Source organism: Triturus cristatus, chromosome 2_1 (genome assembly GCF_964204655.1).
Source record: "Triturus cristatus chromosome 2_1, aTriCri1.1, whole genome shotgun sequence".
NCBI classification, from domain to species: Eukaryota; Metazoa; Chordata; class Amphibia; order Caudata; family Salamandridae; genus Triturus; species Triturus cristatus.
The window spans coordinates 326,711,420-326,783,508 of NC_140581.1; positions in this window are offsets into that span (position 1 = coordinate 326,711,420).

Sequence of the window (72,089 nt, forward strand, 5' to 3'; positions counted from 1 at the left end):
GGGCTCTGTTAACCTGTATCTTGCAGGGAGTCCACGCCTTAATCCTTAAAGCAGGACACAGTATCAAGGGCTGTAGTACCATATTGCGCAGCAGTCATTCATTTGCAGGCCTTTGGGTGCACATCAAGATTCCAGCAGGGCAGTGCTTCTTTTCCTTGAAGTTTACTTTTTTGAATTATTATTTTCACTACGCAGTAGTAATATTTTTGTGGTGCTCAGTAAGGCCAAGGATTACTCATAATCCTAGTGGCTGACACATGTAGACCCAGTTACATCCAAGCAATTATTTGTTAGAACTGCCTTTGCACTGTTTTTAATTTGGGTAACATAAGATACTTCTTTTTCTGCTGCAACCCAATTTTATTTTCACTTTTCACTCTCATGCACTGCGTCATCACTCTCACACATAATATTTGCTCACATCTGTATGATCCTTCAGAGCTCCTTATATTTACCACACTGTATTGAAAACATACGCGAGCTCCCCTCTCTCAGAGAGAGGGTTGTAGCCCTTGGTTGCACTATTGTGCAACCAGGAGGAGATCTCAGATGATGAAGCATGTCACTTCAGAGAGTGATGGGAATCCGTCCTTTTTAAAGGATTTTCCTTTTTTAAGGTAGTGTCCTCTGTAAATAGGAACATAGTTCTTTAGGTCCTTGCTTACTGTATGGTCTGTTTAGACCTATTAGACCCGTGGATAGTTTGTTTGTTTTGTGAGTAAGTATTGGGGAATATATCCATGCATGGTCTTTAAATGTTCCCTTAGACCCTCTATTCACTGTTAGTTGTTATTATTACTGTCAGAGTCAGTCAACACCAGCATCATTCAATATAGAAATGGAGGTGAACAGGGCAAAAGGATGGCTTTCTAACATCTCCGATTCAAACTTGCAGTGACAACATGTTTAAGAGATATTGTAGCTGCCTGCAAATTGAGTGCTAACATTTTTCTTGTCTTTTTTTCTTGTAGTCATAAAAAGTTGTATATATATATATATATTATCCCAAGGTTGCCCTGTTGCAGAGACACACTCACAGTGGATGAATCACCAGGATACTTTATTCAAAATCGGCATTTCTTCCCCAATGTTAATTACGTTGCCTGACGCGTTTCGGAGCGGGCTGCTCCTTCCTCATAGGCTCTACGCGCAAACCACAGTTCGAGTGAAACACCCATCCTTTCTTCCTGCATGCTCACGGTAAATGCCCTCCGGTGGGCCTCTCAGGTGAGTTCATCCTTTGCATGCTGGGAAAGTGAGTCCGTTTTACTCCAAATCATCCCCTCGGTGGGGTCCGTGATTTGCCACAGTTAATTATTTTTCTTAGTCTTAACCCTCCAGTGGGCCCCAGGGAAGAACGGCCGATTCCAATCATACATCCACTGCACTGCTTAGCTACGATGTTCAGAACCAGCAGCCCCAGATTTCACTCTCCTGACGGTGCAGTCTCCCACTGCCGGACTGCCGTGTGTTAATTATCCCAAGGTTGCCCTGTTGCAGAGACACACTCACAGTGGATGAATCACCAGGATACTTTATTCAAAATCGGCATTTCTTCCCCAATGTTAATTACGTTGCCTGACGCGTTTCGGAGCGGGCTGCTCCTTCCTCATAGGCTCTACGCGCAAACCACAGTTCGAGTGAAACACCCTTCCTTTCTTCCTGCATGCAAAGGATGAACTCATCTGAAAGGCCCACCGGATCTGCAAGGCTGCGACGGTGGGGGGACCCGGCCCGACACTGTCTGGAGCATCACTTGATGTCTTAAGAGGCACCATCATTGAATGGACCCTTACGAAGGACTCAACTTACCAGAATACAGCAGTGCAAATGAGGAGCGCCGAGTGCCTTGCATCTGTGAGGCAAGGGTGGGGCCTGTTCACGTGACTCGTAGTAGTCACGATGGGAACAACTACAAGTAAGGAACCCCCGGAAGAGCAACTAATAACATGGATGGGCACTGATGAAGCCATTAAGGTGGAAACGCATCTGACCTGCGTTTCCAGAGACTCTTTAATGCAAGCGCTGTTTTAAAAATAAAGCCGTTGCTGATTTACCCCCGGAGCAGTGTCACATTTCCTTTGTAAAAGAGGAGGGAGTATGGTGGACATATGCGGCCAGCTGCAGGTGCTGGCGGAGTGGCACGCCCTCTCGTTCTGGAGCTACGTGGATTACCTGTGCCTTGGTGTTCATTTGAAACGCGTCGCCCCCCCCAGGCGTTGAAAGCCCATGGGGAATACATCGCCAATATGGGGAGAGAGGAGGCAAACTATTGCCTGATAAGGGGGACTCAGGACAGCTTTACCATCTGCAAGGCTGCGACGGTGGGGGGAGCCGGCCCGACACTGTCTGGAGCATCACTTGATGTCTTAAGAGGCACCATCATTGAATGGACCCTTACGAAGGACTCAACTTACCAGAATGCAGCAGTGCAAATGAGGAGTGCCGAGTGCCTTGCATCTGTGAGGCAAGGGTGGGGCCTGTTCACGTGGCTCATAGTAGTAACGATGGGAACAACTACAAGTAAGGAACCCCCGGAAGAGCAACTAATAACCTGGATGGGCACTGATGAAGCCATTAAGGCGGAAACGCGTCTGCCCTGCGTTTCCAGAGACTCTTTAATACAAGCGCTGTTTTTAAAATAAAGCCGTTGCTGATTTACCCCCTAAGCAGTGTCACATTTCCTTTGTAAAAGAGATGGGAGTTTGGTGGACATATGCGGTCAGCTGCAGGTGCTGGCGGAGTGGCACGCCCTCTCGTTCTGGAGCTACGTGGATTACCTGTGCCTTGGTGTTCATTTGAAACGCGTCGCCCCCCCAGGCGTTGAAAGCCCATGAGGAATACATCGCCAATATGTAAAAGAGGAGGGAGTATGGTGGACATATATATATATATATTCACTTAAAAAAACCATAGGTTTCACACATGTTATAGTTAGCTGGACATTTCACTCGTGAAAAACCATTGAAATTCCCCCGTTATAGTTAGTGCAGGCAACTATAACTCACGCGACCGCAATCCTCTGCTGATGACGTCAGATATTACATCACTGTATTTAGACACTTATTTACCCATGTCTTCTTCCATTAATTTTTAGCTATACATATATTACAAATATTTTTTTTTTCAGAAAGACACATATGTCATCAGTGATGTAATATCTGACGTCATCAGCAGAGGATTGCGGTCGCGTGAGTTATAGTTGCCTGCACTAACTATAACGGGGGAATTTCAATGGTTTTTCACGAGTGAAATGTCCAGCTAACTATAACATGTGTGAAACCTATGGTTTTTTAAGTAAATTTGCAAGGTTTTTTAAATGCTAATTCCTAACTATAACGTGTGTGAAACCTATGGTTTTTTCAGTGAATTTGTACGGTTTTTTAAATGCTAAGTTATGTATTTATTTATTTATTTTTAAGGTTTTTCACCGTGCGCGGACCGAGCGCCCACGTTACGCAATTCTCGGAATATTTCCGTTTATACTGTACGCGCACGCTACGCGTACTCCGCGATTTTTCGTAAAAAAATTAAAATACATTTTGGCCCTTAGGGGTCCTTCTGGGACCCCCTGACAAAGGCTAAGGGGTCAGGAACTGTCCACCCTGCCCCCTTTTCACGTTCTCCACCTTTGTTTTTTATCCCCTCACACTGCGAGAGACAAAATGGCAGCCGAGACTTCCTGGTTTCGACCGATTCGAATGTTTACTAAGGTCTAACAACCAATCAGAATCGCGCTCACGCACGGCAGCGTGCGCGTACGGTAAGTTTTACCGTACGCGCACAGAGCGCGCCTATAGATATATATGCTTTTAAATGCTATTTTCTCAGGAAATACCGAACAGATTTACACCAGACCTGCAAAAGGCACATCCCTGACCTGAGGACTACCTCTCTGCCAAATTTCAAGAAATTCTGTTCAACCGTTCGGGCTGTAGCTTGGACTAAAGGTCCTATAGAAAAATGCATGGGGAAAACGTGTTTTGGGACCCCCCCTTTTTCTCAGCCCCCGCTTGACGAATCCCCCCGAGACTTTCAGAGAAGGAGCAGAGTGGAGCGCCCCGCCTATTTTGAAAATTTCGCGAGGATTCATCAATCGGCGCCAAAGTTATTCCAAATAGAATGTTGCGGATTTCCTATGGAAACACGGTCCTAACTATAACTATCTACTGGCGACTGCCAGTAGATAATATATATATATATATATATCATTTGGGAATCGGATTTTATGATGATAACTTTGGACATATCCAGTCTATATACAAGCATCAGACATACGGATGGAGTAACAGCGGTGGAATATTTTTTGAAAGGACGATCACTCAAATTTTTGGATCATAATGAAATGATCATTGAGTTCATACTATTCTGTCTGAACAATAATATTTTTTTGTTTCAGGAACAGAGATACAGGCAGATACAGGGGACGGCGATGGGCACCTGCTTCGCCCCCAGCTACGCGAATTTATTCGTGGGCTGGTGGGAGAAGCAGGTGGCCTGGGCAGAAACCAATGAAGGTAGTGTTGACAATATAATCTGTTGGAGAAGGTACATTGACGACCTCTTCATTATATGGAGAGGGTCGAGGGAGTCAGCAGAGAAGTATGTCTCCTCACTGAATACTAATGAACTGAATCTTCGATTCACTGGGGAGATGAGTACCACGGAAGTGTCATTTTTAGACCTGCGAGTATTTGTGGAGGACAGTATATTACATACTGCACTCTATAGAAAGAGAACAGCAGGGAACTCTATATTGCACAGAAAGAGCAGTCACCCCGCTAGTTTGATCCGGAGTATCCCCTATGGGGAATTGCTTCGAATCAAACGGAATAGCTCTAGGGAGGAGGACTACAAGATGGCAGCGTCAGAGAGTCTCCGACGTTTCAGAGCGAGGGGATACTCTAATGATATTCTAAGAAAGGCTAAAATTAAGGTAGCCCAAAAAGAAAGGTCCGAGCTCTTGGTTCAGGAAAGTACACAAACTAAAAACACAGATGTTGAGAACAAATTTCGAATGATCACCAGTTACTCGAATGCTGCATTTGATATCAGGCGCATTTTACAGAGTAATTGGAAGATTCTGAGATCTGACACGATCATTGGCAGAGATCTACCTATGAAACCAAGTATTAGCTTTAGCAGAGCCAGATCTCTGAAAGATGAGCTAGTAGAGAGCCATTTGGAAAGCAACAAATCTGACACAGGCTTACAGAGATTACATGGCTTGTTTCCCTGTGGCAAGTGCAGAGCATGTGCCACGAGCAAACGAGTCACAACATACAAAATTTCGAACGAATTGAGACAGCGAAAGATAAAGAAATTTATGACATGTAGCACCCCATATGTGGTTTATTGCTTGGAATGCCCGTGCAGTTTAAGATATATCGGGAGCACTATAAATCCTGTGAAGATGAGAATTTTAGAACACCAAAGGGCGATAACTAGTAGAGACACTAACTATCCGGTTGCACGCCATTTTGCTAGTAAGCATAATAGTAATAGATCTCTGTTGCAATTTTTCTGTCTCGATCATGTCCCGAAGAACATCAGGGGAGGTGATAGAGAGAGGAGTCTGAGGAGATTGGAATCTCGCTATATTATAGACCTACAAACAAAACATCCGGGAGGTCTGAATAGCGGGGAGGAACTTGCTGTTCATTTGTGATGTGAATAGACATTGGTTGCCCACACTCTGTACAATTTTGCATGCGATGACTAAATTAAAATAGAGCTGGTCATACTGTATGAGGAATGATGCTGATAAGACCACTATAGAATGCCCATACAGGGCGACATGTTGACACCAGAAGACAAAGAATCATAAGCGGCAATATATGCTATGTGATAAATTGATCACGGTGATCATATGTATATAAACATGTTCCAAGAGGAAGCTCAAACTTTTAACGCAAGCCCATTCAGGGCGTTCATTTGTCATTTATAGAATGTGATTGAATCATACAACTTTATTGCGCCATTACCTAAAGTTTGAGATAGTTTCCTCCCATGAATTATGTGTTGGATCTATCATAATTGAAATGCATATGCTTATAAACTGGTGTTTTAATCAATAGCGCGAGCCCATATAGGGCGAAACTATGTTCTAATCAACTTAATTGAAATTACGCGCTTAATCTGTTTATTAATTTGTGGTTCTGAATTAACTATGCTTTAATTATTGTATAATTTGACCAGAGTATCACATTACAAAGCAGGATATGTGATGAATAACATATTCCAAGATGGCGCTCGATATCGAGCAGAAGTCCTTTGTTAATTTCATGCATTCATTTTGAATTTAAGTTGCCATGACAACGGCGCTCGTCGACACTGACGAAGGCTGACGCCGAAACGCGTTTGTTGTTACTATCGAGTCTCGTTAATAAATCTTAAAGGTTTATACCTAACGCGAGTGCTGGTCCTAATTTACTGAGAAGTAAGGAGCTTGATATATATATATATATATATATATATATATATATATATATATAATGTATATATATATGGGGCAGATCTACAAGGAAGTGCCGCAGCGTGGCAACGCAAGCCCTTTGGCTGCGCCACGCTGCGGCACCCTTGAAGCACAGGAATGCAACATATTTACAATATCTTGTCGCATTCCTGTGCTCTCCCCTGCGCTGGCTCACAAACTGCAGCCATGCGCCGGCACAGGCTTCCTTGCACCATGGTGCAAGGATGCCTGCGTCATGCGGAGATTGTTTTTGTGCAGGAAGGGACACCTTCCTACACAAAAACAATCACAGGCATTTTCCTCTTTCAATGCGTGCTATAGAATGCAGCACGCATTGAGAAAGGAAAAAAACGAGGAGAAATGAAAACATTTCTCCTCGTTGCGCCTCGCTATGACTCTCCTGGGGAGGCAGAGCATTGACACGCATTTCCAGATTTACGATTCCTCATATATCTGGAAATGTGTCTCGTTCCATGGGTGTTGCGTGGGAACACCCTCAGCAAAACCCATGGAACGCCCCTTCCACGCAAAGTGCTGCATGTGAAGGGGCTATATTTACAAGGAGAGGAAAAGTCACGCAGGGTGGCTTTTCCACTCCTGGTAAATATGGTGAAGTGAAATGCGCCTCCAGTACATCACAAAAAGTGACGCAGGGGGCTTGTAATTCTGTCCCATATATATATATGCTTATGGCTGCCACGTTTATGTGTCTCTCTATTTCTATGGCATATGCAAGCAATAGAAAAAAGGCAAAAAAAGAAGATGTAACCGTTGCAACAGTATGCCAAAGCCAGACCTGCTTTATATGTGGGACAGGGAGGACAGGCCATTTTATGCATGTCTCCCTCATTAATCTGCTGCCCCTGGTAAGCAATTTAAAGTGGGGCAGATGATTTTGAGGGCTGTCCATAACATAAAATTATAGTGGGGTAAAAAGTTAATTATGGGGATTTTTTTCACTTCAGTGTTCTGAGTGACCTCACAAACAACTCGAGATTTACGCTCATTGTCTATTTGATGTCGCTCAGAACCCTGGAGGAAAACATCCCCGTAATTCACTATTTCCCATCTATAATTCTGTATGGTATGTATGGATCTCATAGAGAGATATTAGCGTGAATGTCACATTCTAAATCTGATAACTCACTGCTTCGAGGTAGGAATGGTGCATCAGAGTTCTCGTCGCTCACTGTTGCTACGTCATAAAGGAATTCCAGGCTGTTTTGGTTGGTCCCTGTGAGAACCTGTCCAGCAGCACTGGAATGCAGGTAGGAGAGCTTCTGAAGGAGAGAGAACAGAAGGTACAGAGGGTGATGGGGACGGCTGACAGGAGGTCAGGAATTTCTTTTTTATTTGGGACAGGGAGGAGAGACCATGTTATATATGGCTCACCAGTACTCATATGCCCCTGCATAGCAGCAGAAAGAAGTGGCTGATGTATAAAGGGGGGCATTCATAAGATAACATTATTAGATGCGTGAATAGGCAATTACGGCAATGTTTTTCACCTCGCTATTCTGAGTGACATCATCAACAACTCAAGTTTCGCTCCTATTGTAAATTTCATGTCACTCAGAACCCCTCAGTGAAAAATGTCCCTGTAATTCAATGCTATCCATCAATAATTCCATATGTTATGTAGAGCTCTCACTGAGAATCACTAATGTAAGCACCACATTCTGAATCTGGTTTTTCACTGCTATGACACAGCAACAGTCAATAAAAAGCATTGTTACCCCCTGTTGCTACATCATAAAGGAATTCAATGCTGCTCTGGCAGGGTACACTGGGAGCATGCCGGTGCAGCGTTGACATCTGCCCTGATAAAGGCAGAGGGCACAGCTGTGGGAGGAGAGTGCTTGGGATGGCACGGACTGGTGGGTTAGGTGGTTGTAGGCTAGAAATCAGGGGTCTCCAAATCCAACCTTTTCTGTAGAAAGAGCTACTAACGTTCGATGAAAATCTTACTGAGCTACTAGTGACCACATCAGACCAGATTGCGTTGGTGGCCATGCCGTTCAAGACTATCACCAGTGATCGCCTCAGTATATCTGGCCTCTGGTTATCCACGGATGCTCATCTATAATTACATTGTAGTCATAAACAGTAAATATGATGAGTAAACTGATCTTTCTGATCGCAGTTCATTCAATTATACTTCTATTTCGAATATAGATTGCTCATTGCTAGAAGGTTTCTGATGCCTTCTCTGTCGGCTGGGGTTCCATATAGCATTTCTACATTATTCCTGCTTAAACAGAAGCTGTTTATTTATTTAAAGTGTGACTGAAGCATGAGAGGAGGCCCTGAAATAAAGTAACTTATGATGCTGTATCTGTAGGTATTGTCCTTCTTTGCTGCTTTTCCATGACCAAATCCTATAAAGTTTCTTGTTGTTGGAAACACTTGCCTATAATTCACAATAATGAAACATACTTTGTGTATAAAATAAACCACCACTATAAAAGGCTACCAATATGAAGTTCGCATGTGAAATAATACTGTAAGCATTATCTTTGCTCTGCAGTCAAAAATCGGGAGTATTCAAGCACTTGTTTGTCGCTCGAGGTCCTCCTTGGGTTAATGGCAGAGCGCGCACATACAAGTGGAAGCAATTTGAGGATAAAGAGGTGACTGATGAAACGCCATGAGCATCTCTTGATAGGAATTGCCCACTGTGCACTGCAGCTCACCAATGAGCACAGAGGAAGGGCACCTTGGGCAAGAGTCAGAGGTGATTGAAGATGACAACTAGGAGAGCGGCAGCCAGGAGCAGAACCTTTCGTAATGTAATATGTCACGCACTGCTTTGACAGTAGTGGGAAAGCGTCACGTCTATACCGTTAGTTAAGAATACGCTGTGTTGTATTGTTTTGGTTCTCAATTGAATTATATGTGGGAAAGCTTGGAGGGATATCAAGAAACAAGGCATTGCAAACACAGCCTGAAAAGTCAATCGAATACTAACAAGGTCATTTTTAATGCCCAAGAACAGAGAGATTAAAGGAAGTATGACTATGCAGAGATGCCAAGGAAAATATAGGCACGAATTTGGAAATTTAGCAAAAATGAGACAACGTTCAAGACATCAAAACATGATTTAGAATCCAATAAAAGAATGCAATTATAAAAGACGTGTAAATGTATGTGAATTTTCCTATAACTGCACCGCTGATACCTCTTTGTGTTATACAAGCAACAGGCCATGTTTGATTTCTACAAGATGTGTCAGCGCCCCAAGGTGTAATAGTCACAAATGCCATTCATAAATTCACCGACAAATAAAAAAAAAAGAAGCATTCAATAAAAGGATAAAATTAGCTAACAATGTAATGCGCCCTTTTAATTACATACATTTGTACCAGTGAACATTAAACAAACTATACATTGAACAGCAGTGGTCCTACATTTTATGTAATTCCCCAGCAGAGGAAGTGATACCACAGCATTTTGCACTATTTATCAGCACAGGAAGTGACATCACTGGATTTTCCATCATCCATTTGCACAGGAAGTGACATCACTGTCTGCCATCTTCCCACTTCTATCAGCTCTTTAGTGTGTCCATCCGTCCGAGCATCCCCAGTAAAGGGACACAGGGAAAGACATTGCCTGCTTGTGCCTGTTAGGGCTTGGAAGTGCCTTGAGCCAGTGAAACCTACAAGGTAAGACTTTAATCATGCGTCTCCCTTAGTACTCCATACTGCCAATTGCCACGATCACACCCACATGTAGACAACCCAGACACTCACATAGCATTTGCACAACACATAGAACCAATCTCATACACATCCCACTAACTACTATACACCATTAAAGTACAGAACACACATTCCAACTAATGCTGATTAGTACTCCATACCGCAGATCTCACCACATATCACAAGCTTGACACCCACTTCATCACAGAAGCAAGGTTCATACCAACATGTTCTCACATCCAAGACAGCCTTTTTCCCACAGGCTTCTACTTCCAAAATGGGGTCCACGCACATAAGAAGGGAGGAGTTGTCGCTGCCATCCAAAAGTCATCCTTGCCCTGCACACTGGACAAGCAAGTAACACTGAACTTGATAGAGTTGCTGACATTCTATTTCCATCTCCCTGCAACTCAAACCATCACCTTTGATCTCATCCTTATCACCTCTTCTATTCGACATGCCCACATCACCCTCCTGGGTGACTTCCATTTCACAGACAATGGGAGTCCCCAAACAATACAAGAGACACTGTCTTCAACCTCGTCAATTAACTCAACATGATGCAGCATGCCACACAACCAAAAGAACTCCAAATGCCACATGTTTGATTATGTTTTCTCAACATCACCAACAATCCAATGCAAACCACCCATACCATTCGACTGGACTGATTACTTTGCTATTCCAATCCCCCTGCTCTGCATGCTACCAACAAACCAAGGCCAACACAAAAGAGAACACTAAACCTTCAGATCCTTCAAAGACTACTCAAAAAACACCTAATGCTTGAACGAATCTCTCACACCGCCAGCTCCACATCCGATGCCAAAACCCTTCTAAACAGCTTCAGCAATTTTTTGGAAAGCTATATGAATACCGACAACCCAATTACAACACACAAGTGCAACCCAAAGCCTTCTGCACCATGGTATTATACAGATCTTGCTAACGGTAAAAATCCCTTCACAGGAAAGAAAATACAAGACAAACAAAACTCCTGGGGCCCTCTTGATAATGAAAGCCCTCTGTGCAGCCTTCAGACAGCTTATCACATTAGCCAAGGCAAATTACTAAACCATCTCCATAAATTAAGCCACCGACAGATGCAGAACACTGTTGAAGGTAATCATATACTGCATCAAACCCCGGCTAGACCCACCTATTCTGCACACCATAGAAAAGTGCAATGCCATCAACCTCCTCTTCAGTGACAAAATACAGAAGATCCATCTGCACACCAACAAAACCAAGCCTGCTTCATCTCTCATACCCACCCCTTCCTGTAGAATCCTGCAATGGTCAGCCTTCAAAGCCCTAGCGCTCCCAGATTGGGCTGTCATACTTAAGCCCCTCAAAGCCACTTCTTATGAAGATTGTGTCTTTCCATCATCCTTAACCAAAGTTCTCTCTGGGGATGCTCTTTTCCTCCTACTTACCACTGTTAATGCCTCTCTCACTTAAGAACCTTTCCCAGAAGCTCTCAGAACTCTCCTGAATCTCCCATTCCTAAAGACATCTACAATAGACCCTGATGACCTTGCCAACTGTCAGCCCATCACTCAGTGACCATTCCTCTGCATTATTATTGAAAAACAGTCTATGTTCAATTACAAGATCACATCCATGCTTGCCATCAACAGTATGACTACTAGTGTGGCTTCAGAGCACACTGCAACACAGAGACCACCTCCTTTCACATTATAGACAATGCCCTCTTGGCCACAGATAAAGATGACCCTGCCTCCTAATATTGCAGGACCTCTCAGCTGCCTGTGACCCAGCCGACCATCCAACCCTCATATGCACCCTCAAGTCTCAAATGGGATTCTCTGGCAATGTCCTTTACTGGTTCTCCTCTTACCATTTCAACTGACACCAGTTTGGTTGCATAGGTGGCTCCAGCTCACAAAAGATCCCTGTCACGTGGAGTGTCCAGGGTTCCATTTCCAAAGTCACCAGTTATGGTCAACTTCAGTAACAATAACTTGCACACTTACAATGCATGATGTATGTTTATGGGATGTGTAGCGCGCATAGCTACTCAAGGAGTGTCCCGGCTCGACACCTCTTGTAGTTTATCTTGGTTGAGTCAAACAGCCAAACACGAACAGAAAAACACAGTAGTTAAAATTTGTACTGAGCTTGTTTATTCAAATAAGTGCAAAAGCGCTATCCCAATGAGTTTCAGGGGTCAGGTTACAATCTCCTTCCTGATGCTTATACCACACCATGTGATTTCCTGTCCATAGTTAATATGGAAAACAGACTTCATTACAGATTCGACTACCGACATATCGTTATTATTTCAGTGTTCTGTGTTCACACCAATTGCAGCAGATTATAACTTGTTTTTTTTGTGCTTGTATAAGCTTTATTCGACAAAAATTTCATAAAAGCTACAGTTTAAAAAACACATTTTTCATTTAAACCGGGAATACATATATAAAACATTTCCATTATGCATAAACAGTTAATACAATGAAATAAACACTTGAGCCCTTAATCCGATGAACGATGTTTCATTTTCAGAGTGTTAAAAGGACGAGATAACCTTGTAAATCAATGTATCAAATTTGTTTCTACAATTAAAAAGTATAAAAGCAGTTAATACATCATCAAAAATGGTGAGGACCACTTTCCTTAAAGGGTTTTAAAATATTAAAATATTAAGTTATACCTTTCCTAGCAGCGAAGATTTAACATTTAAAGTGCATATGCAGAATGTGTGCAAAATATCTAGAATGGTAAATCATGACTTGTTGCTGTCCCAGTTTCAATTAAAATTATACCACTCTTGCAAGGGCCTTCCGTCTAATGAACCATGCTTGTCCCAAAAACTTTGCTAAGCAGCATGCAAAGAGCAACCTAGAATCGGACCGAAGGATGCGTAGTGCTGTGTGGTGGTCCCTTGTGCCCAATTGCTGGCAAAGCGGTTTCAGCCATTTCACCCCAGGTATTTTGTATGCCGGGCAGGCAAATAATAGATGGGCAATGCTTTCTACGGGAGCCGAGCAGCAAGGACAATTTTTCCCATTGTTGGTGGCCCACTTTGCTGTCGCCTCGCAAACAGGAAGAGTTCCAAACCTAAAGTGTATATACAGTATTCTATCTCTTGGTACCTGGATTTTGTCAAGAAAGGGCTCAAGATATCTTGTATGTTTGTGAGAAAGAAATTCTGCTGTCAATCTGCCCACATCAGGCTTGGAATTCTCCCGTTGATCCACCCAACCCAATATTGACGTTTAAGTTCTTCTCTCGTTGGGGGTTCCTGGCTAGCCCAACAGGTTCTAAGACCTATGTCTAACAAGGTTTTTTAGATGACAGCTATCCAACCTATTTTGCAGACAGCGTCTAGGCGGATTGTTTCAGTAAGGGCATGAGCATAGGAGAGAAGTTCAGGAGTCCGCCTAATGTGGGCCCAGAAGAGTAAAGGGCGCAACCTGGATACATCTGCTATTGACCACCTGCCCACATCCAGAAATAAGGGAGTGAGGGGGACTTAATTAGGTGCCAGAACCAGGTCTCTGAGGAATTTGTGCTCCGATCTACTAAGCTCTTCAAGTTTTTCGAAGCCCCAGAGCTCTGCACCATGAAGGGCAGAGCTGACTGCTTTAGTGTCATATATTTTACGGGCAGGGGGTATAGGCCTAGTGTGAGATCGGCGATGCTCTTTCCCTATTACTCTGGCCACACGCTTGTGGGCCATCAGCATTTTTGCTAAGTGGGGTCTCCAAGACATTTTTCCAGTAAGTCTTACACCTAGGTAGTCGAAGTGTCTACCTTTTCAAGAGGTACCCCTCCAAGCAAAGGGCCGTTCCTATATGACCTGTGGCAATTTATGGCCATAACTTTGGTTTTCGAGTTGTTTATTACCAGACCCAGATTGTCGCAGAAGATTTGGAACCTATTGATAAGATGTTGTAGTCCGCCTGGGGTCTTTGATATCAGCAGGGTATCGTCTGCGAATAACAGGATTGGTATCTAATTGTCCCCCAATATAGGCAAATCTGCAGGCTCCTCTAAGAGGAAATCGACCACCCCATTCACATAAAGGGAGAACAGAGTCGGAGCCATGACGCATCCCTGTCGGACCCCTCGATTGACAGGGATGCGTTCTGTTAGTTGTCCCTGCTCTGGACAGAAGTCCTCTCATGGAGCTGAATTAAGATTTTTAGGATGAGAGGGGGGATACCCATTTCACCAAGTGTTGACCAGAGTCTAGATCTGGGGACCAGGTCAAAGGCAGTCTTCAAATCGATAAAGGCGAGATAGAGACTGCCCTTGCTCAGCACCACTACCTTCCAATAAATAAGGAAGAGTCTGAACACTTGGTCCATTGACCCGGTTTTTGTTCTAAATCCGGCCTGATACTGGGACAAAATTGATTCCTCCTCAGTCCATGACTGAATCCTATGCAGAAGCATCCGGCCAAAGACCTTCTGCATAGCATCAATCAGATTGATTGGTCTGCAGTTGGCCGGGTCAGCTCTGTCTCCTTTCTTGTAGATGGGGACAACCTCGGCCACTTTCCATGATGCAGGGACTGGCATTCCGTTGGCTATTTCATTGGCTAATAGTGCGATAAAGTGTGCCCAATGATGGGAGTCGGTCAGAAATAGGTCCCCGGGTAAGCCATCAGGACCCGCTGCTTTAGAAATTTTATTTATTGCAGCTTCTTCCTCCTGTATTAAAAAGTGCTCCTCTTCTGCCCGAGGCATGTTGGGACAATCTAGCTCTCCTCCATTGCTAGCCTCTGGTGATGAGTAGAGCCCTTTAAAGTGATCATACCAGGTCTGACTGGTAACATAATTAAGGGGTGGACGTGTGCCCGCCTTGCTTCCCCAGGCAACCAAATTCCAAAGCATGCTGGTATCTTTGGAAGAGCATGCATCTTTTAATTGTTCCCAGCCTGATTCATCCCATTTTAACTTTGCCTCCGGCTTGGCTACTCTGTAGGATTTTCTAGCCGATTTTATAAGGGCCTGGCTTTTCCCTTTAATGGCTTTGGCTAGTAGCGATCTGTTTTCCCTGCATTCTTTCTTATACCAGGAGTATGGGTCCTTGGTGGTATGACTAGATTTTTTAACTGATTTGAGACTTGGAAGTAGAGGTTAATCTGTGTGACAGTATACATGTGGGCATTGTACGCATCCGATTTTCGGGTTGCGCTTAAGGCCGCTGCTTGCAATTTGGCCATGCCTGTAATCAGCTTGTGTTTGCTCCCAGCGATCTTTGCATCAATCAAAGCTACCTTCTTCCATTTTAGACACATTTTACAGTTGGATGAGACTATATCACTGGTAACTATCAGGGGTAGATTTTCCAACTGGTAATAAAGTGCCTCCTATAAGGGCTTCAAAGTTAAACACAGGGTGTTGTGATCTCTCTCCATGGTCTTTCCAACTATGATATCAATCAGACTCCCCCACAGTTTGAAATCAAGGAGGATATAGTTGATCTGCGATGGGCAGCTCACTCTATTGTAGGTGTTGGCGCCCTGCTTGTCTGACGGTGACCTTCCATTGACTGCCCTTATCCCATACTCCATGGTGATGGCATTAAGTTGGAGTACCTGCTGCGTCCATTTTTTGACTAGGGGAAGATCTAGTTGAGGAATTGCCCATCTACTATCTTAATCTTCTAGTCCAGAGAGGTCTTCCTGGGCCAGGGGTTCAAAGATGCTATTAAAGTCCCCTGTGACTATCACTCTTGCCTGAGGTGGGCAATTAGCTAGACATTCATCTAATGCTGCCGAGGTGGCTGATGGTCTGCCTCCCTTGGTCCCTCTTGCATAAACATTAAGAAGTTAAATTTTCGGTCCCCCTTTAGGTCCTCTAATGCTTAGCCAAATGATGTCTGGGCTTTAACTTGTTTGAGGAATAATTCGACAATCAAGGGTGATCCTTATCCAGACAGTGAGACCCCCCGATGGGCGCCCCCTTCCCGTCGATATTGCGGGTGTGTGGAAGCACGTAAGTCCATGTCTCCTGAAAAGTACATATGTCAAAACCTTCCACTAGTTGGTTCCAGTGGGGCAGGGGAATTTTACAACTAAGGCCCGCTACATTCCAAGACAAGATCTTCAATCGCTGTGGGGCCCTTTGACAGGGGCCAGTGCTTTGTATGGGAGTGCAGATGTTGATTGCCTGATGGGATAACAATTGTGAGGCTACGTGCACACAGTTGTTAGATGTTTGCTCTTCCCAAATGGAAGTAGAAGGTCTACATGGTGCACTATCGCCAGTACAATTTGGCGAAACGGAAGAACTGGAAGTGGCTAGGGAGCTAGCCATATGGTTAGAGCTATATACCACACTGGATGGATCAGAACAGTAGAAGGCTGCATCCCGTAGTCAGTCATTAGTCTCTAAAGAAGAGCTGCTTACCAAAGGTGGAAAAGGCTGTGTGACTTGTGTCCTACCCTGTTCAAGTGTTGTGAGATGCCTAAATTGGATGGAAGACCCATCGGGGCGCAAGTACAAAATTCTGAAGCAAGGAGATTCTCCGCCGTCTCTGTCCCCCATAGGGTAATCTCGATGTTGTCCAAATGGCGTGTCGGTAAAGAACATCTCCGTGGTCTTATAATATCATCTCCAATCACTGATCGACAGCCCCTGACATGTCGAATCCATTGAGTCACTTTATTTATCAAGGAGTCTGGGCTCTCGTGGGTATTCTTGATATTAAGTTTCGGGACGTTGGTCATGAGAATTGTTTTGGGTTGCTGCAGGCTAGTTCTAGCTAACTGCACTGGAAAGTGCGACTTGTCTCGGCTTCCATACATAGGGAGTTGAACTTGCCCTGGTTGTGTTGCTCTAGGGCTGTTTGAGGAATACTGTGAGGCTGCTAGCTTCATGAGCTTATCTTGTATAGGGATGTCAAAACTGCTCTTTCTCGCAGCTAAAGAGTTGTTTCTCACTTGTGTATGGGTGGAAGTAGAAAAAGTGGCTGAGTGCGATGGAATGAGGCCATTAGAGATATGTCCTTTGCTAAAAGGAACTGGTTTATGTAATGGTAGATCGTTAAATGTGAGGGATGGATTATTGCTATTTACAAGGGTACCATGCTGTGTGCAAGGCAGAACTGCCCCTAATAGCATTTTAACTAGGGTGGTGAGAACTTCCACCATAGTTTTCAGTGTTCCAATTTCATCTCTAAGAGATTGTAAAATCAAATTGGTGTCCGAGGGCTCTGATTCATTTTCTGAGCAGTTTTTCACAAGATCACCCATCAACCCAGGGACAGATGACACAGCCTCAGTTTTGTTTTGTTCACGCAGTGGATTACTGGTTCTAATGGTAGTATTTTTGAACCGGTACTATCAGTGGAGGTAATATGAGGTTGAGGTGTATCCTTATTAATTAATGCTGGCTCATTGGATACTGTGGGGGCCCTCTTGAGGGACTGCTTTTGAAACATTGTTGGAATAACTGGGGGGCACTGTGGACTAGGGCTTAATAGGGGTCCGTCTATTGGGACACTGCAGGTCCCCTCTAGAATGACCTCGCACTCGTTAATCAGAGTATCTATCAGGGCGAGTACACAATTGTTGCCCTGGTGTTTAGGAGTCCTCTTTGCCCTCTTCCCTTTAACTGCTCGAGGTCACCCATTACCTCCCTCACCCTCCATAGTTCTCCTTTTCCCCATAGTACTCCCTCAGTAAATAGTAACAACTAGTGCCAAAAATGGTTAAAGTACTTTCACAAAATGCGTCTCTTAATCTGTGGCCTTCAACAACAGTGCAAGAACGGTTTTGTCGAAGCGGGGGCAATTGTAAAATCCTCAGCAGTCAGGTAAGAATAAAGTCCGCAGAGTCAGTAAGGCAACCTCGCGTGTAGGCCCAGGCAAAAAGAAAATTAAAAAGAAATAAAAAAGAAACAGAAAAAAGATGAGATGAGCCAATGTACACAGTACCTTTCAAAACGACTTTCGGTGGCCGACTTGGTCCTAGATGCGAAGGCAAAGGGGGTGGCCCTGCCCTGCCTCTTCCTGGCAATAACGGGCAAGGACGGGCCCGCAGCGGGAGTGAAGAACGCCTTAAGAGGAATGATTGGTGCGCAGGGACTTCTGGGACTTGGAGTCCCCAACGTTGTAGGTGAAGCGGTGTCACCCGCGATGGCTCCCTTCGCATGGGAGCAGTCCTGTACCTCGAAGAGTTTAGCGCGTTGGGGTGAGCAGGCAGCGCTTCGCCCATGGTCAGCAGGATCCCCCAGGTAATGGCAATGAGATGGCGCGTCCCGCACAGCGGTAGTGTAGAGCGCCTTAAGAGGCGTGGGTGGTGCGCAAGGGCTTCTGGGACTTGGTGTCCCCAACGTTGTAGTTGGAGCGGTGTCACCCGCGATGGCTCCCTTCGCACAGGAGCAGTCCTGTAGCTCGAAGAGTTTGGGGCATTGGGGCGAGCAGGCAGCGCTATGCCCGTGGTCAGCAGGCTTCCCCCAGGTGATGGCAATGAGATGGCACATGCAATATAGGGTCTCAGGAACTGTCAGTGTCTGTGCGGCTCTTGCACTCTTCTGCCACAATTGTTTTTCTGCCAGGCCATCAGAGAAGTAAGAACATTCCTCGACTCAACCTGAGGTGCAGCGCTGTACCTCCATGCGTGCATCCATCGCACTAAGCTTGTGAGTGACGGGATCCAGCTCAGCCCTCAGCCCCACTCCGCGACTCCTGAGCCATTATAACTGTATTCTCACTCTACTTCTTTTCAATCCAATATTTCTCACACATTTTAGCGGTAGTGATAAATGGGTGTTTTACAATTCTCACGAAACATGGTTCTTTTTTGGGCATTTGCGGGCAGCCATCTTGGCAGGGTGACGTTCTAGCCTTTCACCCATACTTGGCTATTTTAGGGCTTGATGGCTCCAATGTGCAGCGGACACGCGCAAGGTGCGTGCCGCCGGCGCGCCGAAGCGTCTGGACAGTGGCCAGGGCCAGTGATGCCACCCAAATTCCCAGGGATCCCCTGCTTACTTGGAGTCGCGAGGAGCTACTTGCCCTCAGACTTCCCACCTGCTGCAATCCAACTTTTCCTGCACCTGGGGGTTCAATGCAGTCCTTTCTATGTCAGGGCTGGGGGTTTACCCCTACCACCAGTTGCAACATGGGGCGACTTAAGGGTCTTTGTGTTAACCTTGTTAAGCCCCCTTTGGTTGTGGAGCTAAAAGCTTGCTTGATCAACTGTAGATTTCTACCCAAGCATGCCTTGGACATACATCAGTCCCTAGCAGACAACGATTGGGACCTTATGTTCTTGATGGAGACTTGGCTATGGGAAGACTCCAACCCCGTAGTGACTCTAGCTATCCCCGAGGGATACGGCATAGTTTGTGTTACTAGACAAAGCAAGAAGCCAAGGCGAGGGTTAGCGATCATCCATAAAGTGATATGGGAGATCGCCACTTCCAACTTTGAGCAGATTGATAACATTGAAGGACTTCCCTTCTTTATAAAACTCTGCCTCCACCTCCTGCTCGGGACTCCTGCTTCATAGACCGCCTGACTGCAGCCTTAAATCCACCCCCTCCCTGGTGGACTTTATCGCCCAGGCCAGCACGTGGTATTCTAAATTCACGATGCTAGATGACCTTAACTTTCATGTGGAGGATCCTACTTGCCCGCACAGTACTAACTTCACTTCCACTTTGGCCGGCTGCAACCTAACACAACGTGTTTTATTCCCCACACATAAGGCTGGCCACGCACTAGACCTTATTTGCTCAAACCTCCCCGACATAACAGTCCATCCTCCTGAACCGGTGATCTGGTCAGACCACTTCCTGATCCCTTTTGGAATACACTTGAAAAGCGAATGGAGAACCCCCTCCATCCCAAAAGGTTTCAGAAGGAATTGGAGTAGTGATGCCCCAGAGTAACTCTCGCAAAACCTGCAGAACTCCCTTTCCTTCTTATCAAATAATTTAGAGACTAGCATCACGAATCTCAACAAATGGGTCAGTGACACTCTCGACTCAATGGCCCCTGTGAGACCTGTAAACTCTGCGAGAATGTCCCCCTCCACGCCCTGGTTTTCTGAGGATATCAGTGCAAAAAAATCTGAATGTAAAAGATTGGAACGCATCTGGAGACTAACCTACTCGCAGGAAAGCAAAACCTGTTATCGTGCAGCACTCAAAGATTATTATAAACTCCTAATTATAAAAAAAAGAGACTTCTTTGCCGAACGTATTACTAGCACTAAGAACTCTTCTAGGGAAATCTTTAAAATTGTGGAGTCTTTTACGAATCCAGTCACGCTCATCACGCTTGTCTCCCCTCACAGAAACTGTGTAACAAAATCTCTGATTTCTTCGAGGAAAAAATTGCTCTGATTTATACTTCCTTCCCAGCAGTTCCCTGTCTCTCTGGGATGACATATGCTCATACACTTGAGCAGACTCCTAGGCCAGTTTTCTCAGATTTAGCTGAAATCTCCATAGAAGCATTGCTGGCAGAGTTTCAGAAATGTAAATCAGGGTCCCCGGGTGACCCTTGGCCAGCCAAACTATACAGTTCCCTTGCTGAGTGTCTCAACCCCCACTCAAATACCCTCTGAAATTCGTCTATTAGACAGGGTGTCTTTCCCTCAGCTTGGAAGCAAGCTTTTCTTCTTCCAATCTTGAAGAAAGCCAATGCCGTCCCCAAAACAACTATAGGCCGATTTCCCTGCTCCCTGCCCTGGTGAAGGTTTTAGAGAAATTAGTACACCAGCAATTTGCATCGTTTATCGAGTCTAATAATCTCCAACATGAGTCTCAATCCTGCTTTCGCCCTGGATTTGGTACAGAATCTGTTATAATTGAAATGGCGGATTCCATATGCTGGGCTGTGGATGGAGGCGCTAAGGCCATATTTGTGCTGTTAGCAGTGCTGGCTTTTGGGCGGCGTGAGCGGTGCCACCGCATCGGGTGCCAAGGTCAGGGGGGCGCCATCTGTGCTTTGAAAAGGACGCCAGTTGCATCGCCCGAAAGCACCTGCGGCTGCATTCTTTCCCTGCAACAATTTTCAGGCAACAATAAACATGTCTTAACCCAGGTGATTAATGTTCTTTCTGGAGAGAGAGACGATCTTTGTTAAGTGGAAGTTATGATTCATCGTAAGGTAGCACAGAGGGTTAACATCCCTGCTGCAAAGAATGTGTACCATGCACATCACAAATAGCATATAATATAAGTAAGTCAGTGGGTTACTGCTTTTGTCAGAGACCCTATTGTTACTTGCAGTTTATAAGTTAAGATCCTAATGTAGAACAGCAAGCAAATAACTGTCATCAAAGAGCTGCATGAAAACTGCATGGTATATGTTAGAGAGTTATGATTTTATCCCCCGTCTGTCTTATGTAACGTTTCCCATACACTTATTTACACCTGTGTAATTGATTCAGTGGTGTAGCAAGGGGGGGCGATCCGCACCCGGCGGAAGGCGTTTTGGGGCAGTGGCCTACCCCGCTCTTACCTGCCATCTTGGGGCGGCAAACCCTGCCCTACTCTTCAATCATCGGCCGCCCCGGGGCCGAAAACCCAGTGACCACCACAGGCAGCCAAAGGGCTAGCTATGCCTCTGGATTGATTGTGTCTGTGTAATATGTGTGATGCAAACGGCCCTGACACCCTACACTGGTATGATTGGTGCTATAAAACTAATCTAATGCATCCGTGAAAGAGTAGTTATGGAGTCTTGAGGGGCACTGTGGAAGGGTGGTAATGAGGGAATCCCTGACGGAGGTGGGCATTGGCGGGCGCCAACAAACATTGTTGCACAGGGTGCCACCAGGGGGAACAACCTTTACAACGCAACTTTTACAACGCACTACACTTACAACACAATTTTTACAACGCAACATCCACTACAACGCATTCCACTACATCGCATGACACTACAACGCATGTTTAAAAACTACCTTTACAACGCATTCCATTACATCGCATACTACCTTTACAACGCATACCATTACAACGCATAATATTACATTACACTATCCAACACTTACCCTACTGTTGCACCCCCTGGAGTTAGAATAGTAATTTTTACCCCTATACTATCCAACACTTACCCTACTGTTGCACCCCCTGGAGTTAGAATAGTAATTTTTACCCCTATACTATCCAACACTTACCCTACTGTTGCACCCCCTGGAGTTAGAATAGTAATTTTTACCCCTATACTATCCAACACTTACCCTACTGTTGCACCCCCTGGAGTTAGAATAGTAATTTTTACCCCTATACTATCCAACACTTACCCTACTGTTGCACCCCCTGGAGTTAGAATAGTAATTTTTACCCCTATACTATCCAACATTTACCCTACTGTTGCACCCCCTGGAGTTAGAATAGTCATTTTACCCCTATACTATCCAACACTTACCCTACTGTTGCACCCCCTGGAGTTAGAATAGTAATTTTTACCCCTATACTATCCAACACTTACCCTACTGTTGCACCCCCTGGAGTTAGAATAGTAATTTTTACCCCTATACTATCCAACACTTACCCTACTATTGCACCCCTGGAGTTAGGATAGTCATTTTTACCCCTATACTATCCAACACTTACCCTACTGTTGCACCCCCTGGAGTTAGAATACTAATTTTTACCCCTATACTATCCCACACTTACCCTACTGTTGCACCCCCTGGAGTTAGAATAGTAATTTTTACCCCTATACTATCCAACACTTACCCTCCTATTGCACCCCCTGGAGTTAGAATAGTAATTTTTACCCCTATACTATCCAACATTTACCCTACTGTTGCACCCCCTGGAGTTAGAATAGTAATTTTTACCCCTATACTATCCAACACTTACCCTACTGTTGCACCCCCTGGAGTTAGAATAGTAATTTTTACCCCTATACTATCCAATACTTACCTTAAATGCAATGTAATATTATGCGTTGTAATTGTATGCGTTGTAAAGGTGGTATGCGATGTAATGGAATGCGTTGTAAAGGTAGTTTTTAAAAATGCGTTGTAGTGTCATGCGATGTAATGGAATGCGTTGTAGTGGATGTTGCGTTGTAAAAATTGCTTTGTAAGTGCATGCGTTGTAAAAGTATGCGTTGTAAAGTCATACATCCTGCCACCAGAGCGAAAGCCGGCCCTGGCTGTTAGATTTATCTGCAGCATTCGACACTGTGTCTCATCCCATCTTATTAAACTGCCTGAAGGACATAGGCATCCAGGGTACAGCTTTGAATTGGTTGACATCTCACCTCGCCCACCAAACCTCTGAAATTGGAGGTACCCCAGGGTTCGGCCCTGAGCCTTCTTCTCTTTAATGTTTATTTAACATCCTTGGCGGAGCTTATCACCAAAATGGGGATTAAGGTGACTTCCTATGCTGATGATACTCAGCTGTTGTTTTCTTTTAGCGGAGTATCAGATTCCACCTTTGACCCGCTAAAAGAATGTCTCAAAAACATCGCTGACTGGATGAACCGCAATTTCCTAAAACTTAATGCGGACAAGACAGAGGTTTTGTTTTTTAATCAACTGACTCCCTCCCCCCGTCCAATGTATGGTGGCCATCGGAACTGGGTGATGCCCCTACCCCGAAGGACTCGGTCAAAAATCTGGGTGTGAGGTGTACCTTCCGACCCATGTACAATTGGTTTTGGCGGTTTGTTTTGGCAAAATTAAAACCTTCAGGAAATGTATAAACCTTCTGCCTGACTCAACCCGCAAAACCGTGGTCCATGCTTTAATCACTTCCCATCTTGATTATGCAAACGGCCTGTACATGGGTCTGCCGCTTGGACTGATCCATAGACTCCAGAACATTCAAAATGCGGCAGCCCGACTGGTCTGCGGGGTCCCGCTCCAACACAGCATCTCTCCGTACCTCAGACAACTGAATTTAAGGCACTGACATTTGCCTTTCGAGCAGACAAAGGGAGAGGGCCTATCTATCTGAGAAGGAGACTCCGCCCCTATCAACAAGACAGACCTCTAAGGTCTAATCACAATGTTTTTCAAAATTTCACCAAATGTTGGCATAACCTTTCCCCTCACCTACGCATGATACAGTCCGGACAGGAAATTAACATCAAGTACTTAAATGAGCTGGAAACTATGTTTAGACAGATTGTGTGGGGAAAAAAGACATCAAGGGTTAAGCTTTCTTTACTACAATTAGATATTAACCAAGGTGGATTGGCCTTACCTCATGTTCGCTCATAATATGAAGCAGCCTTTTTAGACTTAACATTTTGTCTATTGGTTTCTAATGGTTTAAATGACAATTTTGTTGGGGATAAAATGGTGCAGGACGCGGGTTCCCAGATTCCGACATTTTTAAAAACCTCTAATTTCCCTAAAAGGCCAAGATATAAGATGTTGAAGGATTACTCTATCAGACTTCAATCCTTTTTTGAGAGGGCTGATTCCTCTGGGTTCCACTATTTAAAATTAGAAGAATGCAAACAACTTGACCTCCAAATCCCATCTAATCATCTGAGAAAATGGAAGGTCTGTGGGTTTGAAGAGTTAAGACATTTCTTAATTCAGAACAGGATAATCACCTGGCAAGAGATGCTGATGAGGAGTGGGGATCGGAGGAAGACAGTTTTTTAAAAATATCTACAGATTTTATATTTCCTAAACAGACAAAATGTTACTTCTTTTCAGTTTGAAAGAAAAATTTTATTGACACAGATAAAGGTATCCGTATTACAGGGAATAACAGTAAAATACATATCAAGGTAATCCATTAACAAAGAGCAAAAAGAGAACGACAATTTCATGCCATCACATTATAATCGACTTATACTGCATAAAAATAAAAGACAAACTCATGAGTAGGAGATATGCTAGTAATGCATATAAAATGAATCAAAACAGTATTACAAATTTGGAAATAGATCTGGGAACGTGTAGGGGATTCATGGGGGCTTCAGGACCTCAGGGTGGGACGGCTTTATCTGAGAGGATTTTTTGGCACACATGTCGAGGAACAATGTGACAGGGGACCATAGTTCTAGACGCTTCGTTGCCAACTTCGCGGGATATACAAAAGAGGTGTCCAGCCTGTGATTATGGCAGATTACATACCACCACGCCTTATAGGAGATTTTAGTGGAGTCCTTCCAGTTAACCGTGATCTGCTGAAACGCAGCCGCTAATAACAGATCAACAATTTTGGTTTTACCTGGGACATTCTCCCAGCAGGGTGCGAGACTCCCCAAGAAAATATGAGGGGTAGAAAAAGGAAATGCAGTGTCAAAAATCAAATTTATTTGGGACCAAACTCGCTCCCAAAAGCTCTGTACAAGTGGGCATAAAAACAGCGCATGAAATATGTCAGCGTTTGGGGACGAACATGACCAGCACGTGTCTGGAGTAGATGCGAATCTTTTGCTCAAAGCACTCGGTGTAAGTAGAATACGATTATACACGAAAAATAGCGTTTGTGTGAGGTTTGCTGCCCTGGAGGATTTACGCAGCTTGAGCCAGATATTGTTCCAAAGAGAAAGTGGCCATGAAAGTTGAAAATCGCGCTCCCAAGCTTCCTCCACCTTAGATTTCTGTCTAGGAGTACCTGCTCCCTGCAAGTGTTTGTATATGCTAGAAGCCGAGGGTTTAGACTTAAGTAGGGAGGAGAGTTGTGAGGGAGAGGTCTGAGAAGCGGGGACCTGAGGCAAAGCAGACAAGTGATCAAACCTATCCATCACAGCCGATTTGAGCAAAGGATATTTATGCGCGAATGAGGCAGGCAAGTCAAAACATTGTTTAAGCAGGTGAAAGGACATAAACTTTGAGTCTGAAAAAAGCTGGTGTACCCATGCTAGACCCTTTCGACGCCAGGTTTTCCAAAAGAATGGTTTGCCGCGAATAGTCAAATCTTTATTATGCCAGATTGTTGAACTTAGGAAGTGGTCAATCGAATCTGGGGAAGAAGGAGGAGAGGACATCAGGAGTTTGGAAGTCAATTTAATTATAGGAGAGGACACCGCCTGCGGTTTACGTGAGAATGAAAGATATTCAGGGAAGGAGAAAGGAGAGAGGTAAAGACGCTCTATCCTAAGCCATAGAGGGCAATTCTCCGAGGGGTCAAGCAACCAAAGTGAGGCTTGCCGTAGAAGGAAAGCTTTTTGATAAACCTGAAAATCAGGGAAATTAACTCCTCCCTCAGCTTTTGGGCGAATCAGCTTGGCTAATGACATACGAGGACGCTTTGAATTCCACAAGAAGGAAGAAAGGGCGGAATTGATTTTTTTGAAGAATTTGGCCGGAATAGGGACTGGAATGTTGGATATGGTGTATAGTACAATGGGTGCAAGCATCATCTTTATGGTGTCTAGCCGACCCCACCACGATAAGTACAGTGGATGCCACCTGGCCGTTAAATCAGTGATTTTTTGTAGACATTTGTTTAGACATAGCGCTACTGTATCAGATATTGAGGGAGTGATATACATGCCTAAATATCTAATGTGAGAGGGGCTCCACGTAAAATTTGAGGCGCTGAAATCCGCTTTAAAAGTGTACTTGGTCAGGGGGAGTATCTCACACTTATCACTGTTCAGTTTGTAGCCAGAGATTTTAGAGTATGCCTGTACATCTGTCAAAAAGGCAGGAACAGAAACATTAGGATTGGACATGAAAAGCAAAATGTCGTCTGCGTAGGCAGCTAATTTAAGGTGAAAGTTCGCTGATTGAAAGCCGAATAAATTTGGGTTTTGGCGAAGCTTAGAGAGAAAGGGCTCCAAAGCTAGATTAAAAAGAAAAGGGGAGAGAGGGCAGCCCTGGCGGACTCCTCTACCCAAATCAAAATATGAGGATATCAGACCATTGGCGCAGATAGCCGCACGCGGGTTGGAATAAAGGAGAGAGATCAGGGATACAAACTTGGGACCGAAGCCAAACCAACGGAGAGTATGGAATAAGTACTTCCATTCGACTCTATCGAACGCCTTCTCGGCGTCAAGCGCTATTGCCGCTAGGGGATGCTTCAGGGACGAGGGTTTGGTCAAGACGTCAAAGAGAAGTCTCGTATTATCCGTGATAAATCTGCCTTTAACAAAGCCCGATTGTTCCGCTTCTAGTAAATCAGGCAAGTAGGAGTCAAGACGTATGGCTAGGGCTTTTGAGAAGATCTTATAATCTATATTGACCAAAGAAATAGGCCTATAGTTTTTGCAGTGTCTATGGTCTTTCCCTTCCTTCGGTATCAAACATATGTGTGCTTCCGAAAAGGTGCCCGAAGAACACCCCAGTGTGTTAAAGGAGGCTATAAGGGAGTGCAACTTGGGTAATAAAAGCTTAGAAAAGTGTTGAAAGAACTCTACTGTGAAGCCATCAGGCCCCGGCGCTTTATCTTTCTTGAGCAGCTGGAGTGCTGCTGACAATTCTTGGTGCGTTAGATCGGATTCCAGGAGAGTGAGATCCGACTGATGGCAGGGAGGGGTCTGAAGTGTTGAAAAAAACTGGGAAAGAGAGTCCTCAGAGGGCTGCGATTCCGAGGTATATAGGGATTTATAAAATAGGGAGAATTCGTTCAGAATATCTGAATCTTTAAATTTTAGATCCAGGCGTTCATCATAGATAGATTCAATATTGAGTCTATTCTGTTTAACTTTCAGATAGTTAGCCAGAATCTTTCCTGCCTTGTTTTTGCCCCCATAAAATTTAGCACTGGACTTTAATAAGTACAAAGAAGCATCCTCCGTAGATTTTTTATTGAATGCTAGCTTGGCGTTGATGAGGGCTGTGAGGGATTGGCTCGAGTGCGAGGTGTAAAAGGAGTGTTCCAGTGTCTTGATGTCCCGTAAAAGGTCGGCAGTAAATTTGCGGGAAAATTTCCGCCTCTTTGCAACAAAGCCAATCACGAAATCTCTCGCTGAGGCCTTGAAAGCATCCCAAATGGTGGAAAAGGGCATGGATTGGACAGTATTAAACGCAAAAAACTCTTCAAAGAAAGTGGTAAAAGCAGCGGTGAATTTCGGGTCCAGAAGGAGGGTGTTGTTGAAGCGCCACCTCTTAGGACCTGTGGCTCGAGGGAGAATTTCAAATACAATTGACACAGGGGCATGATCTGAGAGCAATATAGGGCCAATTTCTGCTTGCGTAAGGGTTTGGGAGATAGAATGAGAAACAAAAATGTAGTCGATTCTTGACTGGGTATGATGAGAGGGGGAATAAAAGGTGTACTCCCTGGTGGTTGGGTTACAGAGACGCCAGGCGTCAAAGAGTTGGTGTTGAGAGATAACTCGTACAAACGATTTCTGTGGTTTATTGGGGATATAAGGGACTTTGGAGTTCCTATCTATAAAGGGGTCAAAAACCTGATTGCAATCCCCAGCAAAAATAAAATTATCTTCCAAACCAAGGGCAAGCTGAGCTACTAAGGTGGGCCAAAAGGATGGTTCTCCGCACGTAGGGGCGTATAAATTAAACAGGGATATAGGAACTCCTTTAAAGGACAATTTGACATTTAACCACCGCCCATTAACATCTGAATTCTGAGACAATAATGTAAACGAAAGAGATTTACGGCAAAGAATCATAACACCATTCCGTTTGCCATCCCCAGGAGAGAAAAAGACTTCCCCCACCCAGCCCCTTTTCAGTTTTAACGATTCATCAGCGGAAAGATGAGTCTCTTGCAAAAAGACAATGTCCGCGTTTAATTTGGCCAGATGGGTTAAGATCCTTTGCCGTTTAATAGGAGAGTGTAAACCCCTAACGTTCCAAGTAACTAGTTTCAAAGACATGAGCAATCCCAGGTAAAACAAAATGCAATTAGAAGGCAAAAAGTCAATGCAGTGCAAAATCCGTAGAAAATGGAAAAAATGTATGGCACAAAAGAGATCTTCTGATTAATGAGAGGGACAGAGGAAAGAGACAGAGCTAGGACTAAGGAGAGAATAAAGATAAGTAGAAAAGAGGAAATTGGAGCAGTAAGGATACCATAAAGGCAATGAGATACGAATGGAAGAACACAATGCCAAAACAGAAACATTACAATAACGAGGACGCAAAACAAAATGTAAAACATACCTACAAAAGGAGAGAATGGGTGGGAGGGTGGGTGAAACCACATGGAGCAGACACACGTCCAGGGAGGATCCGGTAAGGAACGGGGAAGACCATATGAGGTGATATCATAACTGTGAAACAAAAAAAACATGTGACAGGAATTAATCTCAGGAAGCAACTGTGAGAGAAAAAAACAGGAACCAAGCAAGTACGAGCCTAAAAAAGAAAAAATATTGAAGAACATTACTGGTACAATGCAAAATCAATAATGCAGTGGAAACCAACACAGAAAGCTGGCACTATTGTATAAAATAGAATGGAAACAACTTCGCCTAGCGAGCGAGTGGACTGTGGAGCAGGGAGAATAATGGAAAGGCACAAATATTGAGTAGCAATCAAGCAACATGTGAGGAGGATGGTCCGGCAGAGGTGGTGGCATCCATCCTGTGCGAATCGATAAAGCTCTGCGGGCGTCCTGGGTCCTCGTAAGTCGTGGTTCTGTTATTGTACGTGACCTTGAAAAGACAAGGGTGAAAGAGGCCAAATCTGGCCCCCATAGAACGAAGATCAGGTCGAAGATTCAGGAACGCTTTGCGTCTATCAGCAGTTGCCTTGGAGTAATCCTGCGCAAAAAATAGCGCGGAGCCTGACCATGTGACACGCTGAAGAGCCTTAGCTGCCGCTAACACCTTTAGCAAATCCGTGTACTCTAGGAAGTAAATAATGACCCCTCTCAGTCGCTGGGGAGAGGAGCCAGCTGAAGGAACGCGCCCCAGCCTGTGGGCTCGTTGGATGTTGAGCATAGTTCCATCCGACAAGTGAAGGACTTTAGGGAGGAAAGTCTTAAAGAAAGCAATGGGGTCGCTCCCTTCGAGTCCCTCCCCCAGGCCAAAAATACGGAGGTTGTTCCTCCGGTTGCGGTTTTCAAGGTCTTCAACCTGTTTCTGGAGGGTGGTGATTTGCGAGTGCATGACAGGAATTGTTTTAGCAGTGTCGGTAAAAGTGGCAACATCATGTTCAACCGCTGTAAGCCTCGTATCGAGTTGCCCCCATTTGTCAGAGAGAGCTTGTAGTGTGGAATTTGTTTCCTCCATAAAGGGTCTAAGAGCCCTTATCTCGTGTAGCAAAAGTTCCATGGAGATGTCCAAGGAGGCTTTGGGAGGCGAGGGAGGGTCTTTTTTTAGCCTCTTCACGTTCGACTTGGTAGCTGTGGCGGGTGCAGAATCCATCTTTGAGTGCTTGTCTTCTTCCTCAGATATCAGCGAATCTTCCAACTTGGAGAGTTGTGAGAATAAAGTAGAGTTTTTGATAAAAGAACGTGGCGGCAGGGGCGGGCTGGTATGAGCGCCCCGTGTCCTACCCATCAACTAGCAGGGCCAGTAGCGGGGCACGCCGCGTAACAAAGAAAAAGAAGAAGCCACCAACTGTAATACACAGTGGCTGGTCGCGCGCCAGCGAGCAGGTTGAAGGTGATGATCAGAAATCCTTTGCCCATATGGTTGGCAAAAACCTCAATGCGCCAAAAAAGAAGTCATGAAGAATAATAGCAGGAAAACTTCGTAGGCTCCGAGCAAAACTGTGCAGACCCAGCCAACAATGAGACGAATCATTACCTAAGATGGCGGCCACTGCTAGCATCCATGCAGACTGAGGTAAAAACAAAAATAGCAACAGAAAAAAAAGAAACCAGGAGAACGCCAATCGGACATCGTGAGTGGAGGAAATTTCGATTGCCACTAAAATTATGTCCTTAGGTCGCCTTGTGGTGGAAGCTCGCAGAAGGAGAAGCCATTCCGCCGAAAAACAAAATGGCGGTCGCGCTGCTTCTGAGACGAGCCAACATTAATTACCTGACAAAGGCAAGGTAATCGTCTCAAAACTGTTCGAAAAGCACGGTGTGCGATGCAGGAACACTTCCCATGCTAACTGCTACCAGCTGCTTCCTTAGACATCATCGCGAAGTTGCACTTCTCCGCTCCGGGACCGGGAGCCTCACGGAGACGCGTCCATACTCCTTGGGCGTCAAGCCACGCCCCCCCAAAATGTTACTTCTAGTACGCCAACTGAATTGATAACAGACCTTTTTGGAGCAAAGTTAAGAGGGGTGGGTAACTGGTATCGTCTCTTGCGCAATTATGGCCAAGCCTTACTGGTTGAGAAGCATCTAGAAAGGGTAACTCGGGAAACGCAATAGTCAAGAATGGTAAGTCTTATGCCAGTTTGGTAGTAAGGCCTTGGGAGTGGCTAACTTTAAAAGAATGGCCTTTCTATCCCGGTGGCTGGCATGCTTTACACCCAAAGCACTTAATAAGAAATACCCAGAAGTTGAAAATAGTTGTTTCCATTGCCAGGCAGAAGGTGAAGGGGCCTGGCTACACATTTTCTTTATGTGTCCTAGATTAGGGCCCTTCTGGAGTAAGATATTTTAGGCTTTAAAGAGGGCAATTAGGAAGAGGGTCCAGCCAGAGGCCGAGGTTGCCCTTTTTGGAATTAGTAAAAATAGGGCAACTCTGACAAAAGCAGAGGAGGCTTTTCTTTCTATCTTTTCCCTGGTTGCCCGCTCTTTAATTCTTCAGAACTGGAGGTCATCGGAAGTACCCACTTATGAAAAGTGGTTAAACAAAATGAAGCGGACTAGGGTCTTTGAGGAAGCATATGCAAGGCGAGTGGGTGCTTTCAAAAAGGTTAATGAAATCTGGACGTATTTTAGGAGTTAGGATAATCTGATAGATTAGTGGTTTTACTACGATAAGGTTCAAACCAAAGTACACCAGAGCACACCAGGTTGTTGTATCTATAATCCACAGGTATACTTTTAAACCTGAACACAATTCCACTTGACCATTTCCTCAAATGTCCTTTTAAACAATGGAACACGGTCTTCAATCAGATCCTTTTGAAGAGTTTTATTATCAAAAACATGCAGAACAACAGCAGCCGACGCACGTTTCGCCCCCTGGGCTTTTTCAAGGCTGCAGAAAAACATATATAAATAAAAAATAAAAAATTGTGACCATCTATAGTCACAGTTATACATCAATCTTATGAATGCCCTTTGGATAACACCTCAAAGACAAATTCAAAATGTGACGCAAGTGCTACCAAACAAATCTCATGCTAAGAGCCATTCGATTATATATAAACAAGCATTATTTTGTAATGCCATACCATTCAAATACATTTCAGTTTGACAAAAACAGATTCAAATTGTGAAGCAAGTGCAACCAAACAAGTCTCATACTGATAACAATCTGTTTAATACCACGTTATATAGAAAGTCATTCTCAGAGGATGAATTAACCCGTGTTTATTAGATTGAGCATATGTGTACATTAGCAAGAATAGAACATGAGAGACAAGTGAGGGGAACATAGTCACTCTCAGACCCGTATCATTAACTATTGAGTCTCCAATGTGTTGGGGTTTCTTACTTGTATTTTGGCTCTGGACTCTGGCGTAAACCGTCTAAATATCCTGTTCTTGTAAATGTGCTGCTGCTTAATGGTACTTTACTAGATATAGTAACGACCTGTTTGTGTCGGTTCAACCATGGGGAAAAGGAAAATAGTGAGTACATCTAACAAGAAACCTACTAATGCTGGCGAGCATTCTCGCCAAACCTTACTCACATACCTTACCGGAGCGGTAGTCATTGAACGCCAGATCACTACAGTCGAGGAGGCTTTAAAGCCGGGGGGGGAGATCTGTCCTGTAGCGAAAACTGGTCACGATAATAACGAACTCCAGTCTAGTGTTGTGGGTGGAAATGGCTGCATAGTGATTACTGCTGACCACTTGTCGGGTAGTGAGCAGGAACACGATGTATCGCAGCAATTACAGCAACCGCCAAACAAGCGTGCCAGGAACCCGGACTCTTGTCAGAGTACCATTGAGTTCCCAGGCCCCCTGCCCGAAAAGCTCTCATCTACAACCCACAAAAGATATTCCAAAAAGGGAAAATGTACCACAGTTACCAAGGCAGAAAACTGGGAAAAGACTGTCATTAGCGCTAATATGCGCACCCAGTGCGAGGTAGGAAATGTAAATGCCAAACTGGATGCATTGGACACGTTTATTAGGGCAGGTTTAAATAACTTGACATCCAGATTAGACTCAATGGAGGCCAAATTAGCCAAATGTCTGAACACTTTATTTCCTTTACCACCCGATAGAATGACATTGCCTGGCCCTAGTGCGAATGACGAGAATCCTAGTACTGGTGTCAGGTCAAGCTATGCCGGCTCTGCGGCAGCTGGATATAATGCCCCTGGTAATATATCTTCTCTGAGAACTAAACAACCTCGTTGTGTCGAGCCTGAGGTACATCCAGCTGCCACAATACCTATAATACCTATTGCGCCCAAGACAAGTTTTACTCCATCTTTGGCTAATGCTAACTGCGTGGTTACGTCCCATGGGAACCAACAGGCTGCATTGCTTGATTTACCACCAGCAGCCACACCATATGTAGTGGTGTTAATTAATGTTCCTACATTGACCCACGAGCTGGAAGAATCCTGGGAGACCTTGAGAAATAAATCCCTACAGTGGCTTGGCACTAGGACAGGATTGACAGAGAAGCTATTTGAGGAGTTTAAGATGGTAAGGAGAGTGGGATGGTTAGGGAGAGGGCCTAAAAAATCTCCAGGAGATTGTATCATATTGAATTTTAGATCACCAATATTAGTGAGACTGATTTTGAACAGGCTTGGTGTTAACTGTTTGAGTGACTCACACATTAGTGCCGTCCCCTTAGGATACTTTTATCAACCGCCATTAAGGAACAACACTAGATTTAACCCGGCGAATCCCACCCCGCATTACAGGAGCCAGTTTAACATTCCAATTCAAAACCGATTTGATAGTCTTAATAATCTCGAGAGTGTTGACTGACTGGGTTTGGGGGTCTTGACCCAAAGCACAATTACTGGGGGGGTGAGGGATTGCTGCACCAAGGGCCAATTGATGATGAGCTCTGAAGTTATTAAAACAGTGCAATTACCCAAGGAACCACAAGCAGATATAGAAGTAGTGGAAGATACCTATACAGAGAAGGCAGCCGTTTTGGAGCACACCCCCATGCCTCATAATGCTAACATACCAATGTTTGTTGAGGGTATTGAGGGGAATAGTGATAGTTCAGGTAAAAATAATAATTGGAAGTTAGTATTTTGGAATGTGGCTGGCATGAAATCAAAAGTGGGAAATAAAGTCTGGGTGGATTTTGTAAGCAAATTCGAGATACTAGGCTTACAAGAAACATGGGTAGAAGAGCCAATTCATTTGTGTGGTTTTAAAACATTCCATACCCCTGCAATTGGATCTACCCATGGTAGAGCTAAAGGGGGGCTATGTACCTATATTAGCAACCACCTTAACATCAGGAAAGCCTCATGGATATAAGTCAGACATCATCTGTGACAATAGTGAACTTTTATAATAATGTATCCATGGCACTGCGGGAGGAAGTTTTTAGATCTCTATATAAAGACTTAACCAACTCACAAACACAGACAACTAAAGACGCTTTTGTTATATGGGGGGGGGGGACTTTAATTGCTCTTTATGTCCAAATGCTGATAAGGGCACCTGTGGGTTATCACATGGTATAGATACTAGTCCTCCGCACTTTTCCCATATAACACATGGAGACCTCTTGAATAACATAGTATTCTCCTGTGATATGGGGTTTGCTAACAATCTTTGTATAACCGAGGTCCCTTTTAATCCTACTTTTAATGGACGAGGTGCCTTTTCAACAATAGATTATATTTTGATATCTAGCAGGCACTCTTCCCGTGTTGTGAGTTTTACTACCCACGATATTGCCTTAAGTGACCACTTCCCAATAAGTATCGACATTATGGCACCTTATAAAGACCTTAACACTAAAGGTAGAGACATACATCCCTTGACGAATATTACCCTGAGTAGGCAAAATGGTTTTGCATTGAAATGGGCAAAAGTTGACCCGGAGGATTTTATTACTAAGTTAGTGAAGAGGTGCTACTGTATGTTCCAAGCTTGCCTCAATGAAAACTCCTCCCAACTAGTAATTATAGACAACTTCTTGACTATTACATCGCAAATAAAAGACATTCTTTGGATTAATCCTAAAAAAAGGGTGAACCATCAAGAAGGCTGGTTTGATAAGGCTTGCACCAAGGCTTACACGCACCTCAAATATACACTAAAGGCGATCGTGAAGGATCAGGATCTCATTAGGGAAGCCAGAAGAAATTACAAGAAGACACTGGCTGTCAGGAGGAATCTTTTAAGAGAAGAAGCTTGGAATGCTTTGCATGAGGCCTCCATTGATCGGGATTCCTCTGCCTTCTGGAAGGCGGTTAATGCGCCCTTTCTGGCAGACAAACCTAAAGCCACTATCGAGATAGCTATTCCCGAGATAGAGTGGATTTCTCATTACTCCAAGCTTTATACTAATCAAACATTGGATGCCCAGGGAAATATGTTACATGAGGCTGCTGTGGAGTCTACACCCATTTTTCAGGACTGTGGATTGAATTTTACCTTGTGTGAGGTTAAACTGGCTATATCGGCCAGTCTAGGGGGTAAGGCGCCGGGGCCGGATGGTATCCCGGTCGACCTTTTTAAGAATAATATGGATTTATGGGGACCACTTTTAACATTACTTTTTAATGCATGTTGTTCTTGTGGGTTTTTATCATCCTGGTATGAATCTACCATAGTCCCTATTTTTAAAAAGGGTGACAGATCGAATCCGGCCTGCTATCGTCCAATTTCATTATTGGATTCTACCGTTAAAATCATTGGACGTGTGGTTTTGGACAGATTACATGCGTGTGCTGAAGATCATTCTATTCTAAGCGACCTGCAATACGGCTTCCGTAAGGGTCTAGGAACAATCGACCAGGGTCTAAATCTACATATTCTTTTAGACAAATACATTAAAGCTAAAAAGGAAAAGCTGTACTTGACTTTTGTTGATTTAACCTCAGCATTCGATTGTGTAGTTCATGAAAAGCTTTGGCAGATTTTAGAGGGGCTGGGGGTGGATAATCACATTATTTTATTTTTAAGGCAGCTATACTCGGGAGCGAAGGCAAGGGTTCGTTTTGGACAAGGGGGAGATTGCACTAAGCACTTTAGGGTTTCTAGAGGAGTACGGCAAGGCTGTGTCCTTGCCCCATTCCTATTTTCTTTATATATAAATAATCTAGAAGGTGTCTTAGTAAAGGAGTGCAGGGACCTACCGATGGTAGCCACACGACCTATCCCTGCACTCCTTTATGCTGACGATGCGGTCCTGATGGCACGCACTCCCGTTGCTCTTCAAAGGGTAGTAACCTCTTTTACAGATTTCATGACCAATCTGGGCCTCACAATTAATTGCTCAAAAACATTTTCTATGAAATGTGGGATTGGGACTATCAAAAAGAAAAATTCTGTCTATATTAATACTAGGGCCATAGAGTGTACGGAAACCTTCTCATACTTGGGGATTTTATTTGATCAGTCAGGTTCTTGGAGCAGGGCCATTAAAGAAAGACGGTTGTTGTTCAGCAAATCACTGATGGCCCTAACCAATTTCAGTAGGAAATTGGGTAGACGCTCTCCGGGTGAACTGCTACGAATCTATAGAGCTTCATGTGTGGCGATTGCCACTTATGGGGCTGGTATCTGGGGATACGCCAATGTTAATTCTTTACAATTGGCAGAAAACATCTTCCTCAGGTATCTTTTAGCAGTACCAGAGAGTACGTCAACTTTTATTTGTCACACTGAATTGGGTCTGCCGTATATCGGGGATGTGATTAAGATACAGCCTGTTCTCTTGTGGCATAGGGTTTGGATGACCGAAGAATCTGCTTTTAATCGCCAAGTTTTAAGGTATGTATTGGGTATTGATGGGACAAAACATATAAGATGGTTGAAATACGTCAAATCTTTCTTGATTCAAATAGGCCATGCTGAATATTATAATGACCCACCCACTATGTGTAGGGTATCAAGGAAGGATCTTAAAAATATTTGCTTGCTATACATGAATGAAGTCAGATTTTCAAGCGAGATGGCCAAGACTTCCGTGGTAGCACACCATCTTACCTTGACTTCGATAAATGCCCAACCATATATTCTGTTAACTACTAGGGATTATGACAGGTTTCTGTTGACACGATTTAGACTAGACATTTTGCATCGATCTTTGAGTTTCCCAGAGGTAAATGATTGGTCTAGAATACTCTGTAATTGTCTATGTGATGATATATCAGCCCAGTCATCTATTCACATAATGTTTTTTTGCACATTTTATTCAAAGCCTAGGAAAACATGGATTATTCCTGTTTTAAAAAAACTGGGTCTGAGACAATGTCGACCAGCATTTTTGGCTTTGCAGTATTTGGACAACGTTTATGTTATTGCCTCTGTAACCGTGTTTTTAAAAAATGTTTTTAGATATCGTAAGTCAATGGTGATGTCTTAACTAAGTTTTTTATCTGCATCTATTGATTTTTTATCCATTTACTGTAAAAATTTGTGGAATTTTGGTGTAATATTTTAATTGTGCTTTTATGGTTATTTTTTAATAACCGAATAAAGTTCATTTGAATTGAATTGAATTGAGTCTCCAATGATAGTGATAAAGACTATTGAATTGACGAAAATGTGAGAGAAGCCACCTCCAAAAGAAAAATGTTTAGAACCACAAGGAGAGTAACCGACTTGGATCGAATAGGCTTGGTATTTTATAGCAAAAACCAACCAACTGACAGAGTCACCTCACCTTAATTTCGACGAAATATGTGCTATTCTGTATTGCACTATTTATAGTGAGCGGACCTCTTAATTAGTTGTTCCTAAAGAAAGAGGAGTTGACAACCAATTTAAGTAAAGACTATGCAATCTAGGCATATGTGCTAGTCAATGTTCTAATGTGATATTTAGGGTGAGTGTTCCTTACCCCGATAAAAAAGTGGACGAAAAAGAACCAATAATGCACGATGTCAACTGTTCAAACGTGCGCGTCCTTTCCAAGTAATTATCCCACAATAACGGAACACCTCGTCTTTTCAAAGAATCGGACCCTGATAAGTCCTTTTGGTAAGCGTTCACGGAGCAGCACAATTTGAAGAAAAACTAAAAAAACGCGAAATTAGTCATTGCGTCCCCAAGCCCTTGAATCTGGCCAAATAGCATAATTTAACTGAGTATAAACCCTGTGGTTAAATGATTAACACAAAGGTGTTTACCTGTTTCTTGTGCCAATGCATCGTATACGTGAAGCGGCAACTTGGCGTCCTTCAAACGCGGACGCCATCTTTTTGAGTATTTACGTCTGCACCGTCATGGAAATTAAAAGAGGACTGGGATCCAGATACTAAACATTACGTATGGTATCAGTATTCAAACCATAGTCCCAATGTACCTAATCATTGAATTAATTTAACACAGGGTGTATGTAGGATCCCCCCCCCATAAAAGATTCTTTTTCATTTTTTCATTCTTTGCTTTGTTATGATCATATTCGCCCATCGGATGTATTGATTCCCATTTGTATAATGGAAATAAAAGAAGGACTTGCTTCACTCATCATGTAAATCAATATACCTCACATCACTTGTTACCGTTCATACATAAGAAAGAGGTATCATTCATGTTGTTGTATCCCTATATCTGAGACAAATACTTTAGTAGTTCATTTTGAATTAAACCGACTTATTTTAAGCGGGTTGTAACCCTGCATGGGATGTCAATAAGTATTAATACCTAAATGTTCCACATGCACGTGGGCTGAAGATGTTTCACTCATATTGAGTAGACGTATGTCTTCTTGTTCCGTTTCATATATAAATTAAATTCAAAACTGAAAGGAGTTACTATCTCCATGTGCAATGGATCACAGACAATCCCCATAATCTAATAAAACTTCAGTCAGGATGGTGTGAGGATCAATGTCCCATGATCTTTTCTAATTCCATAATCATATTTGATCATGAATGCTGATGTGATTCATTATACATATATTCTTATAAGTGAAGCCCAAACGCCTCCTATTACAAAACAAACCATACTTCAAGAAAGAAAAACAGAAACAACCCATAACGCACTATAGGTGCTACATGTAATCTGAAAATATAAGGCGATAAACAATTTAATGACCTTATATTGTGTTAAAACAATCTAATCTATTCAAATGTATGAACTGGAAAAAAAAAGTCACATGATAATCGCCCCATAATTGGAGGAGATAAAGCCATAAAACAGAGTAGATTTGGCAGACACAAATCGCATATCTTATCGGTAAGGATAAGATACGCTTGATATAGAACCACATAGATTGCTTATTTCGAAGAGAATCACTCCTCAATTAGTGGTTGATTACAACTTTATCATTTGGTGTAGCATGCATACACCGTGAACCTATCACAAGATTGCAAGATGTGAAAATAGTGAAAAACAGTAAGAGTGAAACATACTTTATGAAGATAGGCTTCACATTGCATTATAGAAATTCATACATCTCTTTATCAATGTTGAGCCCGCATTCAACTGCCCTCAATTTAATGATCCAGGTACTTTCTAGTTTTCGAGAAGTTTTATCACCTCCCCATAGACTCAGATTGATTGCATCAATGCCATGAAAAACAAGTTTTAATAGTTCATTTGATGTCTGTATGGTGTTGAAGTGAACTGCTAGTGGATATTATGTATTGTTATTTTTGATAGCCCGAATATGCTCCTGAATCCTCTCCTTTAAGGCTCTTATTGTGCTCCTGATGTATATTTTGTCACAGACACACTTGATGCAGTAAACTACCCATTTAGTATTGCAGTTAATGAAACTTCTGATGGTATAGAGTCTCTCCGTATTATATTTGAATTTATTGATTTTGTGCATTCCAAAGTAACACATGTTGCACAAACCAAATCTAAAGTAACCATTTTGGTGCAGATGGAACCAAGTGCCATTCTTTTGTGGAGGAATAAAACTAGGGCAGAGATTTTGTCTGAGTGTACATCCTCTTTCATGAATCATTGTGGGTTTCAATCCAATGACACCCTGTAAAGTAATATCATGGGTTAAAAGGTGCCAGTGTTTTTTCAGGATCTTATACACATCAGTACTTAGACTTGCATATGGAGTGATGACGGTGCCTTTATTTATTTTAAAATTTCTTCTCTTCTTGTTGGTATTTGACAATAAATGACTTCTATTTACCTTATTGACCTTGGATCTTGCTTGTCTAAATATGTTTTTGAATAACCTCTCATTTCGAATCGTTTTTCTGCAATTTCCAATTTTTGATCAAGTTTAGTAACATCACTGCAGTTGCGTTTGATACGCATTATTTCCCCAAAAGGGATGGAGTTTATTTGTGATGGCGGATGTGCACTACTTGCATACAATGTTGCATTGCATGCAGTGGTTTTTCTATGGGGTATGCTTATGAGCCTATTATTATCCACCATGATAGGAAAATCCCATAAGATAACAGATTTGTTTTAAGTTGCTCTATTAATGCATAGGGGATCTCAATTATTCTGGACCAGACGATCTTTCGGCTAGGATTGCCTTTTATAGCTCTGCTAGAGTTTTATGCTCATCTGATAATCATTTGTCCATGGTCCCTACGGTTCATCTGGCCACTGCAGGAGGTTGCTATTTTTCCTTCCTGTGCCCTGTAGGTGGAACAAGCTCTCTTTTGACCTCTGTCAAACAATGTTGAAACCAGTTTTAAGAAAAAGCTTAAGACCTGGATTTTTTCTCAGTAATTACCATCCATTTCTGCTTCTTTTCACAGACTGTATAGCACCAAGACACTCTTGAGTAGGCGTGCGCTTTATAAATTCCCTCATAATCACAACTACAAAACTGTAAGCTATAATTTGTATAGTTTAATGGGTGTGAAATATTCATTTTATTTTGAAGATTAATTTGTTGTTTTGTATTTGCTTACCAGTAATTGGTTATTGCTGTTTACATATTATTTTGTGGTATATGTTGGGTTTTATTATTGTATTTATTTATTTATGAATTTTCTATAAATGTATTTTTACTTCTCAGTCTTACTGTTTTTGTATGATATATAGTTTATTCTGATTAGTAAAAATAATTTAAATATTATTTATAAATATAAGATTTTTAGTTTGTTAGATGTTTGAGGTTGTTTTTTAGTTTAGTCGGAGTGGTAGACTTTTTAGAGCAATGTTCTTGCTATGAATTCTAATTAGAGTAGGTCTTTGATAGGCCTTTGATATTAATACATAGTTTTATTTTGTGATTTAGCATTTCGTACATTTCTTGTGTTTGTTTGGATTTTTAGGCTTAATTTCGGCAATAGATTTTTCTGTTCTAAGTTTTTTGCTTTTTCTCAGAATTTCTAGCAGTTGATAGTGAGTAGAGTGTCATTGGCCTAGTGAGACCTGGAAGGCATTATTTTATCCCTCCATGTTTGTTCGTCTTTTTGTATAATGCATGGTTACAATTTGCTTCTGCTGCCAGGGGTCACAAGTGGCTAGGGCGGATTCCATTTATCATCTTTTTCCTAGGAGGGAGGAACCCTTTGGGTCTCTTAGGACATTGCATTCGGTGGGCTAAGAAGAGGCTGGTTAAGTCTCTTAGAGTAGTATTGTGCAACGCCAAATGTATCAATACCCAAGGTAAGTTTAGGTCCATACTGGAGTGGCTCAAGGCATCCAAAGCCTGATTATGCACTTTCAAGAAATTCATCTTAAGACACTGGCCAAACTACCCAAGATTCCAAACTTTATTTCACAAGCATTCTACGCGTCCGCCTGCACATCAGTCAAAGGGCTGGCAATTTCACTGGATTTCCCAGGCGAAGTGCAGCAGGTGGTTAGAGATCCATTGGCCAGCTGGATATTGGTAAGCTCGAGGGTTTAGAATCAATTTATTCATCTGGTTAGTTTCTATAGCCAAATTGAGAATGATGTACACCACCTCAGTGAAGTCTATAATGTTCTGCTCCCACTGACTGGGCTACTAGTAATGGGGGGTGAATTTGATAATATACAGGATGTCAGGCTACATTCTGCATGCAGTAAAAAACAACAAAAGAAACCAAGAGCTTCACGCTTTTTAGCTAAAGTAATGAGGGAACTAGCTCTAATCGACTATTGGCGAATAGATCATCTGCTGGTGCAAGAATATACTTGTTTCGTTAAACATTTTAATTCAGCCTCAAGAATATATTTTTGCCAAGTATCCCAGCAATGGGCCAGGAATAAAACATAAACTGGATGTTGTTAGAAATGATTGACGTGCTTAACTCAAAATATCTATTTATTTAATAAAGAGATATATAAACAAATAAGAGGAACCTCAATGGGCTTCTTCTTCAGTCCAAACTATGCATGTATAACCATGAGATGGTGGGAGCAACAAATAGCATGGGCACCAGAAAATGATTACATGTGGCTGGATGTATTCATAATCTGGGATGGTAATGAAGAAGAATTTGAGGAGAATTTTAAAATTCTAAACAATACTGAGACTAATCTCCAAATTTACATATGAAATCAGTGATTCCAAAATAATATTCTTGGACACGGAAATATATATTGAGGATAATAGGCCTCACACAACCTTAAACCGTACACCAACTGCCTCAAATGCCTTATTACATGCTATTACATGTATTGCATTACCATCATCATCATCAAAATATCTTTATTTCGGCAATTTGCCTTAAAAAGTACATAAAAAAATAAATATATATACAGACAAACTTGGCACAGAATGAAATATGTCATGACAATACATTAAGTAGTGCATAGTCCCCTTCTCCTATTCCACATTGCAAAAAGGAATTTAGAGACTGCAAAAACTATACATTCAGATGTGTCAGTTTTTAAAATTCTAAAAGCATGGTTGCATTGCCGAAAACCCATATTTTTGCAGATAGGCACTATCCAGTGCTTCCTAGCTTTTGTGTATGCAGGGCAAAAAAATAGTACATGGAGCTCATCCTCTTTAACACAACTGCAGCCAGGGCAGGTCTCAACAGAATTTGATGCCCAGCTGCTAGTAAAAGCTCGCAGAGGTAGTGTGCCATATCTCCATTGCAAATATAGTTTTCTTGATGGTATAGGATAAATAGTATCCATAAAATTCTCGAATTGATAAAAATCCTTGACACTTAAAAAGGATTTAGTTAAAACTCCAATATTAGGGGCAGTCTGCACTCTGTTTTGTTTCTCAGCCACATAGATCTTAGTGAGCATCTTCCGTGAGATCATCTTGCAGCTTAGTTCCGGTTCATACCACATATCACCCAGCCCGAGTTTGATGCACTGGGATTTTATAAACACAAACCAAGGGATTTTTAGTACACAGTTGCTTGCCAGAATTTCCTTCAGCTCTAATCTATAATACAATAATTCCGGCGTAGTCCACAACCTGTGCCAATACCTAAGAGGCTTCAGTGCTAGTTCATCATCCATCGACCTCAGATTCAGATCCATCCTCAAACGATGCAACGGAGTACTCTGTGGAAGTGATAGTAGCTGTCTGATGAACTTGTTTTCAATTTTGAGAAGTTCCAACCCAGGTAAATGCCCCCAAAGTTCTGCTCCATATAGAATTGCTGCTCTGGCCTGGCTCTTGTATACTTCAAACGGGGGTTTAATTGGTTTGTATGTGGATGTGTTGGAAAACTTAAGGATACCCCCAGCATACTGAGCTAATTTCAGCTGCGCCTTGGCAATTTGTGGAACCCATGAAAGATTTTCGCTCAATGTTACTCCTAGATAATCAAAAGTTTTAACCCTTTCCAGATTTAGTGAATCCAGTTTAGGGTTTGGCCGTGTGGAAGGTGAAGGATTAAACACCATATACTTTGTTTTGTTCACATTAATTTCCAGGCCTCGACCTCTACAAAAGTCCTCGAAACTGTCAAGGACACGCTGGATTCCCATTGGTGATTTGGAAAGTAGCAGGGTGTCATCCGCAAACATGATTGCTGGCACCCTGCTACCTGCCAAAATTGGGGCGTCATTATTAAGGGCGCTATTAAGATGGGAAATCACACCATTGACATATAGGCAGAACAGGGTAGGTGCTAAAACGCACCCCTGTCTCACCCCTCTGCCAATGGGGAACTTGGAGGTTAAAGCCCCGTTCTTCCCATGACGCACCTGGGCAAAGTTGCCCTCATGCAACTTGATCAGTATTGTCAGGATTGGTAGAGGTACCCCCAGACTGACCAACACGCCCCAAAGTTTCCCTCGGGGTACTAGATCAAAAGCGGAGCGGAGGTCCACGAATACCATGTAGAGGCTGCCACCCTCAATTTTGCTGTTTTCCAAAATAGTAATAACAAGCGAAAGATTTGGTCCATGGTAGAGGTGTTCCTCCTAAACCCCGCTTGGTATTGGCTCAGTATAGCGTGCTCCTCCATCCAATCCTCAAGTCGTTCAAGGATAAGCCGCGCAAAAATTTTTTGCGGAACGTCTATGAGGCTTATGGGCCTGTAATTTGCCGGTAGCAGGGGGGAACCCTTCTTGAAGATGGGAACGATTTCTGCACCCAACCAAGTGCAGGGCACGTTCATTCCTCTCAAGATTGCATTAAATAAAATGCATAGATATGGACCCCAGATCTCCATTTGGTGTTTAAAGAGGTCTCCCGGCAATTTATCTAGCCCAGGGGCCTTGCTAGGTGGAATTTTCGAAATGGCATTAACAACTTCCTCAGGCGAAAACTGTATACAATCATAGGAGTCATTCAGTGCTGGTAGTGCCGGATATGTGTCCATATCAACTTCAATAGCATACAGGGCTCTAAAGTGGTCTTCCCAAATACTAGCCTCTATATTAGGCCCGGTGGCCGGTTTAGGATCCCCACTTCCTGTGTTGATTATAGACCAAAATTTGCGGGCATCTCTCTGTTCTAGAGCGCATGACAGATCGGTCCATTTTGCATGGTCCCAATCCTGTTTGGCCAACTTCAGCATAGCTTTATAATGAGTTCTCTTGGTGGCGATAAGGATCTTGTCATTGCCTTGTTTTACAGCCCGAATCAACTCTTTTTTTGCCAGGCGACAAGCATCATTATACCAGGAGGAGAGGGGGGTCCTATTCTTTCTCTTGGTTGCTACTGGATTAAACATATCTGACAAGATACTAACGAGATTCGTGTGCAGGGCCTGCAGTTTAATATTAAAATCTGGAGAAGGTTCTTGGGTTATTAAAACATCTAATTCAATAAAACACGGCAAGACTGAATTGTACAAACTTGCCAAGTCCTCAGGGGATGCCTCCACCTTGTCCCACTTGACCCTGCTCCGGTTATTCGTCAGGACTAACCTGTCTACTCGGGCATCTCTGGGTCCTAAATCCTTCGGTAGTGTGACCGGAGAAGCCAGCTCCAGCCTCAGCAAATTGTGATCACTGTCATCCCTTACAATAATCTCGAAGTCGATAACCTTCGACCACGACTGTGTCCGAACCATAATGTAGTCTAGACGCGATTCGTGGCCCTTTTTGTTGTATGTGCACCTAGAAGGAGTATCTGAATTGGTGCATCCGTTACAAGCCCTAATTGAGTGGCTTAGTGTAAGGGCCGTTATTTGGACCGCTAGAGGGGACCAGGACCTAGTGTGAGGAGATTGGATTTGCGGAATGGACCAGTAATCGTCCTCAGTTGCAAGTGCACCATGGTCCATCCCCGGTAAGGGTTCAAAGTGGCAGTTAAAATCTCCTGCTACTAGTAGGGACACATCCGTAGGGATGGAGTGCAGAAAATTTGATAGTTCGTCGACCGTAGTAGACTCACTAGCTAGACTGACAGGCCTCGAGTAGACATTCACAGCAGCCAGCTTGAAATTATTGGGCCATTTCAGAATTACACACTGTATATCATCCGAGAGTGTGCTAACCGACTCGGCTGAGCAGCCCAAGTGAGTTGCCACCCATATGGTGAGACCCCCAGACGGTCGACCCTTACCCCCCCATCGTGCAGGTATATGAAAACCCGCAAATCCCATTCTCCTTTCCTCTGTTCTTGCCTAGGTCTCCTGGAATAGACATATGTCCATTCCATCAATAAACGTTCCCCATTCACCACTCGCTACTTTACTATGTAGGCCCGCAACATTCCAGGACGCAATTACCAGGGATTCAGTGTTCATAAGTGCCCTGGAATTGCAGTCGCTCCTAATTGTAACAGTGCTTTCGCATAGGTGCGGCTCTATAACCTCTTGCACGTCTGGACGCCTGGCATCAGATGAAACCTCTTGGAGTTCAGAGGGGAGTTCAGCGGTATTGGTGTGTTTCTCTATGACAGTAGTTGGCAGCCCATCTATTGCTGACGTGCACTCAGCCTCATCGACAGCCCGACTTTTGCTGTTATTCTGAATTTGCACCGCTCCCATTACCCGACCAAGTCAATCCACTTGGTCCAAACAGCTATATCTGTTTTGTATTGAAATTTTGGGGGGTGCTGGTGGATTATCAGATGGAGCCCTTGGTGGCCTTTCTCCTCCTCTATATTGTACTAATGTCCAACCATTCTCCATAGCATCCCAGCGAGTCGGTGGATAAAAGTAAGACAGTGGGTAAGTTTGGCTCAATACACCCTGTCCCTGGTACCTCCAATTGCAGATATATTCAGCAGTTCGGGGATCTTTAAAGTTTACTAGAATGCAATCGCCTTTGATGTTTTTAGGGCCATGACCCACCCACGATGCTCTGCGTACCATGAGGATTTCACTAGTAATGCGTTGGGGAAGTGGTCGGTTTTTATTGAGCCAATCTATTACTTTATTTTTGAGGGAGGGGTATGATTCTATAGTTGAGATTGGGAGCTCTGGGACTCCAACCAAAATTGCCACATAAGGGCTACATTCTGGTGGCAAATCTATGGTACGTTCCTTAGGGAGATACCCCTTGCTCTCCATCTGATCATCCTTCCCTTCATCTATATTGGCATCCCCCCTCCCCAATAGAGTGGTTGGAATAGTGGATGGATTTGTTGCTTTCGGGATTTTTGGAGGAACAGGCGTATTGTTAGTTAGATCTAAGTCAGACTGAGAAACGCCCATTTTTGGCAGGAGGAGGGCATGGATTAGGTATATTTGGAATTAGCTTGGTCTGTGTATCCAGCGCCAGTTGTTCTAACCGTGAAAGCTGCTGCTCAATACGAGACAATCTCAATTCCAGAGGATTGATAATAGCACTCAAAAGAGCAGTTATACTGGCATTTATCTCTGCTGGGGTGTCATGTATCTCAAGTGGAGTTTCACTACTAATGGGAGTTACTACCCCAGTTCCTAGGGGTGTGGGTGGAGCCTGGACTAAAGCAGCTGCGTGTTGGGCTGTTATAGTTGAGTCAGTTGTGATCTGGGTACCCGTATGACCTTTGGCAAATTTCGCTTTTTTTCCCCCCGCTCTCGGAGCCGTAGTCAGTTTTCTTTTTGGCATCGCTCCCTCGCGTCTTCCTCGCAACTGGGGGAGACTTAATCTCTCAGGTGAGCTTAGCATTGTTGAAACTAAAGTAGAATCTAGGGCCTGCTCAGATGGGAGGGGCTGCAATGACTCTAAACTGCGGGATACATTATCCATGCATGAGGGGCGATTATCGGGCGTTGCTCTGCTAAGAGCATCCGGAGTGCATACATTAGCAATGTGACCCAAAGAGGATCTTTTTGCAAACGCTAAGTCTTGGGAGACTCTTCTTTCCATTAATATTATCCCCTGATCAATTACGGAGTTTGCTCTAGTTATAAAGTTGTCCAGAGTTCCTGTTAATACAGTCCTGCTTCTAGTTGATGATGCAGCCATAGTATGTTAGTCAGGGAGCACAAATAACAGTACTTACAATCCTCCTCGCAACCGATACAGCAATACAGCAAGCAGTATCAGGGATGACAGAGGGGTGGCCCGGTCCGGTCTTGAACGGGCTTAAACGGGCCCGCCCTTGGCCCGGGCTTCGCCCGGCGCGTCCCGCGAAGCGGGCCTCTTTCCACTTTAAAGGCGCCTCCTGGCGCTATCGCGTCGTCAGTACAGCGCGCCGCCGCTTGGGGTGCCGGGAAATGCAGTCCCGGTGCGGCGACGCGAAAGATGCAAGTTTCCTGGCGCTGGCGGTGGAAAGTACAGGCCCCCTGGACTCTTGGCGGTGTCGGTTCAGGTGAGTTGCTCGTTTCCCCCCGCTCCGCCGGCCTCTTTCCGCTTTAAAGGCGCCTCCTGGCGCTATCGCGTCGTCAGTACAGCGCGCCGCCGCTTGGGGTGCCGGGAAATACAGTCCCGGTGCGGCGACGCGAAAGATGCAAGTTTCCTGGCGCTGGCGGTGGAAAGTACAAGCCCCCTGGACTCTTGGCGGTGGCGGCGTGGGTGTAAAGCTGGTGTCGGCTCAGGTGAGTTGCTCGTTTCAGGGCACAGACACATCATGCTGTGATCTCATTTTCAGAAACCAGAAACCAGTCTCACATCGTGTGCTTTGTTTACTTCGGTTTTGGAAAATGAAGCAGCAGCGGCGGTTTCAATCTACTCGGCTCGGCTCTGTTCTGCGTCAGCATCGGCAATGGCGGCAGAGCGAACTCCAGCAAACTCCAGCAAGCTGGTAAAAAGTAGTATTTGCCTCAATCACGCAATTCATCTACCGCACGGTCGCTTTCGGTTCATCTGTTTTCCGTAACTAAGGAGAAATCCCCGCCTTGCGGGAAAAGTGGACGAAAAACCGCATGGAATTCAGCCGTGGTTCTCCTCCGGTCCGCTTCACTCTCCGCGTTCACCACGCCAACTCTGACTCCATCTCATGCTAACAGTTTCCATCAATAAAGTTTCAAATTAAGCATAGCCTATGGGGATTTTCTAAGAATCAAAATAATTCGCTCACAGGAAACAGAAATGGGTAAGCATAGCAATGACACGGTAAAAAAGATCAAACCAGGAAATATCCTCAACAGGTGATCAACACAGGATGGGCCAAAACCAAAAAAACAAACAGATATCAAATGCTAAAGGGTAAAAATAACCAGAAAATTGAAAAAGAAGGCCCAATACATTTTATAACAACATATTCAATTGAGGCAAAAAAAGTGAATCAACTACTTAGAAAACATTGGAGTCTGTTACAGTTAGATCCTACAGTGGCAAAAATAATGGGTGATCATCAAAACATAACTTTTCGAAGAGCACGTTGGTACACAGTCATTTCAAGAAAACACATTCCAATTGCCTTTCTTGTTTAGTTTCTGGCAATGTAAACATTGTAAAGTCTGCCAAATTGCAGTTGAAAAACAAGAATTAACCCCAGCAATGAATCAGAAATTGAAAATCAGTTACAATATCACGTGCAAGAGCCAGTATACTGGATATATGTTAAGTGGACACTCCGAATATATTAAAGTGCACAAATCAACAGGTTTGTTCAAACTCATGGCCAGACATGTTAGATATATATTGAGTACATACTTAGGATATGTTAAAGCGAACCGTGCATATTTCCTGTAAAGTATAGAAAAACTCGTAGCTAACTTTGTAATAAATCTGCATATTTACAGAAAGAAAGGAGGTTTCAAGGTGCAATTAACTGCCTATGAAGGAGAAAAGCGACTCATGCTTACATAAACATTCTAAACAAAGTGCATTGTGCATGTTTCCTGTAACGTGTAGAAAAACCGGGGAAAAGTTCCTCTCTGTGGTATTCATCAACATTGAATTTATACATATACAGTGCTGAGTGTAATTCTCATCCTGAATGGACAAAGGAAAGGTGGCTTGTGCTCGTACTAGAGTAACCATCTTGATGAAAATACATTGATACCAAAGACATAAAGGTCGACATCTGGTTAATACCATATCATCCTCTCCCAAAGAGTTACTCATTCATTGATAAAGTGCGTAATGCAATTATACCCTATTAAGGAGAAAGTGGCTTATGAACATGTTTAACACATTTAAGATACTTTTCATATTGCAACATACATTCTATTAAAAGTCAGATCATTGGATTCAAAAATGTAATTAAGAAATCATGTCCATAGAAGAGAAGTGAGACTCCAACTGCTGCTATGGGGTATTAGCCACGGATTACTAAATTTAAATTTAAATGTGGGAAAAAGATTAAAAAAAACACATAAGAATTATCTATATAAGAATATAAAAATATCTTCCTCCCCTGATCCAATGTCCCAGAGTAATTTCAGATGTCTTACAGAAAGGTATGTAGTTCAGCGTCCCTATCAAGGCCCCATAGATTTTCTGTGCCCAGTCACGATTCATCTCGATTTTGCGCGCCTCAGGGCCAATTCTCTATCCCCTCCTCTGATCTTTACCGGGATATGTTCAATGCCAGAGTAAAAAGAGTTGTTTTTGTCTAGAATGCCTCCCTGCTCTTTCCAAATATGCTTGGCCATCACATACGTAAAGTCCTTGTTGGTCACAGCCCGCAAATGCTGGAGGATGCGTAGCTTTAATTTGTTCACAGTACTTCCAACATAGCGTTGACCGCATCCACACTCCAGCAGATAAACCACATGTGTAGTTTCACATGTGATCCTCTCTTTGATGGGTTTCTTAAAACCTTGGATAGTTGTTATATTCACCATATTGCGGCCATAGTTACGAGCTCTACATTTGGGGCATTTGACGAACCCCTTGTGTGATAGCCAAGTCTTTTTTTGGGCATTTCTGTTGGCAAAGTAACTCTGGGTCAGCAAATCGCCCAACAACGGTACCTTTCTGTAGGTGATATTAGCATGTTCTGTAATATACGGTTTAAGATCTTGGTCTTTGCTGGACTTGGCCCTTTTTGCAGGGTCATCCCTAAACTTTTTGCCTTTCTCCTAGCCTTTTTTCTGACATGGTGTTGGTGGTTTTAGGACTCAGGGCACTTTAGCACTGCTATTCAGTGTAAAGTGGGTGGGCCCTCTGGGTTAAATATGGTAAGATTGGTCTACACCTGTCTGGCCTCTTTAATTTACCTGTCAGTCCCTTGTAAAGGGCTGGTAAATTAAATGCTACTGGTGGGCTTGCAGCGCTGGTTGTGCCACCCACCAAAGTAGCCTTGCAAAACCTATCTTAGGCCTCTGCCATTGCAAGGCCTGTGCGCGCAGAGTTACTGCCGCTCTGATATGGCACCTAAAGTGTGTGCCATGTCAGTGACCCCGCTTTTACTGCATATCAGTCACCCCTAAGGTAGGTCCTAGCTAGACCTATGGGCAGGGTGCATTGTAGGTAAAAGATAGGACATGTACCTTAAGTGTGTGACATGTACTGGTAGTGACTAACAGCCATTTTGGTTTCTCACTAATGTGGTGTTGCCCTCCAATAGGAATGCATTGGGGATTCCCTGATAAGTGTTTCAATTTCTGATATGAGAGGTGCAGCGTGGTCAAGTTCGGTATGTTTGAAATAGTAATAATAAATTCTACGCAATGGTGTGGGCAGATTTATTATGACTGTTTTGAAATGCCACTTTTAGAAGTTGCCATTTCTGTGTGCTATGTGTCTGCCTGCCTGATGTGAATTGCATGTCTGGCTTTTGAGTGACAGGGGCTGGTGAGGTGTGTGTGGCTCCAGGAGGGGCAGGGTGAGTCGACCCTAGGCTGAATGGGACATCTGCATTTGGAGTAGTGGGAGGAGAAGTCCCTGGTCCCTGAATTGGATTGTGCCTGCCCTAGTGAATGCTGGCTCCACCCCCCTGTGGTGTGTCTGGTGACGAGCCCCCACCTAACAATGGAGAAGGGGAGCCCTGTCAACAGAGTGCTCCAAATCTCCCCTGAACCAGTTGCATCTGGATCCCCCAAGCCCTGTGCTGGCGCAGACAAAGGAAATGTTAGTATAAATATAGGGGCTATGACCCCATATAGGTGTGCTGTTCCTGGACCTTTGGGGGCTGGCTGCTGCCGGGGCCCAGGAGGAACCACTATGGGGGCTTGCCTCCCTGCTGTAGGGCCCTGTGTGCTGGCCTCCCTGGCCCCAGCTATGCCCCCTGAACCTTAAGGACTTGTTATTCCTGCCTGCCGGATTCCTTGAGGGACCTGGCACCTCGTAGAGCACTTCCGTTTCTAATTTGCAGCACTGGGCTGCAACCTGAAGATTCCCCTAACCAGCGTGGGGAGTGGGTGCCCACCCCTCGTTGTTGGGGAAGGAGCGGGAGCCCACCCCATGTTTTCCCAGAGTAGCGGGAGCCCACCCCGCAGTTTTTGTGTGGTTATGGGCGGGAGCCCACCCTGCTTTGTGGTGCTGAGCGGGAGCCTACCCCGCTTATGTTGTAGTGAGGACATGGGATTAACTGCAGGCATTGCTAAAGTTAGCGTAAGTTAGTAGATGCTTGGCCGCCATTTTGCCGCTTTTGGACGTGTTACTACATGGCACTGTTCTCGTAAATACTCTGCAGTGCTTTTTCACATGAGAACTGTCTGCTTTTCACACATCTTGCTGAACACTGTGCTCCTCATCTGCACAGCGTGTTCAAGGTCAAACCACAATGTATTCTGTTGATTCACTTTGGTCAGTCCCACGCACATAGACATAACATAGAACACAGCTGTACTACTGAAACTCGGGTGCTTTTAATATGGCATTGTATGCGTGTAGAGGCACTTGAAGAAAATCATTTCAACGAAGAAGAGCTGTGTTTCTCTGGAGATCCTTGCATCTAAACTTGGAGGTATGGGGTTCCCCTGACAAAGCCTAGAGGTCTTCTATAATTATAATAAACCAGCTCTTAGCACGGGGAGGGTGGTAAGGTGCTGTAGTCCTGTTTCCTCTGTCATTATAATATGGTTTCCCGGTCGTGCTTTATGGAATTGTAACAATGCTGATTATATTGTTCTTATGCATTTTGTTGTTAGTATTGGCTTGTGTACTGCATTATAGAGCATGTTAGTTAAAATAAACATTTTGAACTATACAGTGTCTCTGTTTACTCACGTTGTGGACAAGTATGAGTGTTTGAACTACAAAGTATTTTTGCTCCCGCGATTCCTGAGTGGGTCGGAGTGACATGTTCTAGGATGTCTAATCATTGGTAGCTTCGCTGTAGTACGAAGAACAAATGAGGCACTATAGCTAGTCGGATTGGGGTTCTGGGCACCGAGGTGGGATTTTTGGTACACCACTACACACCGAGGTCCTGGTTTCCTGCGCATAGTTCTGTATATGTGCAGAATCCCTGCAACAATGTGAGTATTTTATCAGCCGGTGCTCACCCCGCATTATGGTACCTTTCACGGGTGCCTACCCCGCGTTGATGATTTAACTGGTGAGCGGGTGCACACCCCGCCTTGCCGTGAAGAGGAGAAGCAGCTGCTGGCCTGACCAGGAAGCCAGGCGGCCTTGCCCGACTCTGGGCGGGGCCACTGAGGGAAATGGCCGCGGCTGCCAATCGCAGTGTGACAAAGATCCGGAAGCCAGAAGGGAGGAGAGGTGCAGCAGTGGACCAGCGGGGCTCCCGTGGTGAGGGGAGAGCCCCGTGTACTCGGAGGAAAGCCGTGGTAACAGCCTGCGGTGTGTGGGGCTCCTGAAGAGAGCCCCGCGTTACGCCGATGCTGCGGAGCCTGCCCCCCAGAGCCAAGGAGAGGAGCAGAGTACCGTGACAGCCCCGGTGTGGGGCTTCACTGTACCTAGTTGTGGGTGCCTCCCCCCTGCCAAAGGGAGCACCTGAAGAGCCGGCCTGATTTCCTTTGGGGGCCATTTGCTTGACCGAGTCCCAGAGTGGGACTCACGAGGCACGGAGAGTCCCAGTGCTTCTTTCCCTTTTTAATTAGTTGTTACAGCTGCCCCGCCCGACAGTGGGCAGCTGCAACGTTGGGGCCATTTATTTTTCCCATAGTGGGGCTACCCTTTGTGCTCCGAGGTGACAGTGGTAATTTTTTCTCAGCTGCACCGCCAGTAAGCGGGAAGCTGCAGCGTCTGGGGCATTTGCTTGATTGGAGTCCCAGAGCAGGGCTCACAAGGCACAACGGTGCCAGTGCTTGTTTCTTCAGCTGCAATGTTTGGGGGCCAGTTCTTTGGGAGTGAGGAAGGGGTGAATTGCACCCATGCCCCAGTGCAGTGTGCACTTTTTGGTTTGCTGCATTGGCAGCCGGAGGGCCAGTAGACGGTCCTGTAGGAGCCCTGACTTTCTGGGCATAGGGCATTTGAGCCCCGGGGGAAAGGCCAGTTAGCCTGGGGGCAGGTGGTACCTGTGTGTACCAGGAGGGCGCAAGGCAAGGCCCTAGGGTAAGTTGATGTGTACACCTCGTCAGTGTACTGTGGTGCACTGCTGTTTTATTACATAATATGCTTTATGCCTCATGTGATTACATAACATGCTTTATGCCTAATGTGATTGCGTAATGTGATTTATGCTGGTGATGCCTATGACATAATGTGCTTATGTTTAGGATGTTTATGCATAATGTGTTTATGCTGGTGGGGCCTAGTGCGTAATGTGTTTATGCTAATGAAGTTTGGGCCTAATGTGATTTATTGCCTAAAGTCATGCTATGATATTTTCGGATGGTTCCTAAGGCTAATGTGATATAGTACTGAGGTCATTATTGTACCAGTCGTTACTGGTAGTGTTTTATTTTTACTACTTGTGCTTCTAATGGTTCTGACCAAGGCCCGATTGACTTGGTCCTGTATATAGTCCCCTATGAATATTGCCTAGTGCCAGTTGGCACAGTGTAAATGTGTGATATCATGTGTTAATGATAATACAAAGGCTATTTTTTATATAACCTTGTGTGGAGTTTTTTTTGTGGTGGGCCTAGTGTGTTGCTGCTGTGTGTGTGTGTTGCACAAACGCTTTACACATTGCCTCTGAGATAAGCCTGACTGCTCGTGCCAAGCTACCAAGGGGGTGAGCAGGGGTTATCATCAGTGTGTAACTCCCTTGCCCTGACTAGAGTGGTGGTTTCTTTCCGGCTTAGGCACAAGCCCTAGCCAACCAGAAATCCCATTTCTAACAGTCTTTCTTTAACATATTCCAATGTTTGATTATTACCCGTTTGACTTTGATATTGGACCTATTAAAATCTGTGATAAACCTTGTTATTTCAGCAGTAGATGCAGTTGATGTCACAGTGCTTTTGGGCAACAGTAAATCCTCTCTCTTAAGGTTGGTGGCCCTTAACCGTACATTTTCCAAGACAGTGACTGGGTATCCTCTCCTCAGGAATCAATCAAACATCACGTCTACTTGTCTTGGGTACTCCTCCTCCTCGGAGCAATCCCTGCGAGCCCGCAGGAACTCTCCGTATGGAATGCTCCACTTTAGGGCTTTTGGGTGTGCACTGTTTGCTAATAGAATGCTGTTGCAAGATGTGGTCTTACGTAAAAGGATGGTACATATTCTCTCATCCTCCATGTAGATCCGTATGTCTTGGTAATCGACAGAGTTCCTACTGTATGTATAGGTAAACTGTAGGTTAAGAGATTTGTTGTTGAGTGATGATAGAAAATCCTTCAGATAATCCTCCTCTCCCTCCCATTTGAGGAAGAGATCGTCGATATAACGGACCCATAGCACCACCCTCTCCAAGTTGATGTTGTTGCTTTCTGACCACAAGCATTCTGCCTCCCAAAGCCCATCGTTAGATTTGCGTATGTTGGAGCGAATGATGTCCCCATGGCAGTGCCATGATTCTGCCTATAGAATTTGCCATCGAAGATAAAAACATTGTTAGTAAGACAAAAGGATATCATTCTGAGGAGCATTTTGGTATGACTCAGTAGGTTGAGGGACCATCCTCATGAATTATTGAGGTGTACAAGGAGACCACATTGATCTTAGCCATGATGTAAGTCGGTTTCCAAGGGGTATTGTTGATCCAATTTAGAAAATCCATAGAATCGCGTATGTAAGATGGTAGATCAGCGACATAGGGGAAGATGAAGATATCTATGAATCTGGAGGTGTTTTCAAGAAGAGATCCACACGAACTAACAATTGGACGGCCGGGGTATTTTCAAGTTTTTTGTGTACTTTGGCCAGTACATAAAGGGTCGACATGATTGGATGACTAATCTTTAAGTATTGTAATTCATCATCATCGATAAGACCCTCTTCATGCCAATGATGCAGCTTCACATGGAAAATTGACTTTATATTGTGGATCGATTGTTCTTTAATTTCTCATAGTTGGTCGGTCTTCTGACCTCTTGATGGTTTTTGTAGCGGTCCATCACCACGATATTTCCGCCCTTGCCGGACTGTTTGCTGATGATGTTCGTGTCTTGCCGTAAATCCTCCTTTTTCATATTAAAGTTCCTGTGGTTTCTGTGATCTTTTACTTTGACGTAGATGTCCCTCAGGTCTTCTGCCACCAGTTCCTGAAAGACATCCACCTCATTCTAAGGAGGTAAATGTGGGCAAAATGTGGATTTCCCTTTGCTTCCACTACTCACAGACATATTTATATATAGATGCACACATATATGCATATATATGTAAATGTATATACACACATATATATGAACACATGTATGTACATATATATATACACATATATATACATATATGTATATATATATACAGATATATGTGTATGTATATATATATATAAATATATATATATTCACTGAAAAAAACATAGGTTTCAGGGGCGTTATAGTTAGCTGGACATTTTCCTCGTACAAAACCCTAGAAATTCCCCTGTTATAGTTAGTTCAGCTAACTATAACTCGCGCCCCCACAATGCACTGCTGATGACGTCACATATTACATCACTCATGACATGGTCAGTGACATCACTGAAGACATCACTGATGACATCTTAAATGACATCACTGATGACATCATCCATGTGACAAATTAGTGCACCTTCTCACACCCTAATATAACCTTTGATACACCGACTCAAAATTTCAAACGGCCATTTTGACAACCATAGATACTCCAATACCAATAACTACACATCCACTCATTGACTTTTAGGTCTACATACATGTCCACTCACTCACCTGTACAGTCACTCATACTTACAGTCACTCTGTGCATTTATACACCTGTATAGACACTCACACACCGCCAATCATCCATTGAGGTACTGACACATCTAGTCAGTCATTCAAATAATTAATCACAGTCCAATTTACTCACCTATACAGTTAAACACACTCAAGTTCACTTGCTCATAAAAATACTAACAAATTCTGTGTCTTCCTGCAGAAAAACAAACAGCACATGACACAGATATCCTTGCATTATGGCGCATACAGCCACTCCCAAAATCACACACTCTCACATATAGATAGTTATATACTCTTACACACATATACACTGCGTTTCACATATGTAGTTACTGACACATGTACAACTGAGATATACATTCAATCACTAACACACCCTTACATACAGTCACCCAACCATACAGTCCATCACAGATGCACTCTTAAAACCATGCACCCACTGAATCACTCACTCACACATCTAGTCACAGAGTCACACACACCCTACCCACACAAACACTCAGGCACCCATACAGATACTCAGACAACCAATCAATCACCCATATAGACACTCATATAGCTATTCACAAAACCATGCAGCCACTTATACACCAACACACAGACACATACAGACATTCACACAGTTTAGTCACTAGTCTGCAGTAAGATACATTTAATGACTCACTTATAGAGTCAGTTACGCACCTAGAAAATCATCCATTCACACACTTGTATACCCTCTTATTCTTCAACAGGCCTTTCCCTATATATAGTAAACATATTAAAACTGTTCAGAAACACATACTCAATGGATGATGTCATCAGTGATGTCATCAGTGATGTCATTTGAGATGTCATCAGTGATGTCATCAATGATGTCACTGACCATGTCATGTGTGATGTAATATGTGACGTCATCAGCAGTGCATTGCGGGGGCGCGAGTTATAGTTAGCTGAACTAACTATAACAGGGGAATTTCTAGGGTTTTGTACGAGGGAAATGTCCAGCTAACTATAACGCCCCTGAAACCTATGTTTTTTTCAGTGAATTTCAAAGGTTTTTTAAATGTCAATTCCTAACTATAACGTGCATGAAACCTATGGTTTTTTCAGTGAATTTCAAAGGTTTTTTAAATGCTAATTCCTATCTCTAACTTATCTCTAAAGATATCGTGAAAAGCATTCTTTTTTAAAAGTAGGGTGCACATTAGTTTTGTGGAAAAGCATCTTTGTGATTGGTTAAGAAAAAGCAGTTTCAACGTGGAGTACATATCATAGGATGAAATTTGCTCATCTCAACCACACCTGCTACTTGCATTTGGAAGGCACTGTTCGAACTTAAAACAATCGTGAACTTTTAACCTGCACGCGTCGTTAAATGTTCAAGAAAATGTTGCAAAAGAATATCGTTAAGTTTTAAAAAATTGATGGACTTTTAACCTGCACGTGTTGTAGAATGTTCTAGAAAGTGTGTTGATAGAATACGTTGCACTTCTGACTTCTATGTGTTGTTGAATATTAAAAAAACGGTTCATATGGAAAATTAAAAAGAAACCAATAAAGAAGTTTTGAAACCTAAAAGAATCAAGGAACTATTCTAATTTATTCTTTACATGTATTTATGTGTGGAGCAACAAAATTATAGACACAACAGCACCAGGAAGAGGAAGAAGTAGGGAGTGGGGGGTGGGGGGAGATGGGCAGAATGGCACACATGCACAATTAAGTACAACACACATATAGACTAACAATGGCCAAAATGAAATACCCCAACAAGGAGCACAAGTCACACAACCCGCCAACATCACACCACTGAACGAGCATTGAAGTGAAAACCACGCTGCATTCATACAGGATGTGTACAAAGGCCAGTCGTTGGTGTTGTGGGATGTGTGCAACCGTGGTCATCATGGATGAGATGCCCAGCATGTGGCACATGGTCGAGTTCACTGTGTGTTATGTTGCCAAACGGCTGCTCCTCCCTCCCACGAGCCCCCACACTTTTGTATGGTGCGCTGTTGTATCTCGTGCACTCGTACGGCACACCATTGTAATGCCTATTTGCGCATGTCCTGCCACATTCCAACTACACCATCACAGTGCCGTTTGGAGGTGGTGCATGCCACTTTACAACATCGACTGCTGCGGCTCTTGTAGCAGGCCACACCAGAACACAGAGACACACTTACCGCACTTCCTGTACACGGACTTGTCCGAGACACCCCGTTCCCCTTGCCGGATAGGCACACCCCTGCATTGACCTGTGAACCCCAGACCAGCACATGCCAATTGTGCATGCAGGAGGATGCGTGCGTAGATACACGTCCAGGCTCACTGCCAACGCTGAGGTGACAGCACACTGTGATGTTGCAGGGCTCGTACCTATCATGCTAAGACAATGACCACAGGGACACACTTGATAAGATGTGGGTTTGGGGGGCATTGGCGGTCCTGGAGTTGTTGAGATGAGCCTTCTGGCCCTCATGGGTATCCCTGTATCATGCTCATTGACTCTATGGCACCTGTGGGTGTTCTGGTGTGGCTCTTGGCTGTGTTCCCTTTCATGGTGCACGTAGTTGTCCTGCTTAACACCAGCAGAAAGCAGGTGTCAAATCCCTGGTGCTAACGTGTCTTATTGCCGGAATTTGTTTCGCATTGCAATTGGTGTGAAAGTTGTGATGTGATTTTTTTTGTGTGCAGAACAATATACAAACTGAGCAATGTATCTCCTCAAGATCCAGCACCTGACCCACTATTCCCAATCAATATAAATACAATGAGATTTCTTAATAGATTTTGTGTGTACACTGTAAGTGCAGCCAATACCTCAGTGCAATTCAATACAGGATTTTAGTATTTAGAATAAATCGGAAAGGTGCACCTCGTGTCCGTTTGCGCGGGAACGGCTAGTCTCCATTTCATTATCAGCACTTTAATGGAAGTAAAGTTGAGATAAATCTAACACACTATTCAGAAGTTGGTGCAAACTGCAGATATCACCAGTATTCCAGCGATAAGTGCCCCAAAATGTAACACCATGGTGGACTCCATCAAATACCAGTAATAAGAACAAGAAAGAGTCACACATCAGTTAAGAGAACAACCAAAAACGTTATTAATTTTTTTTTCAAAATTTATTTTTATGATCATATGTAAACGATAAACTATTTTCAAACTTTATTTTTTTATTAACATATATATGAACGATAAACAAAATGTATGAAAAATAATACAAAACAACAAGGCGGAACACTCCTGTGGGGACCATGGATGGCGACGACAGACCTGGAAAATCAGAAAGATTGTTAAAAAAAAACAACATGCTATTCTCAACAAAATACCACAAGAAACAAATCACAGATATATAAAATGCATACAGCTAACAAAATTTTATAAGTTTAACTTACAAAAACTGTAAATGTTGCCGCTTTAAAATATTTACCGAATCTGAGGATTTTTTTTTGCAGAAGGCACCACGCCCACAACGTTTTTCTTCAGTGGTGAGGACATTTTTTACGTGCAAGATTTGCAAAAGAGTTCTGTCACGAGGGGATCCTAACAAGAAATACTCGTACGGCACGGCAAGTATGATGAAACACCTAAGGACCCTTCATCCGAACAATCTTACACGAGAAGAGTGCAAACAGATGAGAAACACTCCTATTCTGTATCTGTAAAAAAGAAACACAAATAAATGTATATTAATAACTTTCAAAATTATACTATTCCATTACTGTACAAACACATTTTATATAAATACTGACTAAGAAACTATGTCCCTGAACCACAAGTGTGACGATGGTTAAAACACTACATGCATAGTGCATACAACTTTGAAGCAGTTCATGCCCTAAAGCCTACCTCACTAAGACTCTACATGCTAACTGACTAAATGATTACAGTACTATAAGGAGACACACTGGGTGAGTGACAGGGTGTTTGCTAGAAGAGTATGAATACTAACTAGGGAATTGAATGTGTGAAACACAACTGTGTAGGTGATTAGAGGACTGCATCCATACTGCCTAGGCATTTAAAGCAGTCCATGTGCTAAGGCCTGGCTCACTGCATGACTACTTGGTTACTTGGTAACTGACTGAATGATTAGAGTACAGCAAGGAGAGTGCCTAGGTGAATTTATAAGTGCTAGGCTTTTCGCACAGGGAATGGATTAGTACTTGGTACTGAATAGGGCACTAGAGGAGTGCAAAGGCAGTGACAAGATGTTTGCTGGACTTCATGGATACTGACTAGGAAATTGAAAGTGTAAAAAAGAGGTGTCTACGTGGTTAGAAGACTGCATGCATAGTGGATAGGGGTTTGAAGCAGTCCATGTGCTAAGGCCTGGCTCAGTGCATGAATACTTAGGCACTGACTGAATGATTAAAGTACTGCAAAGATAGTATCTTGGTGAATTTATAAGTGTTTGAGTTTTCGCACAGTGAATGGATTAGTACATCATGCTGGATGGGTCACTAGAAGACTGAAAAGGGAGTGACAGGGTGTTTCCTGGAAGTGTATGGATACTGACTAGGGAATTGAAGGTGTGAAAGACAACTGTGTAGGTGGTTAGAGGACTGCATGCATAGTGGATAGGGGTTTGTAGCAGTCCATATACTAAGGCCTGGGTCACTGGATGAGTACTTGGGTACTGACTGAATGATTAGAGTACTGCAGGTAGAGTGTCTGGGTGAATTTATTAGGGTTTGGCGCAGTGAATGGATTAGTACATGATGCTGAATGGGTCACTAGAGGAGTGCAACGGGAGTGACAGGGTGTTTGCTGGACATGAATGGATGCTGACTGGGGAATTGAAGGTGTGAAAGACAAGTGTATAGTATGTTAGAACACAACATGCATACTGCATAGACATTTGAAGCAATCTATTTGGTACTTAGAAACTGACTAAATAATCAGACTACTTCTAGGACAGTGCTTAGGTAAAACTTTTAAATTTTCAGTTCTGCCACAGTGAACAGAATAGTACATGGTACTGCACCTTAGTGTCAAACCATGACTCATTGTATCAATGCATAAGCAAAGACTAGCTTCTAATGCTACTAAAACTTGACAACATGACAGTTTTTAAAAGAGTTATCTGCTAAAAAATACACGATGTTACCAAATGCTTCTCTCTCTTTAGACAATCAACACTATCCTAGGAGTTTACCAAAACTAATTCACTATTCTAGAAGAGTTAATGGTACTGAACACAATCTACATATTTAAGTACAGCATATCAGTGTCAAAGCATGACTCATTTAATCAACGCATAAGCAAAGACTGGATTCTAATGCTACTAAAACTTCACAACATGACAGGTTTAAAAAATGTTATCTGTCAGCAAATACATGATGTCACCAAATGCTTCTCTCACACTGATCCCAAATACACACTAACTCACACTGTGATTCTAGACAAGCACCACTATCCCTAGGAGATTACCAAAACTCATTCACTACAGTGCAAGTGGTAAGGGAACTGCACACAATCTACATATTTCAGGACTGCACTTTTCTGTCAAAGCCTGACTCATTTAATCAAATCATAAGCCATAACTGTCTTCTAATGCTACTAAAACTTCACAACATGACAGGTTAAAACAGTTATCTGTCAGCAAATACACGATGTTACCAAATGCTTCTCTCACAGTGGTTCCCAAATGCACACAGACTCACTGTGTGATTCTAGACAAACAACACTATCCCTTACACTATACCAAAACACATTTCTTCATCTAGAAGTAGTACTACATTTTAGTATAGAAACATAACATAACTCATTTCACAAATTCAGAAACAATGACTGGTTTCTAATTCTACCAAAATATAAAAACAGCACAGTTATCTGTCTGCAAACACATGAAATGCTTATCACAGAATGGTTTCTACATGCACACACACTGTCAATAAGATTGTAGAGAAAAAAAGTACTCCCTACACTTTAGCAGGAGAAATACATTAGTCTGATTAAAATCAAAATAGTCTACATACATCCCTTCACAATTAAATAACTCATCTTTCAAGTTCTTTTGTAGATTTAGAAGTATATCAGTCACTCACCATATTTTCTTTTACAGAATCTCTGCACTGTGCACCTCTCAGCAAAAACAAAGAATGGAAAAGTTTCCCTTTCATTTTCCACACATATACATGTAAACATCAAATCACAATCCTTCACACATAAACTCAAAAGCAAATACACATTTCTATTGGTTAAACATTTCAACCCTTTCCAACTGAAAGACATTTCAACCCTTCCCCCAATCTGCCTTCTGCCTGTTACCATAGAAACAGGTCATGGAACACTGCACTAAGCACACAGGTCAGAAGTTCAGCACACAATGTTCCTACACAAGAGAGGAAGTGTGCTTCACTTTTCAACATATCAGCTAATCATATATAATGTTCCTTACAATCTCTTTTTGTTAACCAATAAGAATCATACCTTTAAAAAACAGAAATATACACCCTACCTTTCAGTGTACAAAGTAGTCATAAAACCAATGATTTCTTGTCTTTTTAAAAAACAATTCCGTGGATCCGTGTACCCAACGCGATAGGATGCGCGCACTGTGCGCGCATTTCGCCGTTTAAAAAAAAAAAAGGGGGCCCCAGGGGGACCTTCTGGGACCCCCTAAGCACCTCTAGAGGGTCAGAGTATTTCCACTCTGCCCCCTTTATATGTTTTACACACTTATTCCCCTTGCTTCTTCAGCCTCGCTTCTACCGAGGCAGAAAATGGCCGCCACCAGTTCCTGGTTTCGAATGTAGAGAGACACTCGACAGCCAATTAGCATTCAGCGTGCGATCGGGAGGATGCACGCTCGGTTCGGGAAGAGTGCGCGCTCGGTTCGGGGAGGGTGCGCGTACGGTGCGTGTACAGTCCGCGGATCCTCCGCGGCCATAGATATTTATGTATTTTTAACTCTAATTTTCTCAGGAACTACTGAACGAATTCACACCATTTATGCAAAAGGCACGAGTCTGAACTGAGGACTACCTCTTTGCCAAATTTGGTGTCATTCCGTTCAGCGGTTCGGGCTGTAGCTGCGACAACAGATCCTATGGGAAATTGCATGGGGAAAACGCTTTTTGGGACCCCCCTTTTTTCTCGGCCCCTGATTGACAAATCACCACAAAACTTTCAGGGTAGAAGTGGAGCGGACCTGGCCAAAAGTTTGGAAAATTTCGCGAGAATTCATCAACCGGCGCCAGACTTATTGGGAATAGAATGTTGCGGATTTCCGATGAAAAATAGGTCCTAACTATAACTACCTACTGGCGACCGCCAGTAGGTAATATATATAAAAAAATACATACATATATATATATATATATCTATATATATATATATATATATATATAGATATATATATATATAGATATATATATACATATAGAGATATTATCTACTGGCGGTCGCCAGTAGATAGTTATAGTTAGGACCCTGTTTCCATAGGAAATCAGCAACATTCTATTTGGAATAACTTTGGCGCCGGTCGATGAATCCTCGCGAAATTTTCAAAATAGGTGGGGCGCTACGCTCCGCTCCTACCCTGAAAGTCTCGGGGGGATTCGTCAAGCGGGGGCTGAGAAAAAAGGGGGGTCCCAAAACGCGTTTTTCCCATGCATTTTTCCATAGGACCTTTAGACACAGCTACAGCCCGAACGGCTGAACAGAGTTACTTGAAATTTGGCAGAGAGGTAGTCCTCAGGTCAAGGAAGTGCCTTTTGTAGGTCTGGTGTAAATCTGTTCAGTAGTTCCTGAGAAAATAGCATTTAAATCAATATATATATGTGGGCGGAGCCTAACCACACATCTCATCCTGAGATCTGATTGGCTGTCAGCACTTCATCCAAGAAGTGTTGGCAGCCATCTTGGGACCAATATACATGATAGCACCTCATTAAAAAGCATTGCAGTTAATAGAAGATTTTAAGACTTTAGTTACATTATAAATCATTTGTTGATGGTACCATACTCATTTTAGGAATTGTGGTATGTTCTAAGGTGATTTCACCATGTGAAAAAGCCTTCTGCTGGGATATCATGATTGAGAGAAAAATATTTTCTCATGCTTTTACCACAGAGGTTTGGAAGGTGATCTATAAGCTAAACTGAGAGCTTATTTTCTGTAAATTCACATTATCTTTCTCAGTCATGTGAGAATGAAGTCTGACATTCTCAGTAAAACATGTACATCCAACAAGGGCAGAGACTGTCAGTTGATTCCTTTGTGTTCTACTGCAGCTTTCCAGAGTGTTCCAAAGAACTACTAGAGAGCTAACCGTCCTACTTATGATAAATGTATGGCACACCTGAAGCCATCTTGCTTGGATTAAAGTGGTAACTCTTAAAACATTTAATTTAAAAAGGAACAAAATGAGGTGGTTCATTTTTCCATAAAAAGTATGATTAGTGCTGCAGAAAGAAAAATTAGGGCACATTTTGAGTGACTTCTCAAATCCTGGCATGCAGACTGAAACATGCACTTTCAATACCAGCAGCAGTTTTCCCTGGTGAGCAGTAGCTTTACTACAGTGATCTAATGAGTAAAAAGAGTGCTAACATTCTGATTTTATGGCAAATGTGTGACACATTTGAATGCCTTCTTGATGGAATCAAAGTAAAAAACTGAAAGTATTTCCTACTGAGGAGACTGCAGTAAATGAGGAAATTAGGAAACTTCATAACAAATAAGTCTCCCAAGATGGCCACCAGAGACAAAAGAGCCCAAATGTAGCCCAAATATCACCCAGATGTAGCCCAAGTATAGCCCAATGACAGAATGTCCAAGAATGTTCTTAAAAACAACTAGAGCACTTACTGTCTTCATTATGACAAAAGTATGGCACATCTGAAGCCATCTTGATTGGAATAAACTGGTAACACTTAAAACATTTAATTTAAAAAGGAACACAATGAGGGGGTTCATTTTGCCATAGAAATTATGATTAATGCTGAAGAAAGAAAATGAGGGCACATTTTGAGTGACTTCTCAAATCCTCTTCTATTTCATTAAAAAATTCTGACATGCAGACTGAAACATGCACTTTTAATACCAGGAGCAGACTTCCATGGTGAACAGTAGTTTTACTACAGTGATCTAATGAGCAACTAGAGTGCTAACATTCAGAATTCATGGCAAATGTGTGACATATCTGAATACCTTCATGATGGAATCAATGTAAAAAACTGAAAGCATTTCCGACTGAGGAGACTGCAGTACATGAGGAAATTAGGAAACTTCATAACAAATAAATCTCCCAAGATGGCCACCGGAGACAAAAGAGCCCAAATGTAGCCCAAAATCACCCAGATATAGCCCAAATATAGCCCAATGACAGAAGTGTGCAAAACACTTATTATTTTGTGTTTTTGCAGTGTTATATAGTGCAGACTTGTCAGGTATTGGAGTGCTTTACATGAGCATTGGTTACATCACACAAGAACAAATTCATTTTGGTTGTAGACATGGGGAGACTAAGTGATTTGACCAGAATCACAGAATGTCGAGCTGAAGCAGAAACTTCAACCTGGTTCCCCAGTTGCAAAGTCTGCAGTTCTGGAAGTAACACCACATCCTCTCCCCTAAGTGCAACATTTAATCAAGTTGTCAACTAGATAAAAAAACATAAAGATAACAAATAATTTAAAAGTGCTTTGTCGCTATTTGAAAACTCAGAAAATATGTCCTTATTTTAGTCTTTTAGAGCACTAACCATAATTTTGATGCCAATAAGACCCTCTCATATATGTAATTTCTAAAGGAATGCTCTAGGTATTACAGTTTTGATTACATCAAGATGATGTCAGGCGTTCCACACTTTTGTAATAAATATAGAATGTTAGCAATCTAGTTGTTCATTAGGATACTGTTGAGAGGCAGAGGCCAGGGGCACGGACTCTGAAAATTGAAGGCAGGTAGGAGGGTGCAAAGGCAACAATTTAACCACACTGAGCAGGCAGGAAGGGCCATGGAAGCACAACAGACTATGGAGGGCAGTGGAAAGGGGGGCAGGGGCAACAAACCAACAATACAGGACTTGCAAGAGAGGCTGTTGGAGGGAAGATCTATTACGGGTCAAGGAAGCTAGGGGCGGTCCCCAGAGCCCCGGGAGCCACCACAGAACTGAGCAGGAGAGTGAGTCAGGGACAAAAGGGGCACCTTAATTTGAGCCGGGGTGCCTAGGAACGCTTGCTCCAAAAATGAAGAAAACAGACATATGAGACATGGAATTGGAGGCAGAATACAATGGCAGTTTAATGAGAAGATGCAACTTCAAAGAAACCGCAGAATAGAGACATAAAGTACAAAATACAGAATCCAGATAATCATACAGCTGTCATGATATTCTCTGTATCTCAATTAATGGACTGACAGAGAGAGAGAGAAAACACATCTATAAATGCATCATGAGAAACAAGTTACACCAAGGAAAATGTTACCTAGGGACACTCACATTTACTCTTAGAGCAAGCATTCCTGCAATTACAATACAACATCTTTTAAATGCAAAAGTAAAGAGAACAATGGTTAAACTTAACATGACATTTCATATAGGTAAAATAGAATAAGATACTTCAAGCAAAGCAGAGCAAGACATTTTAAGCAAAGGAAGACAAGAGCTCCCAGTTCTTGGGGAAAACCTGCACAGCCTGTTAACCTACATACAGACGGCGAGGTTGTCCGTCGATATCTGTGGGTGCTCCCTTTTTATATCATTTTGTGGGCTCCTTTGCACGCTACATCTACCTACGTATGCTACCCAAAAGCTTCGTCTGCAGATTTTACCAGACATTTCGTCATTTACCCACTTAATGCTGACAATGGACTGGGTGAAAAGGTCAGTCTCTCAGGCCAATCGCTTATCGTAAGTTCCATAGAGCAAGCAGAAAATAATGGGTATTGTACAGGAATTCAATATATTCATGTATAAAATCTCCTCAGTTCTCCTAACTTGACGCTCTGCGGTTGCCACTTCCTTAAAAGCGGGAAACCTGCCCAGGAAGCAAGTACCAGTCCAGGATGCAGCCTACTGTATGTCGACAGCTTCAGGGGGATGTTGAACTTTGATACCGAGCACGGAGCACTCGGGTAGGGTGGGGGCTACTAGTTTGGAGCAGAAGGCCTCGCAGACCTGCCTTCAGACTGCTATACACTAAAATTGCAGAGCTATGGTCAATTTAACAAAGAGGCCTACATATTGAACAGAAGGGCCTACACAGGGGTTTTATGCTGGCTGAGTGGTAAGGATGTCTCAGGATAATTATATAGCAACACAGGACCCGCTGGTCAATTTAATACGGCCTACAAATGCGGCTGGCAGGGCAAGGACAAGGGTCTCATACTTCAGGTGTGGACAGAACGGGCCAGGGGCCCCCTGTGATACAAAATCTACCCTCCTTCAAGGCTGTGGCAATGTAATAGACCATTGTGGGCAGAAGGAAGAGGCAATGGTAGTACAACCATACATGCCAACAGACCCGATTCAGCCAGGAAACGTCCAATGTTTTTAAGCTCAAATGGGCTTTATTTGATCTGTCTCCTGTCTACAATATCCTCTTTTTCAATGTAACTCAAAGGGGAAAATCAATACCCCAGTTTTTTTTCAAAATCTCCCTCTTACCAAGTTCAAAATGTTCGCAAGTATGGTACATTGGATCATGGAAGGAAATGGGATAGGGACATGGACTTGGATAACAGAGGACAGGAGAGACATGGAGAGGTGCACCAAACTGACCCTGCAGGGCAGGCATCAGGGTTTGCAGCAGCACAATACACCACACAGGGCATGCAGGACGGGAGTGCAGCACAACAATCCATAGAAAGCAAGAGGGAGGGGACAGGACCATGCACATGGACAACAGAGAACAGAGGGGCAAGAGGCAATGGTAGCTAGCTGACCATAATGGACAGACAGGAGAGAAGGCTGCAGCATAACAGACCATAAAGGGCAGGAGGGACGGATCAGGGGCATTACAATGGAACAGACAAGCCAGGAGGGAGGGAGTAGGGGTCTGCACATGTAAACAGAGGGCTGGGGGCAAGGGGGCAGGGCAGGAGCAGCAAGATGGCCATGGAGGTCAGACAGGATGGGCACTAGAAGCAAGACACAACATGAAGAGCAACAGTGAGACTGTGATGGCATACACACAGACCATGGAGGGAAGGTGGGAGGGGGTCAGGGGCAGCTAACTGACCACACAGGGAAGGTGGGAGGGGCCATGGCAGCACAGAAGACCATGCATGGCAAGTGGGAGGGTTAGTGGCAGCACAATGGCTATGATGGGCAAGAAGGAGGGTGCAGGGGCATGCACAAAGGACGATGGAGGATAGAAGGGAGGGTCAGGACCTGTGCACAGACAAGAAAGTTCAGGGGAAGGGGCCTCACAACAGACCACACGGGGCAGGCAGGAGGAGCAGTTGCAGCACAACAGACCAGGGAGGGCAGAAGGGTGTGGCAGTACAATGGACCATGTAGGACAGGAGGAAGAGGATAGAGGCATGGCATGTGGACAGGCAGGGTGGAGGTGGCAGGGACAGGTTACAGTCATCTGACAATGCTAGGCAGGTGGGAGGGGAGTGGCAGCTCAACAGAACACTCAGAGTAGATAGGAGTGGCAGGTCCATGGGACATGGTGGGCAAAAAGGATGGAGCAGGGGCATGCACAAAGACATCGGAGGGCAGGGGGAAGGAGAATAGGGGCAGCAAGCTAAGCACAGAGTTTAAGCAGGAGGTCAATGATGGGGCATAGAATTGGGCAATGGAGGGCAGGAGGAGTGGACTGGTACATCATACTAAATTGAGGGCAGTGGCAGCACATCAGACCATGCATGGCAGGAGGGAGGAGGCTAGTCCATGGATTCACACAACAGAGGATAGGGAGGAGGGGGATGGGGCAGCAAGCTAACTGTACAGAGAAGGCGGGTATTAGAAACTTTATTGTTTTTAAAACATTTTGTCTGTGCAAACTACTTAAAATATGAACAAGTATGCAGCATAATCTCACTTTTATTCAGGAAGAAGAAGACGTTAGTGACTGTGACTCCGGGCTCACTTGGCAAAAACACCCCCTGACCCTCCACCCCCTATCGCAAAATGTAATGCCCGTGAAAAGGGTAGGTGAACACAGTGTTATATAGAACATAGTCCTGAGAGCACGATTGAAAATGAAAACTAGATATAGTGTATGGTATAAACTATGCACCAAAAAGTGTGATATAAGATGAACCAGGCGTGAAATATAATATGCAATACATTGTGCGCAATGACAGATTCATTGGAGAGCGCGAGATAGCACAGGCACTAGCGCGTGCTATGCGATATGCGCCTTGGAGTGTAATATGCACAGGGCAGTGTTGTGTAACCTAACTAGTCTCTAAAGTTGTAATATAAAATATGTGCTGGGGAGTGTAACGTTGCATATGCACTGTGACAAAGATATGGATCCCAAATTGTAATATGTATGGCATAGCACTGTGCGTTATAACATAGGCATCGAGGAAGGCACGTTAGATGGGGCAATATAACCCGTGCGAAGACAAGTGTGGCATGACATTTTCACGGGGTGGTGTTACAGTGCACATGGGCTAGAGAGTGTCATAGCATATGCACTAGCTAGTGGAATACAATACAGGGGTGTGTGGCACTCGGCAGGCAATGGTGGGTGTAACACAGCATTGGGCTCTGTCAGGAGCGCGCTGTGACTCGCAAGTGATGTTCGTCCCCTTTCCAGAGAGTAAAATAAAAAGTATTACAAATCCGGCAGTGGATGTGTGTTTTATTAACTGTGAGGGGGGTTTCTTGCATAGTTTTGGTCGAATTTTTGTCGAATCCCCTTTGAATGGCTTGGTGTGCATGTGTATTAAATGTGCCCGTCAATAGCTACCCATGTTTGTATAAATAAACGACAAGGGTGTCTACCGGGATTAGGCACGGTAGAGCATCAGACATGTCAGAGCTTCACTAGTGGTGTAAATACATTCCACGTGGATTAATTGCATGCATAGTCGCCTTTTAATGAATATCACGCAAATCGTCATGGTGATAGGTACGTACGGTTTGTCCAGCATGTCCTAGGTGTGTCTATAAATATATATTTTTTAAAAATAATAAAAAACAGTGGCCGGCCCTGGGGATTGGGGTCAAAAAAATATAATTAGGAGACAGGCCCTGGGGGATGGGGTCATCAGGGCCAATAAATTAGAATAAGAAGGGGAACCACACAGCCCCCCTTCTTAAAAAAATAAAATAAATAAAAGACTGGCATCGTGCCGGAGGCCATGCCCCCTCCATGCAGCACTCTGCAAACGCGCCCCCAACAGGCATCTCCAGTATGCGCCAGGGAGCTGCGCTGCAGACAAGTGTTCTGAGGCCAAGCCCCTTTTTACACCTCTCTGCAACGCAGCTCTGTGGCGCTTACTGGAGGTACCTAGTGGTCTAGTGTGACCCTAGGGACCCTTAGGATTCAAGGGGACTTAATCTCTCAACTTAGAACAGCCACAGGGCGCGTTTACACAGTGGTGAAGGGAGGGGACGGGGCCTGAGGTGACGTGTGCAAACACGCACCATGGCACGTTTTAAATTGGGGATATAATTTCCCTTCAATACTGAGGGCCCCTGGGGGCTAACTAGCCCACCAAGTGCTTCCAGTAAGCGCCACTGAGCTGCATTGCAGAGAGGTGGTCCAGGCCGTGCCACTTTTTACACCTCTCTGCAACGCAGCTCTGTGGCACTTACTGGAGGTACCTAGTGGGCTAGTTGGACCCTAGGGACCCTCAGGACTCAAATGAACTTAATCTCCCAACTAAAAACGGACACAGGGCGTGTTTACACAATGGTGAAAGGAGGGGACGGGGCCTGAGTTAACGTGTGCAAAAACGCCCTGTGGCCTGTTTTAAGAGGTAGTTTTAATCCCCATGCCCTATTATATACTAGGGGCTTATAGAGGAGGTAAGGCTAATCACAGGGGGACCCCAACGCATAATGTTCCCTAGTGTATGTAGGTGTTTTCACTGTATTCTAAGTGTCTTTTAACATAG